General features: G+C 40.5%; 2 protein-coding genes across 3 annotated transcripts; one reads left to right on the top strand and one right to left on the bottom strand.

Annotated features, from left to right (window-relative positions):
- Positions 1–2,673: 2,673 nt before the first annotated feature.
- LOC108715395 (protein BEAN1) lies at positions 2,674–35,627 on the bottom strand. Of its 2 annotated transcripts, none has more exons than XM_041561136.1 (5): positions 35,231–35,627; positions 31,846–31,962; positions 20,633–20,836; positions 18,427–18,550; positions 2,674–3,915 (listed from the first exon to the last, which is right to left on the bottom strand). In XM_041561136.1, exons 2-5 carry the CDS (start codon positions 31,904–31,906, stop codon positions 3,663–3,665), a joined length of 642 nt encoding a protein of 213 aa, XP_041417070.1. In that variant the 5' UTR covers positions 31,907–31,962; positions 35,231–35,627; the 3' UTR covers positions 2,674–3,662. The 2 variants fall into 2 exon arrangements, with proteins under 2 accessions (XP_041417070.1, XP_018115971.1); XM_018260482.2 differs by having other exon boundaries at positions 20,633–20,839; positions 35,231–35,626.
- Positions 35,628–54,545: 18,918 nt separating this feature from the next.
- On the top strand, positions 54,546–62,411 carry LOC108705865 (traf2 and NCK-interacting protein kinase-like). Its single transcript, XM_041591489.1, has 11 exons — positions 54,546–54,576; positions 57,606–57,641; positions 57,761–57,826; positions 58,116–58,172; positions 59,021–59,143; positions 59,394–59,504; positions 59,629–59,719; positions 60,108–60,223; positions 60,580–60,634; positions 61,390–61,468; positions 62,042–62,411. The coding sequence occupies exons 6-11, from the start codon at positions 59,400–59,402 to the stop codon at positions 62,409–62,411; spliced, it is 816 nt and encodes a 271-aa protein (XP_041447423.1). The 5' UTR covers positions 54,546–54,576; positions 57,606–57,641; positions 57,761–57,826; positions 58,116–58,172; positions 59,021–59,143; positions 59,394–59,399.
- The last annotated feature ends 460 nt before the right edge of the window (positions 62,412–62,871 follow it).

Below are 62,871 nucleotides of genomic sequence, written 5' to 3'. Positions count from 1 at the left end.
GCAATCTTGGTGGCGCACACAGTGTGCAAGGAATTTCAGTTCAGCAGACCCCTTGGTCCGGGTCCCTCTGTCCCCCGGGCCCCCCCTCAACTGCGGGGTCTGCTGTATTATAGTTACGCCACTGTGGTGGCTCCTCCCGAAGGGAAAGGTGGCAGTTATAGGCAGAAGTATGAGCCGTGACCTGGATCTTGGGGTTTGTTCTGGGTTTTGGGACACCTTACATCAAACTACTGCTCTATTATATACTATTTCAGTGCTATCCAACTTCTGTGGTATCGAGGGCTGCAGAATTTTTCTGGCCTACATGGTGGAGGGATGATAATGGAAGCCAGTGTTGACCACTCCCTGTTTTTAAACCAAACTCACTTTAAACCACACTCATGTTACCACAAGACCATGTCCACATTAATTGTGGTAGCATATTAAGACATACCCTTAAATCCATATGCCTCATCCTCCCCTGTGAATACCACAGCACCTCCCCAGCACATGATTAAATATACCTTAGGGGCCTCTAACAACAATATTCAAATGCTAACTTACCCCAGAACAAATGCCAGGCTTATGTTTCACAGGCAGAGTATGGCAAACACAGGCAGAGTATGGCTCTCCCAAGGAGAATAGGGCGGGCATAGTACTGCACACACAGGGAGCATAGGGTGGTCAGAGTACGGCACACACCGGGAGCATAGGGTAGACAGAGTAGGGCACACACAGGGAGCATAGGGTGATCAGAGAAAAGCACACACAGGGAGTGTCGGGCAGACAGAGTATGGCACACACAGGGAGCATAGGGTAGGCAGAGTATGGCTCACCCAAGGAGAATACGGTGGGCATAGTATGGCACACACAGGAAGCATAGGTTAGGCAGAGTATGGCACACACAGGTAGCATAGGGCAGGCAGAGTATGGCTCACCCAGGGATCATGGGGCAGGCAGAGTATGACACACACAGGCAGAGTAGGACAGGCAGAGTATGGCACACACAGGGATCATGGGGCAGGCACAGTATGGCATACACAGGTACCATAAGGCAGGCAGAGTATGGCATACCCAGGGATCATGGGGCAGGCACAGTATGGCATACACAGGTACCATGGGGCAGGCAGAGTATGGCACACACAGGCAGAGTATGGCACACACTCTTGAAAACCACTGTGTTCATTGTCAGTGGCTTAACTACAGAGGAAGTAGGCCCTGCAGGGGCGCCCAGGAGGTATAGGGACCCCATGAGGTCCTAATTCATATACAATTTTAATAAATATTGGTAAAACAGGTCAATTTCTGGACATTTTTGTCTCCTAAAAAATTATTTGCTGTGGGGCCCAGTCATTTCTAGTTACGCCACTGTTCATGGTTACTACTTTGCTATAATGTTGTGCTGAGTGATCCTTCAATACTATACAGTATTGCAATATGATTGGTCAGATGGCCAGGCTTGTGATGGGGGGGGGGATATTTGGCAGTTCATAGCTTTGCACCTCTGAGAATGCCTAGGTGAGTGTTTCTCCTTTAGGGGGACATGTGTTGATGTGGAGTTTTCCGTTACTATTGATAGACATGGGATGGGTTTGCTCTTTGGTTCATTATACTTTGTAAAACATTGGAGAAAAACATCACCCCTAGAATCCTGCTGCTCTGGGCCTTCTTACAAATCTGGTTGGTAATGAGGGTTAAAATGAGTCAAAAGCCTTTTTTCCGATTTAAGTGTATAGAATGAGGCATGTGAATACGATAGGGCTCATTTACAATTGCAACCACATTTGTGGTCGCGCAAAAGTGGACACAGACTTGAGAATTGAATCATTAAACTGTTCCTCGCACTTCTGCATAGTTGCCCCTGGTGCCAGTGCATCCATTTTGCTTCCTGTGTTGAATCAACTCACGCCAATGTATTGCATGTAGATGCCCAATGAATCACATGTAGGCGTCATTTTGATGCCAAGTACTGGAAATAGTTTTTAGTGCAATTGCAACCAACACAACTCTTGCACAGCCTTGCACTGCAGTAATGCTGGAATTGCTGGAAAAAACAATGCATTCTGGGTAAAAATAAGAAACCATTTAATAGAAATTAAAGCAGTAGTCTTAAGAAAAGATTTACATATTTTATTTCTATAGTCCTTTCCATGGGCCACCTATGTAGTAAACCAAAGTAAACCCAAGTCAAAGGATCACAGACTAAGAAGAACAAGTCTATATTATAAGTGTTTTTTGGTCATGTAGAACTTTATGTAACTGACCACCAGATGGAGCTTTCAAAAACACTTGAACACAAGCAACACAGAGAGAGAGAGAGAGAGAGAGAGAGAGAGAGAGAGAGAGAGAGAGAGAGAGAGAGAGAGAGAGAAAGAATATAGGTTAATGAAAAAGTAAAAATGTCATTAGGGACAATCACTGATAACTAGATTTTGTACATTACAAACCTTGGACCAGAAATACTTACAGTCTTCTTAATATTCAGGAAGACAATATATGATAAGGCAAATTGAAACATAGTTATTGCTAGAGCTGGTACAGTAAATACTACATAAATAATGGGATTAGAATTTGAATCTACTTATACAGCACCATCGTTATCCACAAGTAGCTCACCATATAGTGAAAAGGTGATGGTAGCAATATGGACTGGTTTGCTCTGGCTGACTCTCAGTGACATGATCCTCAGTGGTTTATGCACAAGTACAATGTTTGTCTATAGCAGACACGCGTTGCTTTAATTGTTTGTTACGTTAAAGTTATCACAAACCCATGGGTTTTGTGATTGGGTAAATGTGGCCATACACTGGGCAGCCTATATTTAATACACAAGGGTGGCTACCATAATGGTTGAGGTTGGCTTTACAACCCAATACACTTTTTTAAAGATGGTTAATAGCAAGTTTGCAATCTAGATATTTAACTGGGACGTGGTTCTCATTTGACATGTTCCAGAGCCCCAGTAACACACCAATGGTCTACAAATTCAGGCTTAGTGCAGTTTTTAGGGCATGTATAAATGGCCTGCATAGCATCCAAAGTTCAAAAAATGGCCGCAATTAGACATATTTTTGCACTTTCCCAGTGACTAAAGTTTAAATCTAGTGCGGCCAGCATTAAATTTAAACGGGCGGATGGGAGGGGGAACGTCTTAGTATAATTCCTGTCGTGCAAGATACAGAGGAGGTCAGGAGGTGGAGGCCCCATAAGGCAAGCAGTAAGTACTGACACTGCTTTTTGTCAAGATCACTGGATTATTGATCCAGTGCAACCTAAAAAGAGCAGCACACTCCTGGGTGCAAGTGCTCTAAGAATGAGCACTAAGGGGAGCAATCTTGCACCCAGGGGCTTTGAAAATTAGCCCTTTTGTCTTTATGCCTACTGACAATTCTTATATGAACAAGAAGTGCTGAAGCAATTACATTGTTAAAGTATGTTTAGTTTATGCATATATCTGTAAATGTTCCAAACTAATATTCTATGATTTTATTTCGGATTTAGTTGTTTATAATGCCCACAAGAATCTTCTCACCATCTGTATTAACGGTTGGTTTCTCTATTAGTCACTCAATAATATTTCTGATCACATGCATTGAATACATGGGTATTTCTAATATTTATAAGTACTGTGCTTGATGGTTTCAGTTAAACATTCCATCTTGCGGAGGGGTTTGTGTGTTTTCTTATGCATCCATTGACATTGCAGGACTCTTGCTTCTAGTTCTATATGGTGGAGCAAAGTTGAGCCAGAGGGAGGACAACAATGGTGTAGGCAGCAGATGATCTGTGCTCTCTTGTATTGACCAAGGCGTATCGTCTGTGCCGATGCTCAGGGCCAATTCATTACTGAGATGTGGATTTTCCAAAGAGTAGGGTGGAGGGTCATCTGTAGGAGGGTATAGTTCCATGGCCCCTGCCCCAACACAGTCCTCATAACTGAAAAAAAAGGTTGACACAGATACAGTATCATGTTATTCTCAGTGCCAATACCAAATAATTATCAACAGGGCATTAATTGCCAAGAAGTAGATTAATTTTCTTCTTTGTTGTATCCTGGTATTCATCCTAATGTCAACATTTCTGGATTTGTAGGATTTCTCAAACAAATAACCTTTTATTTATTCCCAGATTTTGCTGCACTGGAATCTTATGTTAAATTCTAGGAGGGAATCATATGCAACACGTATGTTAATTCTGTGCTATTCAGTTTCATTTTTTTTCAGTTTTCCCAGTACTATACCCCACATGTAGAGTTATGGATTTTATTTCAGGATGCAGCATAGGTGGTTCTTCATGGAGAGGGCTGTGAGGTTGTGGAATACCCTGCCTGGTGATGTTGTGATGGCTGATTAATGCCTTTAAGAGTGGCTTGGATGATTTGAAAAAGCATAATACCCAAGGCTATTGTGAGTTTAAGAGCTACAGGTAGTTTGTATAGATATTGGTTTATATATGTGAGTGTATAGATAGGTCTGCATAAGTAAATATATATACTGTATGTGTGTGTGCACTGGGGTTCATTTGGAGGGGTTGAACTGTTCTTTTTTCAACCCAACTTAACTATGTAACCGAGTAAATGCTAATAACATTTAATTAACTGTACCTTTATGAAAAGCATTTGGATGGACATAGTTTTAAGTGATTTGCACTGCCCCTGGCTTTAGGAAACAAGCCCAAATTACTCATAGTTAGGGATGTAGCGAACGTCGGAAAAAAAGTTCGCGAACATATTCGCGAACTTGCGCAAAAATGCGAGCGGTTCGCGAACGGTTCGCGAACCCCATAGACTTCAATGGGAAGGCGAACTTTAACATCTAGAAAAGACATTTCTGGCCAGAAAAATGATTTTAAAGTTGTTTAAAGGGTGCAACGACCTGGACAGTGGCATGCCAGAGGGGGATCAAGGGCAAAAATGTATCTGAAAAATCTGCCTGTGTGTGCTTGGAAGAGATAGTGTAGGGGGAGAGCTGTTAGTGATTTCAGGGACAGATGATAGTAAGTTTGCTGGCTAGTAATCTGCTTGATACTGCTCTGTATTGGAGGGACAGAAGTCTGCAGGGATTTGAGGGACATTTTAGCTTAGGTAGCTTTGCTGGCTAGTAATCTACTGTTCTCTTTAAACAACTGCCATACGTTGACCTTGTAGACATTGTTTGCCCAGTTTTTTTGGACGCAGCCACTGAAGCACAGTTGCCAGAAAAAATATGCCATATAAATGCTGAAAATAGTAATTTTTCGCCATACGTTGACCTTGTAGACATTGTTTGCCCAGTTTTTTTGGTTGCAGCCACTGAAGCACAGTTGCCAGAAAAAATATGCCACATAAATGCTGAAAATAGTCATTTTTTGCCAAAAAAAGAGTGACTCCGGTGTTTTTTCTGGAGACGGTAATATTATGGATATTTAGACAGAATGGGAACAAGGTCACACAGCTCGATGGCGGGTTGAAGAAAACAGTGTGCAAATAATGCCTACAAGGCCAACGTATACACTACTACAGCGGTGGATACGGATTACGTAAAATATATTATGGCTGCTTGAAAAAAGTGACTCCGGTGTTTTTTCTGGAGACGGTAATATTATGGATATTTAGACAGAATGTGAACAAGGTCACACAGCTCGATGGCGGGTTGAAGAAAACAGTGTGCAAATAATGCCTACAGGGCAAATAATGCCTAAAAGGTCAACTTATACACTACTACAGCGGTAGTAAAATAAAAAAAAAGTAAAATAAAAAAAAAATGAATATTAAAAAAAAAAATTAAAGTTGGTGCTGCTGAACTACTAGGAGCAGCAGATTAGCACACCAGTCCCACTCCCCAACACTGCTAGACTAATAGCACTGGGCTCTTATAGTAGTAGTAGTAGTAGTAGTAGTAAAACAACAAAAAAATAAATAAAAGCAGTCCTTACAAGGACTACTGTTATTGCAGCAGTCAGCAGATGAGATCAGAAGCAGGACAGCTGCCCACTGCAGCTACATACAGAGCACTGCAGTAGAAGGTAGATTACTAGCCAGCAAAGCTACCTAAGCTAAAATGTCCCTCAAACCCCTGCAGACTTCTGTCCCTCCAATAACAGAGCAGTATCAAAACGATTACTAGCCAGCAAACTTTCAACTGTCCCTGAAATCACTAACAGGCAGCAGCTCTCTCCCTACACTATCTCTTCAGCACACACAGGCAGAGTGAAAAAACGCTGCAGGGCTTCGGTTTTTATAGGGAAGGGGAGTGGTCCAGGGGAGAGCTTCCTGATTGGCTGCCATGTACCTGCTGGTCTGGGGTGAGAGGGCAAAAAAAAAGCGCCAACAATGGCGAACCCAAAATGGCGAACGTCGCGCGACGTTCGCGAACTTCCGGCGAGCGCGAACACCCGATGTTCGCGCGAACAAGTTCGCCGGCGAACAGTTCGCGACATCTCTACTCATAGTAATAGTCAGATGTTATTTATTCTTATACAAAAGAAGAAATATGTTAGTCACAGTTAGAGATGTCGCGAACTGTTCGCCGGCGAACTTGTTCGCGCGAACATCGGGTGTTCGCGCTCGCCGGAAGTTCGCGAACGTCGCGCGACGTTCGCCATTTTGGGTTCGCCATTGTTGGCGCTTTTTTTTGCCCTCTCACCCCAGACCAGCAGGTACATGGCAGCCAATCAGGAAGCTCTCCCCTGGACCACTCCCCTTCCCTATAAAAACCGAAGCCCTGCAGCGTTTTTTCACTCTGCCTGTGTGTGCTGAAGAGATAGTGTAGGGAGAGAGCTGCTGCCTGTTAGTGATTTCAGGGACAGTTGAAAGTTTGCTGGCTAGTAATCGTTTTGATACTGCTCTGTTATTGGAGGGACAGAAGTCTGCAGGGGTTTGAGGGACATTTAAGCTTAGGTAGCTTTGCTGGCTAGTAATCTACCTTCTACTGCAGTGCTCTGTATGTAGCTGCAGTGGGCAGCTGTCCTGCTTCTGATCTCATCTGCTGACTGCTGCAATAACAGTAGTCCTTGTAAGGACTGCTTTTATTTATTTTTTTGTTGTTTTACTACTACTACTACTACTACTATAAGAGCCCAGTGCTATTAGTCTAGCAGTGTTGGGGAGTGGGACTGGTGTGCTAATCTGCTGCTCCTAGTAGTTCAGCAGCACCAACTTTAATTTTTTTTTTTAATATTCATTTTTTTTTTATTTTACTTTTTTTTATTTTACTACCGCTGTAGTAGTGTATAAGTTGACCTTTTAGGCATTATTTGCCCTGTAGGCATTTTTTGCCCAGTGTGTTATTCAACCAACTGCCATCTAGCTGTGTGACCTTGTTCACATTCTGTCTAAATATCCATAATATTACCGTCTCCAGAAAAAACACCGGAGTGACTTTTTTCAAGCAGCCATAATATATTTTACGTAATCCGTATCCATCGCTGTAGTAGTGTATACGTTGACCTTGTAGGCATTATTTGCACAGTGTTTTCTTCAAACCGCCATCTAGCTGTGTGAGCTTGTTCACATTTTGTCTAAATATTGATAATATTATCGTCTCTAGAAAAACCACTTGAGTTACTTTTTTCAAGCAGCATTCATATATTTTACGTAATCCGTATCCACCGCTGTAGTAGTGTATACGTTGACCTTGTAGGCATTGTTTGCCCAGTTTTTTTGGCCGCAGCCACTGAAGCACAGAGGCCAGAAAAAATATGCCATATAAATTCTGAAAATAGTCATTTTTTTGCCATACGTTGACTCAACGTATATGGCAAAAAATTACTATTTTCAGCATTTATATGGCATATTTTTTCTGGCAACTGTGCTTCAGTGGCTGCGACCAAAAAAACTGGGCAAACAATGCCTACAAGGTCAACGTATGGCAAAAAATGACTATTTTCAGCATTTATATGGCATATTTTTTCTGGCAACTGTGCTTCAGTGGCTGCAACCAAAAAAACTGGGCAAACAATGTCTACAAGGTCAACGTATGGCGAAAAATTACTATTTTCAGCATTTATATGGCATATTTTTTCTGGCAACTGTGCTTCAGTGGCTGCGTCCAAAAAAACTGGGCAAACAATGCCTACAAGGTCAACGTATGGCAGTTGTTTAAAGAGAACAGTAGATTACTAGCCAGCAAAGCTACCTAAGCTAAAATGTCCCTCAAATCCCTGCAGACTTCTGTCCCTCCAATACAGAGCAGTATCAAGCAGATTACTAGCCAGCAAACTTACTATCATCTGTCCCTGAAATCACTAACAGCTCTCCCCCTACACTATCTCTTCCAAGCACACACAGGCAGATTTTTCAGATACATTTTTGCCCTTGATCCCCCTCTGGCATGCCACTGTCCAGGTCGTTGCACCCTTTAAACAACTTTAAAATCATTTTTCTGGCCAGAAATGTCTTTTCTAGATGTTAAAGTTCGCCTTCCCATTGAAGTCTATGGGGTTCGCGAACCGTTCGCGAACCGCTCGCGTTTTTGCGCAAGTTCGCGAATATGTTCGCGAACTTTTTTTCCGACGTTCGCTACATCCCTAGTCACAGTTTGCAAGAGAGGCTGAAAGAAATTGTAAATGTATTTCACTTTTAGTATTACTAGCCCTTTTAGGGAGCTAGCACACGAGCAGATTCGGGAGATTTAGTCGCCTGGCAACTAATCGCCTCTTCTGCGGGGCGACAATCTCCCCGAACTGCCTTCCCCCTGCTATAGCAGGGGGAAGGCAGTTCGGGGAGATTGTCGCCCCGCAGAAGAGGCGATTAAATCTCCCCGAATCTGCCCGTGTGCTTGAACCCTTCAGGACCTGATTTCAGCAGTACTGTAAGGAGGGCTACTCTTATTTTTGTTCAGGACACTGAGCAGCAGTCTTGTTGTTCTACAGAATAAGCCAGATGGGCCATTAATGGCATGATCCCTGACTTCAAATAACAAATAAAGCAGTCTAAAAGCAATTAGATATTGGGAGAGATGATTTCTTCATGGCAGCAGATGCTCACAGCCCTGAAAATAATGCAGGCCTTGTCTTCTATTTAGTAAATCAAACTCTGCTGACCACAAGCCAAGTGACATCAAACAGACGTTTGCAAGTGTTTTCCCGTGCTGAACAGGAGGAGGGGAGGTGTTTATGACAGAAATGTGCTTCCATAGGGCCTTTATTTTCACAGGTACCAGCAGTAGCTAAATAAATAATGAGCAGTGGAATATTAATGGCAGGTATTAATGGCAGGCTGTATAAGGACTGTATAAGTTCTTACAGGCAGAACAATGGCAAATTTTCATCTGGTTAATATTTTAAACCTCCTTATTTAAACAGTTTTTGGGTACATCAGGAAAAGATTTTGATGTAAAATCCAGGAAAACATTACTTAAAATTAGGGAAATGCACCCATTGAAATGCATTATAAATAAAAAAATGTAAAATGCAGGAAAATTTTAAATCAGGATACTTAAAATCAAGATTTTCCTGTACATTATTTGTATAGTACCAACACCATTATGCAAACCTTTAGAGAAATTGTTTATCATTAGTAGTCACAGCCCCACTGGCCCAGAGTGGCATACATCCTAAGGTGCCTACCACATTCACAACAGGGTCAGTTACATCCACAGCTTGTTAGGCATGTCCTATTGTTCCAATTTCGCAGTCCAGAGAGCCACTAATAATGTTTGCATCACGTATGTTCAGATCTGTTGGGATACTTTCCTCCATATGTGAATAGTTTGGTATGTCCATTTTATTGCTATTGATGTCTGTTAGATGACCAGACTCAGAGATTCTTCTGTCTTTAACCTGTCTTAATTAATCAATTGCTGGCCCTCACCCATGTGACCCTCTTGCTGTATATCAGGACATTCATTCTAGGGGAAGCATAGCAGGGGTGAGCATGGCAGGAGAGCCATGGCAGATTTAACAACTTAAGTCCATCAAGTTAAAGTACAGAAGTTTAAGTACAACATATACAGTAGAGTTAGACAGAGTTGAACAGCAGTTGGATCAGAGTTGGACTGGAATCTCCAAGCAAACACTGGACATCACTGCTCAACAATTCTTCTATCAACAAGATAAGCCGGATTTTACTGTCCAACTATGTTTAATTTAATTGCCTTCTTTTTCTCTCTCTCCTCTATCCTTATGCATATATCCTCTGCACTCCAACATCCATCAAACTATCCTGAAATTGAAATCTCCTCTTCACTGCTCCCATCACCCTCTCTCAATCTAAGCACACTATCTTGTATTGTTAAATCTATTATCCCCTCTCATCCCTTCAAACAATACACGGCTCGCACTGTCAAAACTAGGTCACACCTTGTCTCACTCTCATTATTACTGTTACTTGCAGCTGGGGATATCTCCCCAAACCCTGGTCCAACTCACTCATTTGTACCCTCACTTATTCCTACTCTCAGGCATTCAACAAGGTCTTTTCCAGTCTCTCAGTCTTTACGCACTTCTAATCTTGCAAACCTAATTCACATAAAACCAGCACCCTCCCTGCCTTTCTCATGTGCACTCTGGAACGCACGGTCAATCTGCAATAAACTCACAGCAGTCCATGACCTCTTTATATCTAAATCCCTTCACCTTCTTGCAATCACTGAAACATGGCTCTCCCCCTCAGACACTGCTTCACCTGCTGCCCTCTGCTATGGAGGCTTCTCACTTACTCACACTCCTAGACCGGATGGCCGTCATGGCGGTGAGGTGGGATTTCTTCTCTCCCCCAAATGTAGGTTTCAAAATCTAACTACACCGACTTCTCTCTCCTTCACTTCTTTTGAAGTCCACAGCCTACGTTTGTTTTCTCCAATCTCTCTGCGTGTTGCTGTCATATATCGCCCCCCAGGACCCTACTCCACCTTCTTGGATCACTTTGCTGCCTGGCTTCCATACTTTCTCTCCAGTGAGACACCTGCTCTCATTTTAGGGGACTTCAACATCCCCATTGACAACTCTGCTTCTGCTGCCACCTCTAAACTTCTCTCTCTAACAGCTTCTTTTGGTCTCTCTCAGTGGACCGACTCACCTACCCACACCGAGGGTCATGCTCTTGACCTTATATTCTGCCACTCATGCTGCCCATCCAACTTAATTAACTCTCCCTACCCTCTGTCTGACCATCATCTACTCTCCTTTCAGATACTGCTTTCACCTGCACCTTCACAACCATCTCTCTCTACCCACACGTATAGAAACCTTAATGCCTTTGAACCACAACAATTATCAACAGTATCAGCACAATCCATATCTCATATTAATACTCTCTCCTGTCCCAATATGGCAGCTTCTCTCTACAATGATGCCCTTTCAACAGCACTTGACTCCCTTGCACCTTCTACCACCCGTCACAGCCGGCCCGCTAAACCCCAACCCTGGCACACTAGTGTAACACGGTACCTCAGAAGATGTAGTAGATCAGCTGAGCGACGGTGGAGAAAGTCACGAACTGATCCTGACTTCATCCACTTCAAATTCATGCTCTCCTGCTATAACCGAGCTCTATCATTAGCCAAAGAACAATACTTCTCTTATCTAATATCTACTATGTCCTCCAAACCACAGCAGCTGTTTGCCACATTTAACTCACTCCTATGCCCCCCTCCACCTCCTCCACCTATTAATGTTACCGCCCAAGACCTTGCTCATTTCTTTAATGAAAAAATCGATCTCATTAGGCTGAGCATACCGTCCGACAACAATCTCAGACCAACGTGCAGTCCACTCACATCTATTTTGCACTCCTTCACCCCTGCAACTCTAGATGAAGTTAGCAAACTTCTAGCCAGCTCAAAACCCACCACCTGCTCCCTTGACCCCATACCCTCTCGCCTTCTCCACCCAATCTCTGATACACTCTCTCCTGTACTTACCCACCTATTCAATCTTTCACTCTCTACTGGTACCTTTCCATCATTATACAAACAAGCACTAATCACTCCTATCCTCAAAAAACCTTCCCTTGATCCCAGCTCTCCCACTAACTATCGACCGGTCTCCCTTCTTCCATTCGCATCCAAATTACTAGAAAGGCTTGTTTACAAACGCCTGATCCAGCATCTCACTCACAACTCACTTCTCGACCCATTGCAATCTGGCTTCCGCCCATCACACTCGACTGAAACTGCACTCACCAAAGTAACCAATGATCTTCTATTGGCAAAGTCTAAAGGTCATTATTCCATTCTAATCCTTCTAGATCTCTCTGCAGCCTTTGACACAGTTGACCACACACTTCTCCTTGACATTCTACACTCATCTGGCATTCGGGACACTGCTCTTTCATGGTTTACATCTTATCTGTCTGACCGTTCCTTTAAAGTTTCCTTCTCTAACTCTACCTCTACTACTTTCCCACTCTCTGTTGGAGTTCCTCAAGGCTCTGTTCTTGGCCCCCTGCTGTTCTCGCTCTATACAACTTCACTAGGAAAACTCATTCAGTCATTTGGACTTCAGTATCACCTTTATGCTGATGACACCCAACTCTACTTGTCTACTCCTGATCTTTCTAACTCTGTCCTTTCCCAAGTCACAGACTGTCTCTCTGCTGTCTCTTCCTGGATGTCACAGCGCCACCTGAAACTGAACCTTTCTAAAACAGAACTCATCATATTTCCTCCAAGATCTTCCCCTGTCCCTCAGATATCACTCACCGTAAACAACACCACCTTTCATTCCACCACACAGGCACGCTGCCTAGGAGTCATCTTAGACTCTCATCTGTCTTTTTCACCACACATTCAAACACTTGCAAAATCTTTCCGTATTCAACTGCGCAACATTGCTCGAATACGACCCTATCTCAGTTCAGAATCAACTAAAACACTGATTCAGTCTCTTATCATCTCCCGCCTTGATTACTGCAACTTACTCCTCACAGGTATTCCAACAAGTCACCTTTCACAACTCCAATCTATTCTAAACGCGGCCGCTAGACTCATTCATCTAGCTCGCCGCTCAACATCAGCTGCTTCCATATGTATGTCCCTTCACTGGCTCCCAATCTCTTCTAGAATCAAATTCAAATTACTTACACTCACATTCAAGGCCCTTAATAAGGAAACCCCTCCCAATATTTCATCTCTAATCTCAAAATACACTCCTTCACGAAACCTACGCTCTGCTTCTGATCTTCGCCTCACTTTTCCTCTGGTCACTTCTGCCCATTCTCGTCTACAAGACTTCTCTCGGGCTTCTGCTTTTCTCTGGAACTCTCTGCCACAAGCTGTCAGACTTTCTCCTTCTTTCCAAACTTTCAAGCGCTCCTTAAAGACCCATCTGTTTAAAGAGGCCTATTCGATGTACCTTAACTAATCATTGCTGTATCAAAAATGACAAAGTGTTTATACAATCCTAATGTCTCAATTGTACCCTAACCTTTTAGTTTGTAAACCCTATTGTACTCTGTAATCCTTGTCTGTTATCCACCATTTATTCCCTGTTTGCTATAACTGCAGTAAAGCACTGCGTATCTTGACAGCGCTATATAAATAAATGATGATGATGATGATGATGATGTAATTAAAGGCACTATGTTTGCCCAGGGGCAGTAACCCATAACAACCAATAAGATGTTTGCTTTTAAACAGTTGACCAGTAAATTCTACTTGTTGATAGGTTGCTATGGGTTACTGATCCTGGGCAAACTTAGTAACTTTTATTACATAACCCCCTTTATGTACTATGATTATTGCCATATACTGTAGGTTCTTGCTTTGTAAAAGTGAATGTGATGCCAAAACCATATGAAGCTGTAAAACTAGGTAAGGTATAGGGGTCATTTTCTCAAGTTATTGGAAATTTACATCTCCATTATAAAAATATCTTAGCTGTTTTGGAAACAACAAAGAAAATAGTTCTACAATTAACCAATTTGAATAAACTCATCAAGTAGAAACAGTGGTCAAGGTACACCAGCCCCAGCTCCTCAGCTCGGGGAGCAGAAACACTAAGCTATGCATGGACTAGTCAATGATTAAGTGCCTACTAGGCATGAAACGCGTAGGGCCATTGGAGATGCTTATAGTTTAATCTTATTTCAATAAAAAATATTTTTACTTTTTTATCTGTGGCCCTGTGGATTTCGTAGCGTGTTCTGGAGGCCCCCATTTGTTTGCAAAATTTGGGAAACACTAAATACAGAATTCAGCAGTATTCAGAAACATTTGCAATATTAGACCTAAACAATTCTAAGACTAATATTCATGAGGTTTTATAAGATCACACATGTTCTGGGAGGACATTTTTCTGTGGTTAAGGACTGTTTGGTTACATTTTAATATACAGTTAGGTTTAACATTTGGTATGTAATCCTGTCAAAATGTTTGGAAAGGCAAATGTGTTTGGCCTATTTTTAAAGTCTGAGCCAATACGGAGACTCGGATTTAGAATTAACGAGGTGACATTACAAGGCTCATTTACCACTGCTGGTGCAGTTGCGTGTGCACAAAAATGGAATCAGTACTGACAAGGTACTTGCGTCCAAAGATGCCCCTTAAACTTCCAGACGCTTGGTGCCATTTTCTCCATTTTACCATATGTTCCTACACTCAAACGTGCACCTGTTTACACAGGGAAACTTGGAGCTACTGCCACTTTTGAGCTGGTGGTAATTTAATTGTTTCTGCATCAATTTGCTACTTTAATGCTTGTGATGAAGCCCCACATGTGGTCTTCGTCTGTGTGCACTTTCAAGCTATTAAATTCCAATGCAAGTAAGGGATTTTTTTTCCTATTGCAGTGAGGAGTATATTTCTTGGAGAAGATTTGGACTATGGCATAGACTGTACTATAAGCAGGATTATATCAAAACCATCATTTTTGCATTTGGCTGAATACCGTGTCCTTCCAAAACAAATTTGAGTAAACCAAATGCAAGAGAACAAATCAGATGTCGTCATGTATCTCAGGCTAAACCTCTCACCAATTGGGCCCCTGCAGCTGGCAGAAGGCCTACAATATGGAAACTTATTCTGTAAATAAACTAAGCTTCTCTTCTCTAAATACAGCTTTGTTAAAAAAAAAGAGAATGAGATAAATTCATCAAAAAGCATGCAAATTCCATATGCCATTTACTTTTAAGTTCTAAATTATTTTTCCTAGCTACGAAGCATATGTATCAGTGTAGATTTAATGAAGGTCACCTCAAGCTCCTATGCTCATTAGGTTAATATTACAGCACATTCAGCCATCAACCCAGTTGTTATATACCAGTATTACATTCTGTGGCCATTTCATTAAAGCTTAATTAACCATGAAGGGCAACAAGTAACCCCCTGCCTAGTCATTTAATATTTTCCAATCCTTTTCACATTAAATAAAACAGATAAATGACAAGTGAGGTGCACTGGGATTGCATTTCTCCCTAATAGTATGTATTAGTATGACGGACATTTATTCTGACTGTCAGATATGATTTACCTTAATGCTCCTTTTAGTGAGTCACTGGAAAAAATACCCTACACTAGATTTGAGCAAATCTAATTTGAAAAGCCATGTAAGAAATAAATACATAAACTCCCCGCCAGATCAAATACTGTTTGTGTCTCTTACCTTAAATCAATTAACTTGCTTGCATCCTGACATCCATTACAAATCAATATCTTAATTAGAGACTCCGTGATATCCAGGGCTTTGAATAGCTATAGTCCTGTCTGCTTTACTTGGAGCCTGGGGTACACTGAGATTGGCATATACTTAGGTGGTCATGAATGCTATAGCTAGTTAATTGCAGACACCCAATCAGAAACCCAACAAAAGTGGTCTCTCACTTTTTTCATCATGCCCAAAACCTGTAACTAGATTAATACAGTTCTAGAGAAAAGGCAGCCATGTTCAGATCTAACTTGGATATTTGTCGTTAACTACAAAAGGCATTTTAGTTGAAGTTTTCCTTATGCTTGATATCACTATTTGCTATAGCTCAGCCTAGCAGACATTCTCTTACTTTTCCAAGATAAGTGTTGTTATTCATATAAGACATAGATTCAGAACCAGTGATGTGTGTGACTTTGTGGAGCTGTGTGGCTAATATTAACAATTTAAAGACTAATATAATGTATTGATGTTTATAAATAAAATGGTCATTGGGTAAATGATAGTAAGAATTTAAAGAGATAAGGTCAGTGGCATAACTATCGGGGATGTCCCCTGGCCCACACCACCTTGGGCCTGTCGGTGCCACCGATTTAATGGGAATTTAAGGAAGTTATTAATTAAAGTCTGAAAAAAACTTTGTGTTTTTTTTACTACAAAATCCCAATATTTAGTGGAAATAAAACTAAAAAATGTTTTTCTAATTCCCCACAATTCAGCTTGGAAGAACTGTATTAAACTTTTGTGAAAAAAACCTCAATTTACAGTATATGCAAAATGTAGCCGGACGGATTGTCAATACGCAGCGTAATTACGTCACTAGCAGACAATGTAGCAAATATGTACTGTATATGTGCATTCCATTGCTTTGCAATTACAACTGCAATAACATTTACAAATAACTCTAAACCCATTGATAACCGTTGCATGTTTACATTATGCAGTTTTCAATTGGAATACTCCTTTAATAAAAAAAATCTGAAAACCTTTAAGGTCATACAGTATATTCCTGGATGAATAAATGAATAAATAAAATAAATAATAAAGAATGAAAAATCCATTGTGAAATTAAGTTTCCTGTTTTTTTTTAAAGTTAAGGTCTGGATCTCAACTATTTTTAAAACCAAAAATCATTTTAAAATAAATTGTTTTTCTGTCTATTACTCTGGATGAAACGGCCAAATACTAGCTACTAAAAAGAAACCCTACCTCTATAATATATATGTATGTAGGGGATCAGAGGAAATCTTTCTCCTGTTTTTCTGTCTGTGACATCAACCAGCCCAGTTACAGGCTGGAGAGCCATCCGGTTGGCTGGGCGCCCCAGTGCATCCTTGGGAGAGAGGGTGTGCCTGACTTTGGAGCCTTTTGTACAGGGTCTATGACAGAGTTTAAAAGGGGTTGTGTGGTGAAAGATCCAGCCAGAACCAAGTCTTGTGAAACTGTCCAAGCTGTTGGATCTGTGGAAAAACAGAAAGAACCCATACTGTTCCCTGCCAAGCTGCTAGAGTCTCAAAAGGTGCCACTGGTGAGATTTATCCTGCTGCAGAGCTGCATGTAATCTTCAGTGTGACTGCCTCTGAGAGCACCCCCGGTGAGTGAGCCACCCAACGGAGGATACTAGCAGGATACAAGTGTGGGGCCCCAACTTGAAGACAGGTCTTGTGCATTTACCTGCTACTTCATACCTCCCAACTGTCCCTTTTTTGACAGCTCAACCCGAGTCCCTCATTTGTACTGGAAAGTCCCTCTTTTCTCTACACTGAACAGCCAGAAAAAGAAACAAAGTTTCTCACTTAATTGGCTTTTTGCAGAGAGCCCAGAACAGCTAACAGGTGCAAATAAGATACTTTGTAACAATTTGGAGACACAAAAACACAGTTTGGATAAGGAGAAATATTTTCAAACTTTCATAACCTGCCAAATTTTGTAAAACAAACATGGTAATTAGGGGATGTGGCCACAGAAAGGGGTGTGGTCAAAGAAATTGCATAAAGAATACAAAGAATACGTGCAGGAAAAAAAATTTTGTCCCTCTTTTTACTTCCAAAATGTTGGGAGGTATGCTACTTGGGAGCAGCTGCTAAGTTTCAAAGGGAGAGGTACTTTTGGGAAAAGTAGTGCTACCTGGGGTATAAGAGCTCTGGGGAAGGGACATTATATATGAATTGAATTGTGTGGTTATTAACCCCTTCCAGAGGATTGGGACTTTTATAATAAAAAGTACTGTGAGAAGCAGTAAGGTACCTAATAGTGAGTTAGGTAGTGTCCCATGTGTCCGCAGTGCAGGAGTGCATTGTGAATTAGATTGCCCAAGTTCACTATTGTGTTTATATAAAGTTTATATCTGTTTCATTTGAAAACTGTGTGTTTATTTGTCCTAGTGTAAGTTCCCTGAGCTGTTCTCCTCAGTGTTCCCTAGGTGGAGGCACTGTGCTGTAAATGCCAGTTCCCAGTACTTTTCATAAGCAAAAGGGACTCAGGGCCCCTGGACTGCCACGGGTTAATTGCAATTTAAAGAGACAGTGACCAAATTAGGGTTAAATACACCCACACACCCACATTTTCTATATTTACAGTATCAGGGCCATCTACTGTATACTGGAATATACAGAAAATCTGACTAGCCAACCCACCTTTTTCTTTGCTCTTTCGCAAGCAACTATATCACCCTTTATTTGCAGATATCTGCAGCCGTCAGCTCCTCTTAACCAGGGTTTATTTTAGGGGTAGAAGATTGCATATGTGCTTGTGGCATTATATACTGTGTATAGAACTGAAACAAAGCTCAAAAATCATATTTACAGAAGTTAATATGACATGAACTTAGAGATATAAAATGGTAAATTACATGGTACATCCAAGGTTTAGTGGTTGAATGCTTACCAAGGAGGGGCATCTGGGTAGGAAACATTGAGCTCCAGGTAGGAACCAAATCCAAATGTTGGGGTTAAGTCCCCAGGGCAGGCAGATCTCAAGTCTCCAATAGATGCCACATAGGAAATTCCATCTGGGGAAATAATTGAAAGAAAATGTCAGGTAAGATACAACTCAGTTAAGGAAAAGGTACATAGGATTCTTCACACAGTGACACCGGACCAAGCTGTGCTTAACCTAAGCCTTCTGCATTTCTGAAGAACCTGTGACTTGTATGCTAAGCCTGTTCTGTATACTGCCCAACTTATATATACTGTAAGATAGATGTAGTCACCTTGTGCAGAGATTCCCAACATATAAAACAAAAGTCCAAAGCCTAAATAAGGGGGCACCAGATGATTCTTCTACTTAAAGGGGTGGTTCACCTTCAGGTCAACTTTTAGTATGTTATATAATGGCCAATTCTAAGCAACTTCTCAATTGGTCTTCATTTTTTCTTTGTTATAGTTTTTGAATATTTGCCTTCTTTTTCTGACTCTTTCCAGCTTTCAAATGGGGGTCACTAAACCCCATCTGAAAAAAGAAATGCTCTGTAAGGCTACACACTTATTGTTATTACTACTTTTTATTACTCAGCTTTCGATTCACACTTTCAGCTATTCATATTCCAGTCTCTCATTCAAATCAATGCATGGTTGCTAGGGTAATTGGGACCCTAGCAACCAGACTACTGAAATTGCAAACTGGAGAGCAGCTGAATTAAAAGTAAAAAAAACACAAATAATAAAAATTAAAACCAATTGCAAATTATCTCAGAATATCACTCTCTACAACAAACTAAAAGCTGTCTTAAAGTTGATCAACCCCTTTAAGGGAGGTTTAGATAATCCCCAGAATAATGCAATATGGAGGGGTATAGTAAATAAGGGGGACATGATCTGAATAAAAATTCCGGAGATGATTTGGTGCTTGGGGTCCCTGCCCTGTCTGCATTTTCTAATTCAGTACCACTTCTAATTTTCTTAGCTTTTGTTATATACAGTATACAGTATGCTTCAGTCGTAAACATAAACCTGTGCTAAAGATAATCGCCTACATTTTTAGAAACGTTCATCGGCAGTTTTAATTCAAACAGGATATCTACTCCATTTCTATATTAGGTAATTTCAAAGTATCAGTGTTGCTATTGATTTATGTCAGCTTTTTGGACCATATCTGATTTTATGTGGGCAAACATGTTATCTGCATTTAGTGGCATTGGCTTGTAATTACTCAACTTGAATCTAATGCTTAGGTTAGCCTCACAATATGCTGCTGTCTTCCTGATAGAAGTCTTGTACTCTGAGGAGGTTATTTACTAAACTCAGAATGCAAAAATCCTCTTTAAAAAAATCACAAATTTTTCGGAATTTACTAAACCGAGGATGGAAAAGTCTGAATCAGAAAATCCGGCATCTCAGACCTGCTGGGTTTCGTGCAATACCCCGAAGTTTTCTGAGTTTTTGGGCAAAAAAGCATAAGAAATCAGAAAAATCTGAAAAAATCTGATTTTTTTCCAGCAAAGCAAATTTTCTGGAAAATTTTATAATACATAAGCGTAAAAAACCTGAACGGATTTGTAGCAGAAAATGTTGAGATGAAAATCAGACTTTGATAAATAACCCCCTAAGGGTACTCCACTCTTAGTACTGTATTTTAGGAACTATTAGCTCTAGAGTTATTGAACATCTGAAATGTCTGTTTGTATCAATGTGGAAACCCTTCCTCCAATCCTACACGGACGGACACACCTTAGAGAGAAAGTCATGTATAATGCAAGCTCTAATGGGAGCTGAAAAGAGAAGCAGAGGGAATGAGGGGTAACCAGCAAGTGTGTAAGGAAACGTGAGTTCTAAAAGCCCCATATCCAAACATATGAATAAAGACTAGAAAAGGGTGTAATGGCTGTTACAGCTGCTTCAGAATAATGCAGAACAGTTGCTAGAAAAATCAAATTGCTCTAGAATGTATATAACGTTTAGAATATACGAGATAATGGAGATATTGCAACACACGGTTGATGTGCAGCTTTAAAATAGCCTTTTCATATTAAACCATTCTCTATTGTATAGGTGAATTCAGCTTGGACAGATCAATTTGTTTCTGTACAATCAGGTACTTAACTAATGTAGCTGTGTTAAAAAGATATACTGTAGATTGTGTTTTTAATAATTACCATAACTGGGTTCCGCCTCAAGGTGCCAGTCTCTTACGCCTCCATCTTTTCTCAGACTTCCGATAATGATGGTGACGCAGGACAGAAATAGAACCAGGCCTATCACTATCCCAGCCACGACCAAAGGAGAAACCAATAAACTGGTATCATTGTTGCTCCTGACATAACCAAGATACTCAGGAAAGGCACTATGGTTTGAGTGAACTTCTGTTGGAAGAATGAGTAAAGCATTACCACAATGAACTTCAGAAAAGGGACACTAGTAGGCTCATTTGCACAAAAAAAACATTTTTTTCCCCGTATTGGTTCTAGACATAAGGAATAATGCACCACTGCTGTAAAACACTAGGATAATAGAAAAAACTGTTTTTTTAATTAAAGAAGTTAATTGAAATATGCTAATATCTTACAGTTGACTGTACATAATTTTTTTTATAATATATATATATATTTGTTTGAATCACAAGCATCTCCTGTGCTAGCTATTCAATATATTTGCAGATTTAGAGGATTCATCACCAAAACTGGATTTAACAAAATTTTCCTATAGCATCTACATTTGTTAAAAAAACAAAAATAATTTCTCATGGGAACTAGAAATGTTTTGGTTATCTGCAACGCTCCACATTGATAGGTAATAGTCTCATGGCAAATGGCAACAGCCCAAACATCAGTCTTGGCAATCAAGGAATATCCTAGACTCACTTCCCTGAATGTGTCTAAAGGGATATAAACAAAAAAAATTAATTGCTGTAAACTTACTGAGGCTGCTTCTCTAATCACTTTTGCAATTCACATTTTTTTTCTGTTTTTAGCTGTTTCTGAGATATTTGCATGTTGTAATACTGGGCCTTTGGCTCAACTGAGATTCAGCAACCATAGGGCTAATTGCAGGAACCGCATAGAAAGTACTGTACATAGAATAGGGTTGCTGACACTCTGGGCATTCAAAAAGCTGCGGAGCAGAAAGCCAACATAGCAGTCTAAAACTGCTAATATCTGAGAAAGCATTTAGGTTAAACAATCAGAAGCCCTTACAAATTAATGTACATTGCAAAAGTGCTCAGGGGACCAGTTAAGTAAGTTTAAACCAATTTATTTTTGGGGGATTTTATTTTCTTTCCAATAGTTTATATTTCCATTTTTAATTCACACAAAATAAATGACAGAAAAGAACATAGGTAATATAATGCTTATCTGAAGTATACAAAAAAAAGGAGAGAAAGAAAGAACGAAGAGGGGGATTTTACTTTAATGTTGAAAGTGTAGTATAAGATTTATTAATGACCAATACCTCACAGTATCATTTACAAACAGAGTATTACGCTGTACTGTAATTTAAGCAAACATTTTTATTCTAGCCCATGTGATTGGCTAGTTAATTTTAAAGGGCAATAGCTAAGTGTTATTATCTCCTGTCTCTCTTTTACTAACTGCTGATGTGTAAAACATTCTTGTTCCTCCCCGAAACCACAAATGAAAGGTTTGATACTATGGTGGCATAGTTAATACCCCTAGTAATGCATATCCAATGTTTATTCTAAACTGATATAATCTCTGCGTAGAATTCATGGTGCCACCACCAACAAACAGAAATAAACAATATGAATTACATAGCTCACTATGCAGAAGTGAAAGTTGAAACCACAGGGGCCCAGCTGCACAATTGGAGAAAGAAAAACAAGATTGTGGAACTTGTGGCTAAACTCTAGTTACAGTTCACTAGCCACAGCTGGCAGACTGTATTTTCTTTTTTTGGCTTGTAAAATCTGGGAGCCTATAAAGTTAACTCCAGACAGTATTTACAGTAGTTAAATGGATTCTGTTGTGATTTTTATGGTGTCGTTTTTATTTCTAAATGACACTGTTTACACTGCAAATAATTCACTCTACCATATAAAAATTTAATTCCTGAACCAACAAGTATATTTTCTTGTAGTTGTAATATTGGTGTGTAGGCACCTATCAAAGGTCATTTTGTCTGGTCATGTGCTTTCAGAAAGAGCCAGTGATGCACTATGGAACTGCTTTCTGACAGACTATTGTTTTCCTACTCAATGTAATTGAAGGAGGCTCAGTGGGATATGGATTTTTACTATTGAGTGCTGTTCTTTTATTTACCAGGAAGCTACAATCTGGTTACCTTCCCATTGTTCTGTTGTTAGGCTGCTGGGTGGGAGGGTGAAATCACTCCAACTTGCAGTGCAGCAGTAAAGAGTGACTGAAGTTTATCAGAGCACAAGTCACATGCCTGGGGGAACCTGGGAAACTGACAATATGTCTAGCCCCATGTCAGATTTCAAAATTAAATATGAAAAAATCCATTTGCTGAAAACAGATTTTAGTGCAGATGTCTGCTGGAGCAGCACTATTAACTGAGGCGTTTTGAAAATAGCATGTTTTCCCATCACAGTATCCCTTTAAGGAGTTTAATGAAACTTGTTGGATAACCTGTTATCCTGAAAGCAAAGAACTATGGAAAGGCCCTCTCCCATAGACTTTATCTTAATAATCCACAATCCATTTTTTTATCCATTTTTATAATAATCCACATTTTTGAAAATTATTTCCTTTTTAGCTGTAATAATAAAATAGTGTCTTGTATTTACAGTAGTTAAGGAACTTAATTAGATAACTCGTTATCCTGAACTATGGAAAGGTCGTCTTCCATAGACCATTTCCATTTTTTAAATAAGATATAATTAATCCTTATTAGAAACAAAACCAGCCTTTTGGGATTATTATTTTCTAGTAGACTTAAAGGAATTGTTCAGTGTAAAAATAAAAACTGGGTAAATAGATAGGCTGTGCAAAATAAAAAATGTTTCTAGTATAGTTAGTTAGCCAAAAATGTAATGTATAAAGGCTGGAGTGATTTGATGTATAACATGTCAGTCACAACACTACTTTTCATATCTCTTGGTTTACACTGACTGGTTACCCTGGTTACCAGGCAGTAACCAATCAGAGACTTGAGGGGGGGCCACATGGGTCATATCTGTTGCTTTTGAATCTGAGCTGAATGCTGAGGGTCAATTACAAACTCACTGAACAGAAATGTACCATGTGGCCCCCCCTTCAAGTCGCTGACTAACTCAGAGTTATAGAGCTGAAAAGCAGGAAGTTGGATTCTGGCTGTTTTATTAGACATCTGTTCACTCCAGACTTTATATATTACATTATTGGCTAACTAACTATATTAGAAACATTTTTTATTTTGCACAGCCTATCTATTTACACAGTTTTTATTTTCACACTGAACTATTCCTTTAAGGTATGAAGATACAAATTACGGGTTGGACTGGGGAAAGTGGGACATTGGGGAAACAACCCAATGGGCCCCAGTAGGGATGTCGCGGACTGTTCGCCCGCGAACTAATTCGCGTGAACATCGGCCGTTCGCGTCCGCCGAATGTTCGCGAACGTCGCGCGACGTTCGCCAATTTGGGTTCGCCTTAGCTGGCGCTTATTTTTGCCCTCTCACCCCAGACCAGCAGATACATGGCAGCCAATCAGGAAGCTCTCCCTCCTGGACCACCCCCACACCCCCTGGACCACTCCCCTTCCATATATAAACTGAAGCCCTGCAGCGTTTTTTCATTCTGCCTGTGTGTGCTTGGAAGAGCTAGTGTAGGGAGAGAGCTGTTTAGTGATTTGAGGGACAGTTGATAGTAACTTTGCTGGCTAGCAATCTACTTGATACTGCTCTGTATTGTAGGGACAGAACTCTGCAGGGATTTGAGGGACAGTGAGTTTAGGTTAGTTAGCTTTGCTGACTAGTAATCTACCTTCTACTGCAGTGCTCTGTATGTAGCTGCTGTGGGCACTGCTTCTGATCTCATCTGCTGACTGCTGTAATAACCCAATAGTCCTTGTAAGGACTGCTTTTATTTTCTTTTTTGTTTTTTTACTTTGCTACTATAAGAGCCCAGTGCTATTAGTCTAGCTGTGTTGGGGAGTGGGACTGGTGTGCTGCTCCTCCTAGTAGTTCACCACCACCAGCACCAACCAGAGTCAAAATTGTTACAAAGTATCTTATTGCACCTGTTAGCTGTTCTGAGCTCTCTGCCAAAAGCCAATTAAGTTAGAAACTGTTTTTTTTCTGGCTGTTCAGTGCAGAGAAAAGAGGGACTTTCCAGTACAAAAGAGGGACAGGGGGTTGAGTGGTCAAAAGAGGGACAGTTGGGAGGTATGCAAGTGCCACCTAGCTGTGTGAGCTTTTTCACATTCTGTCTAAATAACAATAATAATTCCGTGTCCGTAAACATCACCTGAGTGATGTTTTTACAGCAGCAATAATATATTCGGTATCCACTACTGTATACGTTGCCCTTGCAGGCATTGTTAGCCCAGTCTTTAACCAAGTGCCACCTAGCTGTGTGAGCTTTTTCACATTCCGTGTCCAGAAACATCACCTGAGTGACGTAGTGTGATTTCTGCCCTTTACAGCACAAAACGCAGCGCTGTGTCAACAATGTATTTTTCAGATACATTTTTGCCCTTGATCCCCCTCTGGCATGCCACTGTCCAGGTCGTTGCACCCTTTAAACAACTTTAAAAACATTTTTCTGGCCAGAAATGTCTTTTCTAGCTTTTAAAATTCGCCTTCCCATTGAAGTCTATGGGGTTTGCGACGTTCGCGACCGTTCGCATTTTTGGACGCAAGTTCGCAAATATGTTCGCGAACATTTTTTCCGCCGTTCGCTACATCCCTAGGCCCAAGCACTTCTGTCCAAGGTCTTACTGCACTCTGCTCCTTACTCTGTATAAACACATACCTCCCAACTGTCCCTTTTTCGGAGGGACAGTCCCTCTTTTGACAGCTCAACCTGCAGTCCCTCATTTGTACTGGAAAGTCCCTATTTTCTCTGCACTGAACAGCCAGAAAAAGAAACAAAGTTTTCTAACTTAATTGGCTTTTAGCACAGAGCACAGAACAGCTAACAGGTGCAAATAAGATACTTTGTAACAATTTTGAGACACAAATAAACAGTTTAGAGAAGGAGAATTATTTTCAAACTTTCATAACCTGCCATATTTTGTAAAATAAATATGGTAATTCTGTGTAGTCACAGAAAGGGGCGTGGTCAAAAATCACTGCACTACATGCAAAAAAATTATTTGTCCCTCTTTTTACTTCCAAAATGTTGGGAGGTATGTAAACAGGGTCAGATTGGGCTAGCAGAAGGAAACACGCAAAAAACCCAATGGGCCCTGACCCTCGCGAACACTACTGGCCCAGACCTGTTCCCTGGCTGGAGACCCTGGGTGCAGAACTCCCCAAATGGTCCCAATTGTGGCCACATAAAGAATAAGATACATGTGGGGGTAAGTTATAGTTGTGGTGGAGGGCCTGGGGAGGCGGAGGAGGAATGTGGCTGGGGCAGGGGCCCATGGAGTGTGTGCTGCCCCAAACCCCCCAGTCCAACAATACGTATAAAAAGATCTTATGCAAGGTGCTCTGTCAGCTCTGTTCAAGCCTGTATCCACTGCTGCTCCCTAATTTGTATGTCTGAATGATTCTAAAGTTAGTAGACATGTAGGGGCCAGAAGTGGGATGCCCACAGTGGACTGCACCTGTTTTTTAAATTTGCCTTCTACTTGGCAAATGATCCATATTATAGTTTATTATTGTCTTTTTTTACATTTATTTTAAACCCATTAACTGTAGCTGTTGTATAGCTTTCTCTATAAAGGAACCAGTGATACATAAATGGTGTTGTCTATCCTAGTGTATGGAGAATGCCTGAGCTAATGACCACAATATGTCAATTCTTCAATGTAAAGAAATTTCAGTCTAGGGAAGGAATGTTCTTTGTATGCAAAGGCTACATCCTTATTATCTGTCCACTGAAATAAATGAACACTAAGACAAAGTTCTCATTATGCTTTGTCTATAACCCAATCTTTATTAAAGTGGAACTCTAAAATAACTAGTTTGTGCTGCATATGGAAAACATTTGGATTAAGAAATCTTAGCAGAATATCTTCGCACTTCCTCAGTTTTGCTGAATGACCTTGCAGAGATCACACTGGGCTAGAAATAATTCTGCAGCCACTGAAATGTTTAATTGCTCCCTGAAGCATTCTGATAACCAGATTGCCATTTTCTTCTTTTAATTGTTTCATGTGCTTTTTAAGTGGAAAGTTACGATAGTATCTGCTTCAAGAAGAAAAATCTTGTGGTTTGTTCAGTCTACAGGTCTGATGCTGCTAATATGGAAGGCAGGAAAGAACACTGGCAAATTCATTTCGGCTAAAGCCTTGGTCTACACGATTAATTTTTAAATTCCGTATTTTTACAAGCTGTTTCCTTTGTAGAGAATGTGCTTGCAATTATTTTTCTTGTAAAGCTATTTATTTTCATCATAAAGTCCGTTTGGACATTACAAGTCATACATAAAACAAATCCTTACAATTGTATTTTTTTGCCAGCTGCTGAGAGTTTCAATTAATTAATTCCATTATAAAATTACCTTACTAATTACAAGCAAAAAATAGCTTTTCTTGTTTGATATACCCCAAGGATGTTATTGGCATCTGCTTAGTGTTACTGTCTAAGACTGACTGGGAATTAGCACATTATGCTCCAAAAATAAGTTTGAATATGAAAAGGATGTTAAGTGAATCTTAGAGAATGGTTGAAGGAGGGGGCTGCTATTACAAGATGGTGCAAGTGAGCTGTGAACACTTGCTGCTATAAATGTGTGTTCTACTGAGGTCAGATGTGACGTCAAATGTGGAATCTCAAACTTTGGGCTGGTGAGAGTTTATGACAGGGCTGCTTTTTAACCAGAACTAAAGAACCTAAAAGAAATGTAGAATCCAATTGTCATACCAAATGGTAACACTTGGGGGCAGATGTATCAAGGGTCGAATATCGAGGGTTAATTAACGCTCGATATTCGACTGCCAAATTAAAATCCTTCGACTTTGAATATCGAAGTCGAAGGATTTTGCGCAATTCCTTCGATCGAACGATCGAAGGAATAATCGTTCGATTAAATCCTTCGAATCGAACGATTTGAAGGATTTTAATCCATCAATCGAAGGATTATTCTTCGATCAGAAAAACCTTGGAAAGCCTATGGGGACCTTGGCCTCGGTAGGTTTTAGGTGGCGAACGAGGGGGTCGAAGAAATTTTTAAAGAGACGATAGTTCGATTATCGAATGGTCGAATATTCGAAAGATTCTTAGTTCAAATCGTTCGATTCAAAGTCGAAGGTCGTAGTCGAAGGTCGAAGTAGCCAATTCGATGGTTGAAGTAGCCAAAAAAACATTCGAAAATTTAATTTTTTGCCCTCTATTTTCCTCTATTCCTTCACTCGAGCTTAGTGAATGGGCCCCCTAGACACTGCTGTCATGTCAGTATTAGTCCTGCAGATTCATAAAGATAGACACAAACATATACAAACAGGAATAATAACTGTTCATTAAAGGGGACCTGTCACCCTAAGAAATAATTCCAAATTCTTTTCTATCATGTTAGTTGAGCAAAATGAAGTTTACTCACACTATATTTATTATTTAAATTTTGTTTCCTTCAGTCTTGGAATTCACAATCATAGTTAGCAGGCAGGTGCTATTTTGTGACAAGGCAAGTTGTTTATCCCCCGAAACTCTTATGTATGTGCCAAAATTGGGGACCTAAAGCCAATGTGTATGGTACCCTACACAATTATAAATTATGAGGAGGGAGGGGGAATGTAAGGAATGCAGTGACATCTAGGAAGTATGGAAAGAAGGGATGCACAGAATCCAGGATTTGGTTCGGGTTTCGGCCAGGATTCGGCCGAATCCTTGTGCCTAGCCGAACCAAATCTGAATCCTAATTTGCATATGTAAATTAGGGACGGGTAGGGAAATCATGTGACTTTTCATCACAAAAGAAGAATTTTTTTCCACTTTTTCCTTTCCTGCACCTAATTTGCATATGGATTTGGTTCGGTATTTGGCCGAATCTTTCACCAAGGATTCGGGGATTCAGCTGAATCCAAAATAGTGATTCGGTGCATCCCTAATGGAAAGTGAATGGAAGGGACTGCCCCAAATTTGGGTTGCATGTTTAATTTGCAAAGGACTTTCATTATACAGCTTTTTAAGTGTTGGTTACAGGTCCACTTTAAAACATACAGGCATAGATATTCACTATTGTTATTCGAAGCCCTCTCCCAGTCCCCTAGGCTTCCACCTTTAGGCTGTACTGCATGCAGAGCTGCCATACTGGGCTTGGAGGCAATAAAAAGAGCTGGACATATTTTTTACTTTGCTGTTCCAGCCAATTACATGTTAACACCGCTCTTTAGCCCACTGGGACTCCTGCTTGTAAAGTATATTATAAACCAACAAGGCAGCATCATTGCTGCAGATTCTTGAATGCCAATGCTGTATGTTCAGTGTCAAACTGGCATGTGTAGGCCCACTGGGCCTGCCACCACAAGGGCCCACTATTGATGGCTGAATCTGACCTGTTTTGCGATAATACTCAAAATGGTGAAAATTTGCCAAAATGCCTAGAAGTCTATAGGCATCACATTTGTTTTGTCACGTAGTGAGGCATGCCAAACTTTCTTTTGTTGTGTTACAATTTTTTTCACTCATTGGAGTCTATGGGCATAATTTTTGAAAAATTTCGCTCATCACTACCCCAGACATGGAGGTCCCGGCTCTAGTACGAATCCTTCCAGGAAACATCCCCTCCCAACCGTGTATCTGTCAGGATCAGCCGGGATTCGAGTTCTGAGGTGGGCACTTACCAACTGAGCCACTGGAGGTTCTCACTGCTGCTCCTGACCAGTCCTTCTACTCATGTTCTCATTGTGTTCTTTCTGACTACTCCTTTGTCTCCGCCCACCTCATTAGTTCTATGTGTTCCCCATCCCTTAATCAAGACCCTTTATAAAAGTGTCCCTGTCCATTGTTCCTTGCTTGGTCATTGTGCTTCATAGCCGAGATCTTGCAGATTCCTTCTGTCTCTGGCTTGTATATTTCTTTATATTTTCAATGTGCACCTGTTTAGTTAATTTGTCTCATTAAATCTTTAAAGGTGGCCATAGACGCACCAATAATATCGTACAAAAAAATATTTGTATGATATTCGTGCATGTATCATGGGAGACAACCGATATCGGCAGAATACTTGTCGATCGTGATGGCTGGAAAATTTTGATCGGGCGCCTTTGAAGGCACCTGAACATCGGCCATTGTTAGTGGTGAATTGCCAGATACTGGTAGAATTATATTGTTTCTACCTGTATATCTGACAAATCAGCTCTACACGTGTGTATTGAAACGAACAATATTTCTTGGAAAGATCTTTTCCAGCAAAGAACGTAATAATAATGTCTATGGCCGCCGACTCAGTTCTGACATTTATGGGTATATACCCCGGGTTTCCCAATATACAGGCTCCCATCCGATTGTTTTACTTCTGTGTCTAATCATTACAGTACCCCCGAGTCAAGCCAAGTACTTCCTCTCGCTTGCAGGGGCCTTCTGAGGCTGCCTCAGTCTAATCTCACTGCAGGGCAAGCAGTGGGTCTGGGTTGTGGGGTCCGCAAGGGCTGACGTTTTTTCCTGGTGCCTCAGTGTCCCAGTCCAATGCTGTGTATGTTTCCAGTTTCAAGGATTTAAAAGGATACTGTCATGGGAACACAAATTATTTTCAAAATAGTTAATAGTGCTGCTCCAGCAGACTTCTGCACTGGAATCCATTTTTCAAAAGAGCAAACACATTTTTTTATATTCAATTTTGAAATCTGATATGGGGCTAGACATTTTGTCAGTTTCCCAGCTGCCCCCAGCCATGTGACTTGTGCCTGCACTTTAGGATGGAACTACTTTCTGGCAGGGTGTTATTTCTCCTACTTAATGTAACTGAATCAGTCTCAGTGGGACTTGGCTTTTACTATTGAGTGTTGTTCTTAGATCTACCAGGGAGCTGTTATCTTGTGTTAGGGAGCTGCTATCTGGTTACCTTCCCATTGTTCTTTTGTTAGGCTGCTGGAGGGGAAAGGGAGGGGTGATATCACTCCAACTTGCAGTACAGTAGTAAAGAGTGACTGAAGTTTATCAGCACACAAGTCACATGACTGGGGGCAGCTGGGAAACTGACAATATGTCTAGCCCCATATCAGATTTCAAAATTGACTATAAAAAAAATCTGTTTGCTCTTTTGGAAAATGGATTTCAATGCAGAATTCTGCTGGAGCAGCACTATTAACTGATGTGTTTTGAAAAAAACACGTTTTCTCATGACAGTATCCCTTTACGGTTTTCACAAACCACCCTTTACTGGCCATATCTGTGGCAGGCAAAGAGTTATTAAAGGGACACCATACCCCAAAAGCCTTCTACCATGTTGTTCTTTAGTACGGGCATCAATAATGTTATCATGGTATCTCTATTTAAATGTTATATGCATGTTCATGCAATTGTTATGCTTGGGGTATTCCATTACTTTCCCCCCTCCCTGTTCAGACACTCATCTGTACCTTAGAATACCCTTTCTAAAATTGCTCTCTAAAAAGGTTGCCCTGATGAACACTTTGGTAGAGGAATGCCTTAAAGGGACAATAACAGCTTTAACAGCCCCACTTTACCAATACAATCTTATTCCCTCTTTATGAACTAAATATACAAGTGATTTATTTACATACCCATTCCACAATCCTTTTCTACACAATTAACAGCCCCAATTAGAAATGTGATATTTTATAACATATGTAAGCAAGAACAGTCTGTTGCCTTATGCTTCCTTTGAAGCCTCTTCACAATCTGGGTTTGATTAGATGTTATTTGACTCTGGCTACATACTATGAATTAAGCCTTATGCTACAAAATGAAAACTGTAACTTATAAATGATAGGTTTATTTTAGCTTTAATAACTTTTAGGCTTTAGAAAAATAAATGTTTAATTTGACATGTTTACAAAAGGGACAGCAAAGATTTCTCCCATCTAGATTCAGAAAGGATAAAATACTTACTGCTAAACTGCCAAATCCAACATAACAAAATCTGGCTTTTGATAATGCGGGTATATGTAGCTCTTTATAAACTTCTTTTTCAGTAGAACTCATTTACGAACAAAAATTTGCACCAGATCCATAGCAACCAAGGCATCAAACTGTATTAGACTGTTGCTATTGGTTACTGCATGGGTCAAATGTGCACCTCTACATTTATTCTTTGGAACAATACAGTTGATCTTACTTGTGCACGTCAGTTTGATGGACATGTAAACTGGGTGTGATTCCTGGCAAGGGCAGTTCATTCAAGTAACAGTTAAGTCCTCCTTTTTAGAAGGGTTATTCTCTCTTCTAGCCAGACCTGAAAATAAATGAGAAGTATTACAGTACATTTAAGACAAAACACTGTATATTTACATATATTTTTATATATGTTGGATAATCTATAACTGAAATGGCAATACAATAAAGATCCATAAGATATTACTTTAGGGTAATGTTTTGTTGGACCAAAAGGTTATTTGAATTTTAATGCAAGTAGATGCAGGAGCTGATTGGGTTTATAGTCACCATAATATAATAATATAAGTCTAATATATAATTCTCTGTAATATATTGTGAAAATTATTCTGCATAGGCAACTATGACCATATAAAATATTTCTAAATATATGTGGGGGTTGTCATGCCACTCTCTCTAATAGTGTAAAATGTAATATGTCAATGACTCCATAGACAGAGGATGTTGCCATGGGATTATGTAATAAAAATTCAACATTTCTGTAGGTCTAATCACTTATAGTAACAAAGCTGTAGGTAACTTCTCTAGTCACTTGCTTAAAAGCAGACATTTTATTTGTTGCTATGGGTTACTTTATGCATTTTATTACATAGGATAATATTGCTCCTCTAATTCCACCTCTTATAAAAAAAATGTTCCTTGTGTCTGTTTGTAGATTTTTATTAATATGCATTTACAAAGCACCAACATATTCCCCAGCCCTGTAGGATCAAATTTAGTTCAGAGCCATTTTCAAAGAATATCCATCAAGCCAGAACTAAAAACATCCTTTCCATTTAATATGGCTGAAAGCTTACAAACTACTTATTTTTATCAAATCTAATAACATTTAAGAGTAAAACATGCACAGACTCACATTGATGGGCTCACCTATGACCCCCCCCATGTCATGTGTTTAGGGTACTTGGACAACCACCATGAATTGTATGTGCTGTGCTTTGGCAGTCACACAGTCAGCCACCTCATGAGGCCTTTTCCATCTGTGGTTTTCCTCAGCTGATTCATTTAATTAGAATAGGCACATAACCTTATATTTATTCATGTATAATCGTATCTATTTCCTTGCCCACCTGACAACACTGTCTAGGGCCTTCTGCATTGATCAGATGTAATGATCTGAACATCTTTAAATTTTTTGGTGTTATATTGAAATACTATATCACAGTTCTAAAGATGTACATATCTGGCAACAACAGTATAATAAAACCATATTAATGTGAGTAAAGAACTCAGGTAGAGAACCTATTGTGAACTGTTGCAAATCTATTTTCACTTCCTGATGTCCCAGACCTTGAGTAGGATGGAATGTAAATACCTGGCCCTCTGCAATGAATGCAGCACTATCATCATTGGCACTGGCACTGATATATTCATGAACGGAGTGCCAATGGGCACCTGGTGCTAAGGACCCTATAACAAGAGTACATGGCTGACTTATGATTGTGAGTACCACAGATTTTTATGTTGGTGAAAGGTACAGAGTGGAGCCAGGCCTTGGCTGCCAGCGCTAAGGGGTGCAAATTTGTACCCCTTAATGCTCTAGCACTTTGTTCCAGGGCCTTTGGAACAGCTCTTCCTGTATACGGTAGTTGTGTGTTGCCAGAGCTGGTGAAAACCTAGCTACTTTTACTACATTCCCCCACCCCCCATATGTCTCTGGCGTGTAACATAATATATAATCTATACAAACTGTATAAATAATTATAAACATAAAGAATTTTGTAAATAAGAAAGATACAAATGAGAGTGAAAACACAGGAGGTTTATATTAAAAGAAGCCCTGTCCTAAGGAGCTTGCAATCTTGATTTACAGCAGGCACCAAGTCTAACCATTACCATATTCAGTGCCTTTATAGTGTAGTTCTTCATATTGGGCCTGTGTAGGGTTGATTGCACTATAGCTTACTAGAAATGCCAAGGCATATTTTGCATCTTAGCCTGGACATGAACACATGCCTTTTCCAGACTGACTTTTCTATTTAGCTCAAGTGCTGAATGGAATAGATTTCTGTAACCGTGACTGAATACAATCACATTTAGCTGTCAGAATAGCGTGTTCCTCTCATGCAAATGTCATTGCCACTCACTGGATAGAACAATCTCATTTCCAGCCTAGTTTGCAATGGAAACCAGTAGCTAGGAAAGGCTAAATTGAAATAAATATATAATAGAACCCCGTAGCACTCTAGATTTTCAATACAGAACACGCAAATCCATTTGCTGAACAAAACTGGAAGCAGACATTTTTTTATGTTGTCAGATGGGCTTGTTACTATGTAAGAAATATATGGGCATAACTCTGTATAGATATTTTGTTAGATAGCATATTTGTACTTTAAAAGAACTGAGGAAATTCATGATTTGCAGTAAAGTTATGGTCACTATAACCTGGCAATGGCTTAACTATAAATTACAGGGCCCTTCAGCAAAATCTTTTTGCCCTGAAAGGGTTTAGATCAGGGGTGTCCAAACTTTTGGCTTGCCGGGCCACATTGGAAAAAGAAAAATTGTCTGGGGCCACACATGAAATACACAAACACGTTTGATTTGTAAAAATAAAGAAAATACATAGAAAAGAACTACAATCCCAGTTGGATAACCAGATACACTGGAATATGGGACACCTGGATATTTAATAGACATATTATTATATTATTATTACTAACTGGGCAATGGGCAGAGTCCACCCTCCTCCTATTTCCTCGGGAACCAAGCGTTTCAAGCTGAGCCGCATTCATATGCATCCTGGGCCGCACGTGGCCCTGAGGCCACAGTTTGGACACCCCTGGTTTAGATTATCTGATTTACACCTATACACTGTGCAACAGTTACAGAATCCCTACGGCTCTGTGTTCTTCTGGGCCCTTAACCAGCAGCAGCTGGGCGTGGTGTGTTTATTATTACTGCCCCAGACCCTGGGCCTAGCACTGGAAAAAGGAAATTGATGGTTTACACACCTGTATTATTTTCAAGGGGTGGATTTATTGAAATAGGCATATTGCAACCACAACCTGAGGTTGACACTTCTATTACAAAATAGAACTAGACAATGCTAATTTTAGGCTAACAAAGGGCAAATGCATTCTTGCATAAATAAATATATCAACTCCATGGTTGATTAATTATTTGATAGCAGGTATGTTGATTTTCTCTTTCTGCAACAAGTATCCCTTTTTCAGCCACAATAAACACAATGTTATGCTGTTCTCTAGCATGCTCATCAAACATCAAGAAAAGGTAAAATCAAACAAATGAGATAAAACAAAATGGATCCCCCTGGAGCACAATACAGAGATGAAATCCTTTACATTAGACAGAATATGACTTACCACTGTAGTGCAGAAGTGTGTTTGCTTCCTCCATGTAGTTCAATTGCAGCTTTTGGATAAAGGGAGTCTCATTTGCCATAGGAATCAGTGACAACAACAAAGAGAAGAGGAGGTTGTGTTTCCTGTTTGAAAATCTAGGGCAAACATAGATTAAATCCCAGACAATTTCATCAGCATCACAGTGTCCTCGCAGGATTTTAGGATTGTGTACAGTATTATTTAAGATATGTATACAATAAAGTCAGATAGCAGCAATGCAGGGAGACAGACACTGGCTGGGCGTATACACACTATGTGCTGGGAATGATAAAAAGGGGGGAGGGAAGGATGCCAGAGAGAACAAACCGATGCTCTTCAAAGACACCTCTTAACATGTAAAATCAATAGGAGGGGGAGAGGTGAGCAGATCTGAAGAATAATCATCCATGAGATCTGTTGCTCGCTGCCTTTCATTCGCCCTCTTTTAAATCCGGAGATGAAAAATGCCAAGTGAATTAATAGAGAGCGATGATCTTATCTGAAAGGATTATGAAATATTCATTCTTGGTCTTTGCTAGTTCAGGTTAGAAAAGGGAAACATTTTGTATTAAAAATGAATAGAGATTTTACACATTTTACACTTGAAAAGCAAGTTTAAGGAGCTTTTGTAGCAGGTGCGTGCTACTGCACATTTTAGCAAGTGTGTTTTGAAGGGCTTCCTGAAACTCTGCTAAACCATAATATTGCAGGGACAAGGAGTACAATTTTAGACTATGTGAACAAGGTAAGTAAAGTGATTTGAGGACATAGGGATGCTTTATTTTTGTCAACATACTGGATTTTATTGGGAAAAATACTGTCAGCAGCCAGGATGTAATTTGGGTTTTATGTAGCAGTAGTAGCTTGAAGCAACCTAACACACAGGGCCGCCATTAGAAATCACAGGGCTCCGTACATCAAAATTTTCATGGCCCTGCCCACCCCAGCCCCCAAGCCCCACCCCAAAGAAAAATTGGGGCCCCAAAGAATATTTTTTAAAAAAACATTGGCGCCAGGGCCCCCCTTACAAGTTAAAAAAAATGGGGCCCCAAAGAATATTTTTAAAAAAACATTGGTGCCAGGGCCCCCCTAACAAGTTAATAAAAATTGGTGCCCCAAAGAATATTTTAAAAAAAAACGTTGGTGGCAGGGGCCTATAGAGTATTAAAATAATACATTGGTGGCCAGGGGATTGAAAAAACACACACACATCGTGTTCAGAGGAATTGAACTCGTGGCTTCAGGACATCAATTTCGGCTGTTTTCATGACTTGGGTCTTTTCTCAGCTTCGGGACTTTGGCTGTGCTTCTTTTTGGCACTTCCGCGTTCGAGACTTCGACTTTTCGGCAGCTGTGTGGGCAGGGAGGTCCCATGAACTGGTGAAAAGGAGCCACGTAGTGGATAAAGTTAAAAATAATCAATTGATTATGATTACTTTATGACAGGTAATCATGGAAATGTGAAATCTCGTATATTAGTGAAAAAGAATGCGCATACTACTTAACTAATGAGCTTCATTCAGAAATTGAGGGAATCCTATGTTGCTACAATGTGGTCCTGAATAAATAAGAAAATATCAATCTAAAAAATGTATTTAATTTAAATAATCAATATAATAATTTATGAAAGAAAAAATGTAATTCAACTAAATATTATCCCACAAGTTAATTGAAGAAGGTTCTTCATATACATATAAAATTATTAATTCTTTAAATGATTCTTTATGTACAAATCAAATCATTTATTAATGCATTCTTTTCTACTGCATATGTACAGTAAGTAATATGGACTGTTAATAGATTGTAATCAGTTTAAAGAGAAAAAATAGGAGCATGGAAGTTCACGGAAAGCAAAGTTGCCAGGAAGTAAAGAGAAGGAACGCACGCATAACCAAGGCAACCAGCTCCTTTAAGAAACGAGAGGTGCCTACAATGTCACCTTGAAGCCTCTGAGGAAGTCGAAGCCGAAGCCAACGAAACGCGTAAGGCAGGCTGTCCGACGTCACCCCCAAGAGCCAAGCAGGGTACATGCAGTTCAAAGACAACGTTAGTCGTGGTCAGAAATAACTAAACCGGGACCATCTTCAAGCTGGTAAATATAAAGGGGGACTCGATACGCTTATTTTAAACCCACAATTGTGAGTGTATTTTTAAATTTTTTACTTAATAAAGAGATCTACACTATCTCTGTGCTGCATATCGAAGTTGCCTCACAAGGAAACTTTGGCGACTTCTGAAAACGCAGCACCGCATGTGCTTTAGCGGAGGCGACTTTTCATTATAGCTAGTGATGGGCGAATTTGCGAAATTTGTGAAACGGCACCGGGCGTTTAGTTTTTGACGCCATTGTCCGTTTTTTTGGACTAACCCTTAGCCTTTAACTAAATAAGACTTGCCAAAATATTTTGTGTCTCAAGGAGCCCCCTAGTACCTTCAAGTGCTCCAGATGGTTCTAGTGCCATTCTTTCCAGAATCCATCCTACTCCTAATTTGCTGCATTCCAGTTTGGCTGTAATTTTACATTCTAGTTCTTCATCAAATCAAATTTTTGTTCTAGTCTCACCAAGAAATTGTTATGAGTATTGAAGTACTGATTTTAAAAAAACCATTATGTAGGATAGGAACATTTTTATTTTTTCGTAGCAATAAACCTGCCCTTCTTATAGCACTTCCACCTCATAGTCACTGACCACTAGTGCTCCATGTATATTAGTTATACTTAATCTTGTTATACTAATTTTAGAATATGAAGTCCAGTACAGATAAAGTTCTTACATAAGTCTTCACCTTGTTGGATTTCTTCCTGCATTTTTCCATATTTCTAAATTAAATTAATACTGATTTAATGGGGATTTTAAATGCCACTTCTCTACACAAATTAACTCAAATGTCAAAGTGTAAAAAAGATACCGTTTTCAAAATAAACAAACAAATTGATTTCATAAGTTGTCACTTTGCTGTGGAACTCATAACTCTGGTGCCTCCAGTCACATAACTAGCTGAATGGAGTTCACCCATGTGCAATTAAAGAGTAAAATGATCTCAAAATAAATTCTATACACCTGTTTCTGAAAGGCCCCAGAACATATTAAAAAAACTACATAGACATTATCATAAAGACCATGGAACTATGAAACAATCCTTTCATATACCATTCCAGCTTGTGATATAAAAAAAAAAAATCACAGTTAAATCAATTGTTCAAAATGGAAATAATACTCTGCTTAGAAAATTGTCACCTGATGTTTCTCTAACCAGTATGAAGCAGATCACAACACCTTTCCTACAGTTATAAGGGCTTATGTAAGTCCACAATTGTATTTGCTGTCCCCGCAATTTCCTCACACTCAGTTTCTTTTAAAATCACTTTCATTAAAGGTTGCTTGGCGTCTCTTGGCCCATGCTGCATTCTGTTCTGAATTCAGTGCTGCTGTTTCTGTTGACAAAGGGGAACCCTGGTGCTACCACAATCTCCAACCACATCGTATGGTTCCCTTAGTGCCCTATGTCAATTGCTGCGTTTCAGTTGTGCCAACAGAATAGGACGCACGCATCACTCATGTGCCAAATACAAGAAAAGACACCAGCAACACCAGGCAGGCAGACTTAAAAAATATTCAGCACAATCACAGATAATTTATGACAAAGCACAAGTGCAGCTGCATTGATTTTGGCAAATCGGAAGCAATTGCAGTAGGTCAATCACAACTGCACAACGGGTGTGTCTACTTGACTGCAATGACCCTGGAATGCTAGGTAAAAAACACATGACCGGTGCAACGTCGAGTCTGTACCCCTCCCCTCTGAGCGAAACCCCATACCTCCTGCCCAATGATACACACATACAACACTGGTTTGGAAAGAGATGGCCACAGTTGTTTATTTAACAAAATAATACTGTTTGTATAATAGCCGTTTGTATAACAAACCATTTTACCCCACCTTTATTTCATCCCCCCACCCCTGGGAAAAAGGGGGGGGGGTGCTGAGCCTCAACTGGTAAGCTTGGTTCCTCCTCCATTTTTCCGGCCCCTAAACCAGGCTACATCCTATGAGGACCCAGGCCTACCAGGCTACATACAATTGCTGTAAAATACCCCATTCTAACTCCCCCTGGGGGTCCTTGTAAAGGTACCCTCCGCCACTGGCGTGGCCGCTTGACACCTTAAGCACGGCACGACCCGCCACTCAATAACCCGAGGGCCCGTTCAATACCCTCCATGAGGGCCAAGGTGAAAAAGGAATTCCCCAACTCGGACAGATGAACTCTGTCCGGACTGAAATAAGCTGGCATTTTATCGTCCAGGTTGGAATGGCGTATGACAATTCCACCAAACTTTCTCACAAATGAGGCCATCAGCTTGTTCACCTTGACCCTGCTCTTATCCATTTTGTCCCCATCCCTGGCATATCTCCAAACTAAGCGCGGTACCATCTTAGACCAAACCAGAATCAAATCCAGGAACAATCCCCGAATTTTATCTAAGTCCTGTTTCATAGTTAACACCAACTCTCACTGAGACCGAAGTCCCATATCATTACCGCCAGCGTGTATAAGTAACACATCTGGACGGCGACCAGCCCGTACATGCCACAACAATGTAGGCCAGACTCCCGGCCAACTCAAACCTGGAACGCCAAACCAAATGTTCACCCGGCCTTCGGGAAAGCCCAGCTGCGAACCAGATTTCTTAACTGCAGCTCGCCGTCTGGCCCAGGAGATGTAGGAATGGCCCAGTAACCACACAGAAAGTGAACCACCTCTCAAAACAAAACACAATAAGTACACCTGCAATTACCCAATGAAACACACGAAGCAGGAGCGTATAGCAATTAACATTTAATAACCTCATCAGAAGAAAACAGACATGTTTAAACCGGAACATAATCAGAAAGGTATAGAAGAACAACCCATAATAGACGTTAAACTAGCAGACTTGGCTGGATATAACCCTGAAACCGTTTGGATTCCCGTCTGCCGATCCGTTTTATGATGGCATCACCTAAACCTAACCGCGCCGCCTCGGTCGCTGCTCCTATACGGAAGGAATGCGTACCAAAGTCGGTTGGCTGTACTCCAATTTCCTGCAAACCTTTCCGTAAGACACTTAAGAATTGAAATCGCGTGAGCGGGGATCCATCCTCATGAATGAGCAAAGATGCGCCAATGCTGTGCCTCACCTCCAGGTACCTTGCCATGCCCCCCACTGGACAGGCTAAACCACCATCCAGTCTATACAGGATCACGTCCACTCCTTTCCCCCACACATCCGTTTTGGATTTGCGAAGCCGAACCTGGACCGAAGAGTCGGTGACGCTCAGATCCGTTATCCCTAGTCCTCCCGGTACTTTTTTGCTGCTGCTCACTAATTCACCTACTCGAAATGCCCCAAAAAAGGCAAGCACAAATGTTTCAACGTTTCAAAAACTGAAGTGCAGCATCGTGATAGCACCTCCTGAAGTTTGACTAGCAAGTCAAAGGAAAGTGGTCGTCTAGTGTCCCTGGAGGCCTGCTTCTTTTTAAGGCCTCGAATAGCCTGCCTAATCAGAAAGTTTTTCGTGGGATCCCCATTGCCTGCCAATTTGAAAAGAAATGCCAAAGCCGCCATGCATTTTTCTATTACTGACACTGATTTGCCCGTCTCGGCCAACCAAGTCACGTACCAAATTAAAGCAGCCCTCCTATCATGAATATCTTTGAAGCCACTATACTCCGGTCCCGCAACTCGGCTTCCCAGATAAACAAAGCCACCACTATCGGGAATAACTCGAGGAACGCTAAGTTCCGTATCAACTCTGAATCACACCAATCACTGGGCTTTTTTTCGCGCAACACCGGCCAGCTAGATAAGCCCCAAAACCCACACTGCCGGCTGCGTCGGTAAAAAGCTGCATTTCCTGCGCCGTGGTTTCAGGTGCCTGGAACAAGACTGTACCATTGAAATCACTCAAAAATGTGTCCCAAATCTCCAAATTCGCTCGTATATCTTTGTTTAGCCGCACGTGATGATGAGGTGCAGTAGCGCCCGACGTCGCTTGTGCCAACCTCCTACTGAAAACCCTGCCCACCGGTATAACTCGGCAGGCAAAGTTTAACTTCCCTAGTAAAGACTGTATTTGGCGCAAAGTGGGTTTAGCAATCAGTCTGATCTTACTGACCTCAACTCTGAGGTCCTGCACCTTGCTGAATGGGAAGCGGCATTCCCCAGCCACCGAATCCACCTCAAGGCCCAGGAACTGCATAGTTGTCGCTGGACCTTCCATTTTTTCGGGGGCCAACGGTACCCCAAAATGTTCCGCAACCTCCTGCAACGTATTTAGGATGTGGAGGCAATTATAAGACTTGGCTGGGCCCACGCACAGGAAATCATCCAAATAATGGACGACCTTGTTTACACTTGTTTACACTTGTTTACGAACAACCCATTCCAAAAACGTGCTAAACGCCTCAAAATAGGCGCAAGAAATAGAGCACCCCATTGGCAAACACAAATCCACAAAAAAGGCTCCCTCGAACCAGCAACCCAATAAATGATGGCAATCTGGATGTATGGGTAATAGGCGGAAGGCCGCTTCAATGTCAGCCCTGGCCATAAGGGCCCCACGTCCTACCCCCCGAACTATCGCAATGGCGTGGTCAAAGGAAGTATACGAAACTGAACACAAATCCCGATCTATAATCATCATTCACCGAGCCTCCTTTGGGGTATGACAAGTGGTGGATGAGCCTGAATTTGCCTGGGTCTTTTTTGGGGACTACACCAAGCAGAGAAACTCTCAAATTATCAAACGGTGGGGTGGTAAACGGACCAGCCACACGACCCATCTGAACTTCCTTGTACAACTTATTCCGCACAACCGACGGGAATGGGAATGGGATCCCAAACCCATCCCTAAACCCCTGTTCCAACAAAATGGCCTCCTTGCGTTTACCGTAGCGGGCAAGCCACGGCTGCATCGCGTCTAGCCTCACTGGTGTTCTCCCCTTTTGAAGCATCACTTGTTTTGGGGTTTCCTTTCCCCTTCTTGAAGCAGCGGACATAAGAGTGCGCTCCCCCGCAACCTGAACATTCGTGCTTGTACTTGCAGGAGTTGCCGAACTTACAGTGGCTGTCATTAAACAGCCAGCAGTAGCACGGCTTAATAGGGGCCGAGGAGGCGGAATGTTGTGCCCCCCGCTGAAAGGGGGATGCTTTCTGAGCCATCATGAGTTTGAGCCAGAGGATAATGTCCATCTGGTCCCACCTCATAGAAGGGTTAGCTGCCAATCGCTGCCGGAACTGTTCGTCATAACGCCACCATGCGAGCCCTCCATACACCTTAAAAGCTTCCCAAATACCGTCAACATAACAAAAAAGGGAGGAGCATCGTTCGGGGTGAATCTCCCCTTTAATACTGGCCAAAATGCAAAACGCCCTTAACCAATTGCCAAAGGTTTTTGGCAATTTTGAGTACTTTTTCTTTTTCTCCTCCTCCTCTTTTTTGCTATCTTTTTTGTCATCCTCCTTTAACTCAATTGTCTCATCCAAGGGGAGGAGGGAAAACAATTCCACAAACTCGCCCTTCCAAATCCGTTCCTTCACTTCCTGCTTTACATGAACTCCCAAAGGGCCAGCGAATGACACATAGGCATTCTGTCTGGCCGTCTCAGTAATGCCGCTTAAAGCTGCCCTCTCAGATTCCCTTTTATCATGTTCACTGTTTTCTCCCGGGACCTGATCCTTACCTGCACTCACCACTGCCGTGTCACTTACCACTGCCGCCACCTTTGGTGCTTCGGTAATTGCTGATGTGGGTGCTGACCCCCCGACCCAAACCTGGGATGGCCCCCCCCACCGTGCCGGGCCTTTGACCCTCCCAGCCCGCTAAAAACTGCTTTAGCCCATTAAGAAGTGTAGTGTATTCCTCCCCTTGCCCCACTCCTGTTGTGTTTCCCAGGATCTCACCTCCTGGTCCTGTGGCATTAGAAACCTCTGGGACCGTAACCAGGCTTGCTAGATGTGGCGAAACTCCTTGTGCTGCTCCAGGCCCCTGCAGAGCCGTCTGGCGAGCCCTGGAACTTGGCCGGCTGGGTGACTTGTGGGCGTTGACTTGGCTGATGTCACCTGATGGACGACTCCTGACGAGCCGACTGGTCCTGCTTGGTGAACGGCTCCTATACACCCTTGCCCTCCTGGAAGACGAGCGGCTCCTGCTGACCCTACCGTGGACGAATGGCATCTGTGAGACCTCGTCCCCCGTTCAGTGGAATTGCAAGAGCGAGAGTGTTCCCTCCTCCGCCCCCATCCCTCTCCCTGTGGGGGGTTCTGTCTACGGCAGCTCTTCCTCTGTGTAACCCGGCCCCTTTGCGAGCCGTGTGACTTCCCCGTGATAAGTTATGGGTGCGGGACCTGCTCCTAGACCTGGATGACTGGTACCAGCTTCTGCCCAGACATTCCCGCCCTTGTCCTGTATTCCCCCCTCATCTCCCGAGCGGAGGTGGCCACCCTTTGTATAGGAAGTGCGGTATGAGTGTTAAAGGAGGCCGAAGTACCAGGCCCCTCACTTGGGGCCGTAAACTCTCTCTCTCTGTGAGTCGCCTGGCCGTCCACCTGCGCCTTGGCCGTTACAATCCTGTCACCCGTACGGTTAACCCGCGCTGCTGGTTGTTTTCCCTTGCCGGTAGCAAGGGGAACTTGTACAGTACGTTGGCTGGAGGGTGGGGCGGCTCCAGCAGTCCCCTTACCCACTCGTGGGCTGGCGGTAGTGGATGCCCTTTTTTGCCCTCTGGTGTTGGTTGGTTGTGGGCCAGGGGGTGGTGAGGGTCCTGCACTACCCCCCCCCCCGTGGACTGTTAATCCTGGGCCTATGTGGTCTGGTGGCCCTGGGTGAATGGGGCCCGCGTGAAAAGCTCCTAGCCACGTTGGTATTGGGCCTGGGGGGAGGGGCAAGACTTACATTTACCTCCTCCCCCCGTGGACTGTTGGTTCCGGCCTGGCCCTGCGACCCGCCGGGTCCAGTTGCATTAGGGCCGTGCGTGCGGGGCCATAGCACAGGCGGCCGAGTTATGGGGATGTTCGTTGGGGGAGTGGAGGGGCTTAATTGCCTCCTGTCTCCTCTTATATGTGTGGCTCGGCTGCCCCCCAAGGAATTTGTGGCCCCAGGCGATCCTGGCCCCCCATCGCTGTCCCTGTGCTGCCTTGGCCCCTGGGGGAGGGGGCGGGTTCTGTTTGGCCCCCTTCCGCCCGTGGACTGGTATTGGGGCCTTCTGCTGCTGTTGCGCTGCTGAGCGTGGGCCCTGAACTTACCACCAATACTTGCCTGCTCTGGTCTGACTGCTCCTCTTCTTCCCGTGGTACCGACAACCATCTGCGTCCTCTTCCAATCCGACCCGACGAGGCGCTCCTCTCCTGCGACTGCTCACCGCGATGTCCTGCTCCCGATGACGAGCCGTGCTGGATACCCGGACTGAGCCTCTGCGGTGGACGAATCCTCCTCGCTGGACGTCTTGTCACCGTCTGCTCCTCGACGCCACGAAGAAGATCCTTGAGCTGGTCCTGGAGCCATGAAGATCCGTGCTGCAACGCCGCCTCCCGGAACTCTCTCACCACCCGGTCCTCATTGTCTCCATGCTGCGTCCTGCTGCTTCCACGTCCCAGCGCCGAATGGTGAGTATCCTGTATGCTCTGCCTCTTCTGCCGAACCCGGGAACCAATTGGCCAATCCCAGAGCACCATCCAGAAAGGGGGCGGGGAGTGGCCCTCTCCTTAACCTCAATGAGAAAAAAAATCATGACGATTGGGTTTGAAATTACACTTTGTGCATTGCACTTGCAGGGGTTCATGTGCCCTTCTTCTACGCTGCTCTCCTTGGCTATTGATTAGATTTGACTATAGACTATATATTAAATTTATCTATATAGAATAGATACATCATTAGTAAGTTGGGTTGAAAAAAAGACCAAAGTCCATCAAGTTCAAAACCTCCAAACACACCCCAGCAGGGCCACCATCAGGGGGGCACTGGGGGTTCAAGTGTACCGGGCCCGGGCCTGAAGGCGGGGCCTGGCAGTGCTAAAGAGTCGCCCCCCCTTGACAGCGCCGAAGCCGTACCGCCTCCTTACGATGTTCTGAATGCGTAAGTGCTGAAAAGCCGAAGTCTCGAATGCAAAAGTGGCAAAAAGCCAAACAGCCCGAAGCGGCGAAAAGACCTGAAGTCACGAAAACAGCCGAAGTCCAGAGGCGGCGAAAAGACCGGAGTCATGAAAACAGCCGAAGTCCAGAGGCAGCGAAAAGACCTGAAGTCACGAAAACAGCCGAAGCCGAAGTCCCGAGGAATCAAAAAGACCCAAAGTCACGAAAACAGATGAAATTGAAGTCCTGAAGCGGCGAAAAGACCCAAAGTCACGAAAGGAGGCGAAGTTGAAGTCGAAGTTGAAGCCATGAGTTCAATTCATCTGAACACCAATGTGTGTGTTTTCTTTTTTAATCCCCTGGCCACCAATGTATTATGTTTTTCAACAAATCATCCAAGCCAGGAGTTGATTAAATCTTCCATTAAAATCACAGGGCAGGGGTGGGTTGTTCTTTTCTATCATGAAGCATCATAGTTTAAATCCTCCATCAATTTTACCAGTTGAGTTGTATCTCTTTGCTCTATCCATCTCATTAATATCATTCTTAAGGAGAACAAAACATACTCAAGGTAAGGTAATTCGCGCCTGATGAATAAATTCACCCATCACAATCTGCCAGTTCTCTATCCAAGTACAAGTATGTTCCAAGCCAATATTCTTTAATTTAGCCAGTACCCTGTGTGATACTGTATCATATACTTTAGCAAAGTCTAAGTATAAGTCTAAGTAGATCATGTCCACTGTCATCCCAGAGTCAAGTTCCTGCTCACCTCTTCAGATAGCAATTAAATACAGTGATTTAACTATTGTGTCTATATTACCCTTCATTATTCTAAATATTTAGATCAACTGACCTCTATAGTTAGAAATTGCATTATAATAATACCAATTTAGTTAATGTATGGTGTCCCCTATGCACTTTATGCATGTTACTGTAAGTATGACATAGTATGGTATTAATTGTCTTAACGCTTATGTTTGAGTACCCTTTGCTAATTCAATAAAGACTTTGTAATTACTTTGAGTGCATTTATTGCCTCACTGACCTTGTGCTCTTGTTGTGGATCTTATCCAATCAATTTCAGTATTTCACTTTTGTATTAAGGGTGTGCACCCAGTTATATGTGTGTGCATAGGAAATTAAGTATTTTGGATGAAGTTATACTGAAACAAGAGGTTGAGTTACATATGATTAAATTCACCACTGCAATTACCCACAATAATCTGTCAGTTATTAAAGTCTTTAGTAGTAACTATTTAGAAAACGTAAGTTCAGGTAGCTATTGACATACTAATGCCAGAAATAATTTTTTTTCCCCAATATATATCATATCTTTGTATGCACTTTGCTGTAAAAGTTCTGCTTGATGCTTAGCATGTTCGTTTTACAAAATTTGGCAGGTTATGAATGTTTGAACATATTTCTGTGGTTTTTCCCCCCAGTTATTACAGTTTTGTTAATGAAGGTGAATTGCCCTTTAATTTGTGAGGTCTAACTTTTCCCAAGGGATCTGTTATCTTATATTGTTACAATTACTTATTTGCTTATCTAGAAATTGTTACAAAAGTATTTTATCTGTGGCTGTTCTGGGCTCTCTGCCAAAGCCAATTAAGTTAGAAACTGTTCAGTGCAGAGAAAAACTGGACTTTCCAGTACAAATGAGGGACTGCGGGTTGAGCTGTCAAAAGAGGGACTGTCCCTCCAAAAACGGGACAGTTGGAGCGCATGCTCTGTTGGCATTTAGTAGAAGGGCTTTGTGTGCATGCGCAGGAAACTCAATAAGGAACTCCCCACAAACCACTCGCATATTTTTTTGGCAAAATTTTATTTTGTATGTATGTAAAGGGGAATTTCTCAACGCTGACCCCCAACATAAGAAAGTTGAACACACCAGCTCCTAAAAAATGTAACTTTGTTTATTTTCTTACACAATCCTGTCAGGTAGACACAAAACAGACTTTCCAATAGTCACTTCCACTTAAGTTCCACAATCGTTTTCTTTCATAGTAGTCTGTGAATTACTACTCAGCAGTTAGAATAGGGTTTTTACTCACAACATGCTGGTCCTCATTGGCCTAGCTCGGTGATCTGGTTGAACCAATACACCCCTTCACCACTCCACCAGTCCTCCGCTTCGATCATCCGGCACTCGACTAGTGCCCCTTGACCACTCTGGCGGGTACCAGCCACCTTGACTTGAAGTCTTCTACTTCCACCCTCTCTTGCCTAACCACCTCACCACTGTCACCAGCGGCGTAACTACAGCTAACCGGGCCCCCCTGCAAAAAAATCTTCAGGGGCCCCGGCTTAGCTGCACGCACGCAGTTACCTGCATGCGCATACACGCATCCGCTTCAGCGCTCGCACATCTCCTGTCCTCTCCTCCGATCCGCCCCGCCGCTCTGCCGTTAAATTACTTGTGGCGGTCGCCGCACACAGTGTTCAAGGAATTTCCGTTCAGCAGACCCCTTGGTCCGGGCCCCTCTGTCCCCCGGGCCCCCCCGCAACCGCGGGGTCTGCTGTATTATAGTTACGCCACTGACTGTCACCCTATCTTGGGAATTATTCCCGGGATCCTAATCCGTCTACGCTCGTTGTTGGGGCAAAAGACTACCCTTCCTTTCTCCCTACCTCTGACACCTAGTGCCAGCTGTTACTGAAACTTCCTATCGAATTAACTACCTGATTCCAGGCCAGTGTTCTTCTTCTCAGTGAAGCTCTTGCATGACTCACCTCCTCCCATAAAAAGTCTCTAACTATGGGTGTGGCTGCCCTTTTTCTACCTTTTCTACCTAGTGGTAGAAAAACAAAATTACTTCTAACTATAATACTCTACTGCCACCTAGTGGCCTTTTTTTTTCAAATAACCATTAACACAGTTTTACATACAAACTCTCATTAACATCACATAATTCACAAACAACATTTTAACTCTTTCACCCACCCACAACACAATTCACTCTCTTACATGTAGAACAATGAGTATCAATAGTAAATTAGGATTAGGACTTTGCGGCATCTTTACTAAAGAGCAAAGTGAGTAACGATTCGCCAGCGTTACCGCTTTCAGGCACTTCGTAGATTTACTAACGGGCTCAAGCCTAACTTCGCTAGCAAAATAGACAGGCGCTAGCGGTAATTCCCACAGGCGGATTTTCACTCTGGCGAATGGACGTTACTCTGCAAATTAGTTAAACTGCAGCTCAGACCAGGCAAAGTGCATTGATGTACATAGATCTTCATCATTCTTCTGTTACTTACATCATATTTGTAGTGGAAAAAGTTTCTAAGTCCCAAAAAACACTGGCTTCTTTTCCTTTTTTCAGAGTGATAGCCTGCAAAAGTCCTTAAATCTCTTTATTCTTTATTAAAGGGGTTGTTCACCTTCAAACAACTAGTTGGTTTCAGATAGATCACCAGAAATAACGACTTTTTCCAATGACTTTCTATTTTCTATGTGTGACTGTTTTTCTAATATTGAAGTGTAAATTGTCATTTCTCTCCTTCTGAAACAGCTCTGGGAGGGGGGGGGGTCGCCGATCCTGTAAACTGTTCTAAATAGATACATTTAATTGATACATTTCTTATCTTTGTCGCTGCTGAGCAGAATCTCTGGGTTTCATTACAGGCAGCTGTTAGACTTGATACAATTGTTGCTAATACTCCAGAGATGCTGCTGAGAAATGGATCAACTCAATGTTACAAAATTGTAACAGTTCAGAGTCTGCACCTGAATTACTGAGCTGCCAGACTCAAACACCACAGACACAAACATTCAACTTTACACTTAGATTTTGGAAAAAACGTAAAAAATAAATAATGGAAAGTATTTGAAAAGTCTTTATTTCTGGGGAACAATCTAAAAACAACTGAATTGAAAAAACTGTTTGGAAGGTGAACAACCCCTTTAATATGTCTAAATAACATAAGTACCTAAATGTTCTATGAGTGCTGCTTTACCATATTTTAAATCCTTCTGGATTCCTTGTTCAATCTCTAGTAAATCTGTCTGATAATAAAGGGCACATTCCCATTAATGATGTATTATACATACAGTAATGTCATTCCCTGTACTGATACCCATAATAATGAATGAACCCCCTCTGATGATATAGTATAGAGCACATACAGTAATGGTGCAATTATCAGTATTGATATATTTCAAATGCTGTACAAATATCTGGGCCATTCTCTATACCTGTGTGCTACTTATGTATTATACCTCCATACTTTATATCAATATATTATACATTCATATATTTACACTGCCTACATAAAAATAAAAGGGTCAAAAAATAAGCAAACAGCATTTTAACCATAATCTCTTTGAAATAATTGTAGAACTATGTGCAGTTTTTATGCTCATTTTGTATCCTCTGATCAGCAGCTAGTCATGTGACATATCATTGTGATGTCATAATGGACATTATCACAGCTGTTCATAACCAGCCCAGACTGTCTCATTCTTGATCAGGAGACTGAGGTGAGTGGAGCTCATGACACGCTGGGGAAAATGTTAAAATAACAATATTAATATAAATATAAAGGTAGCTGCTGGATAGGCCTTATTATTGTCTGCTAGTGGGGTAAATGCAGGGGGGGTTGCTTGGCCCAACAAACAATGGTGGCATTGCCTGTACTAATAGCCTATATATAATATTAGCACATTCCTTATTTTCATTTAACATACATATAGCAATGCAATAGAGTTATTATAATATCATAGCGCCGCCAAGAAAAGACATATTCCATTTTAAACACAATCTCAATACAGTCTTTCTATTTGCATTAATTTCTAACTGTCCTTAAAAGAGCAGATTATCTGCTAAGGCTGAATTTCCTGACCATAGTTTGCAGGTGTGATGTCATAATGTGACACATAATACATTGTGATGTCACAGTGCACACAGATTTAATGTTTGAAAACAAGCTCTAACTGCCTCATTCTGTATCAGGCAACTGAGGTGAGTGGAGCTCATGACACGCTGGGGAAATTTTTAAAATAACAATATTACTATAAATATAAAGGTAGCTGCTGGATAGGCCTTATTAGTGTCTGCTAGTGGGGTAAATGTGTGTGTGTGTGGGGGGGGGGTTGCTTGGCCCAACAAACAACAATGGTGGCATTGCCTGTACTAATAGCCTATATATAATATTAACACATTCCTTATTTTCATTTAACATACAAATAGCAATGCAGTAGTTATTATAATATCATAGCGCCGCCAACAAACGACATATCTCAATACAGTCTTTCTATTAATTTGTAACTGTCCTTAAAAGAGCAGATTATCTGCTAAGGCTGAATTTCCTGACCGTAGTTTGCAGGTGTGATGTCATAATGGGACACATGATACATTGTGATGTCACAGTGCACACAGAGTTAATGTTTGAAAACAAGCTCTAACTGCCTCATTCTGTATCAGGCAACTGAGGTGAGTGGAGCTCATCATCATACACTGGGGAAAATGTTAGAAAAATTAATATTCATATTCATATAGCTGCTGCGTAGGGCTTAGTAGCTGTTAGTGGGGTAATTGCAAACCATTTGAGTTTGAAGGGGATGAAGTGCTTGGCCCTACAGACAATAATGGTCGCATTCCCTTTACTAATGGTATACATATGTACATATATTATACATTCCCTATTTTCATCTACATATAGCAATATAGCTATACTGTATATAGTTGTTGTGTAGGCCTAAGTTCTGCTAGTGGAGTAATTATGGGGATATGAAAAGATATTAGTGTGCTTCAAAGTGCAGTTTTTTCTAGTCATTAATTGTCACTCTAATGTTACCTTAATGTTACTGGACATTCATTTTCAGTTACCTTATTTATAACCAATTCATCGGATTATTACATAATATGTAACCAATGATTTTTCTCTCTCCACAGAAAGAATATTCGACCTACAAATCAACAAAATTTTCGACATACAAATCAACAGAATTTTCGACATATAAATCAAGAGAAAGAATTTTCGACAAATAAATCAAGAGAAAGAATTTTTGACATACAAATCAACAGAAAGACTTATCGACATACAAAAACCATCATGTTTCGACGCATATGCAGTATTTTCAAATGTTTTACGAAAGTAAGGGTTTTTTTTATACTCATATCCTAGATTTTTAGTTTGTATGGAAAAACTGTGTAAACTGTTAATGACAAACTAAAATGCATGTGATGAAAATTTAAATTTCATCAAATATACCTTTGAAAACGAAAGTGCTATAAATGTTATTTTCCTGTTAACTCAGGGGTCCCCAACCGCAGGGCCAGTCCTGAACTGGACTGCTGAACAATTAACCCACGCCCAAATTGGATGCCGGCGCGCCAAATAGGACACTGGCGCACCCAAATTGGACGCCGACCCCTCACAACCCATCTGACCACTCCCTGACCCCTCCATACTTGGAAAAAAAATTGGCTCTTTTTTAGTCCCCGGGCCAAAAAAGGTTGGGGACCCCTGTGTTAACGGATTCAAATTTGAGTTCACTGGCATAACTATAGAGGAAGCAGACCCCGCAGTCGTGGCCCAAGGAACAGGGGGGCCCGGACCATGGGGTCCTCTTTCTCTATAGCTGTTTAAGGCCGAAGAAATCCCCCAGCCGCTCTCCTACTTCCAACCAGGGAGAAGGGGGACATCAGTGGTGGCAGGAAATGTCAGCCAGGGGTGGTGAGTGGGTGGGCGAGTATTTCTGGGTAGGTATAGCTCTGCGCTGGTCCCTCCAAATATTTATTTGCAGGAGGGGCCCGGAGCCAGAAAGTTACATCATTCTTTGATCGATTTAGTGAATTTGTTTCCCCATGTTGAAGCTATAACAGCTCCATGGTGGGATGTAGCTTTACTTTATGATAATTTTGCATATCTAATAGAAAAATAATATTACAAATAGGGATGCACTGAATCCAGGATTCGGTTGGGGATTCGGACAGGATTCGGCCTTTTTCAGCAGGATTCAGATTCAGCAGAGTCTTTCTGCCTGGCCAAATCGAATCCAAATTTGCATATACAAATTAGGGGCGGGGAAGGAAAATGCATTTTTTCCACTTCCGACCCCTAATTATATATAGATGCAAGTGCAAATTAGGATTCGGATTCGGACCGGTATTTGGCCAAATCTTTCACAAAGGATTCGGGGGTTCGGCCGAATCCAAAATAGTGGATTTGGTGCATCTCTAATTACAAATTTCATATATCGTTGGTTTTGGCTAGATCTAAACCAAATCCTTTCATTACTCACTGTAAGAAACAGCTTATAATAGCCTTATATTTTGTACACTTTCTGCATATCTAATATTAAATCATACCTTGTTTTCTGTATTGTTTTATAAGGAAAATGGTCTTAGAGGTTGGGAACTGCTAAGTTTCCTAATTCTAACTTCTAATGGACCTATTCATTTAGTTACACCTTGATCATTGCCTCTAATATTCAAACCTATTTTCTTTTGCCAGGTTAAAAAAGTTAAAAAAGAGAAAAATGAAGTCATTTTGGTAAGTAGAGAAACTTGTCATAAATAAACGTTTTGTTAAAGATGGAGGATAATGTAACAATGTCGTAAAATATAATAAAACTTAAAACACTCCAAACCTTCTAGCAGATATAACACTCTTGAACTATGATGCATAGCCTAGCATATGTTACTCCCAAGGGGCCACATTTTGTTTAGTTTGTTAACTAGATTTTGTTAAATTACAAGTCAGACTTATCTGTGGATCAGTAGCCTTAGACACTAACTCTACACAAATGTATCTAACATTTCAGTTGATTTACAGATTGGCCATTACCACTTACATACCAACATTGACCTGATTGCTAAGAATCCATTTCATTGCTAATGTATAATTATCCTTTTCTTTTCCAGCAAGGGGCAATCCAGTAACCCCTTGCATTTTTATGAGAAAATAGATGCCAACCCTGCATTCATTTATACTCAAAACTATATCTCATAGTATAATGTGTCTTTTATTTATCTTGATCAATAATCTCTTACCCTCCTTTTTTTATTTAAAAAACAGGTACTACCGAAGATGTACACAGAAATGCCCTGTTTGGTAAGCAAATAATAGTTTATTATTAGTTATATTTAAATAATATTTAATTAAATAAAGCAACATGACATATATGAACTGTTCTACTGTTCTGGATATGGCAATCTTCTCTGCCAGGTAAATATTTTAGAGAGGCTAACACAATTAAAACAAAACAAACCCATAATATCATGGGAAGTATATTTTCGCATTTTCCAACAAATAATTGATTTCATTTTTTTTTCTTTCAACTAGGAACCAGTAGAAACCAATGTTAATATCAGTGAGGTAAGTAGGAAAACATAAAACTTTGAAAATACTTTGTCACATTGCCATATGCAATAGATATTAGTATAGCAACAAATGGATTAATTGTATGTTTTTATTCTTAAACAGAAAAAACCCGAGGAAATCATTGCCCATGACATTTGCCAGGAGACAAATATTGGCCATAACAGCTGCCAAGAAGAACCTGATGAAAACAATGGTCATGAAATCTGCCAGGAAGAACCTGAGGACAATATTAGCCATCACAGCTATCAGGTAAGTAGTTTTAAATGAATTAAAAAAAAACACAACATGCCTCTTCCCCAACAATACATGGCTTTTTGCTTAATATATTTTAAAGCCTTCTTTATAAAGCCTTCATTCTTTGTAGAGCTCAATTAATTATCTTACATTTGCTTAACAGAATCAATCATGTGATCCATGTGATCAATAAACTTCTATCTCTTTTCCAGGAGCAACCTGAGGAGCCTGGCACAGAGATCAGCCAGGGTAATGCCTCAGAGGAGGAAGAAAGTCTAGAAGAAGAAAGTCTAGAAGAAGAAAGTCTAGAAGAACAAAATTTAGAAGAGGAAGAAGAAAGCAGTAATGATAATCTGTTTCCATTTCTTGAGGTATAGCTTTTTGCTAAATATATTTTAAAGCCTTCTTTGTAGAGCTCAATTAATTATCTCACATTTACTTAACAGAATCAATCATGTGACCAATAATCTTCTATCTCTTTTCCAGGAGCAACCTGAGGAGCCTGGCACAGAGATCAGCCAGGGTAATGCCTCAGAGGAAGAAGAAATTCTAGAAGAACAAGAGGAAGAAGAAAACAATAGTGATGACATGCTTATATCTAGTGGGGAAGAAGAAAGCATTTGTGATGATCTGTTTCCATCACTTGAGGTATGATTTACTATCAAGGACATTAAGACATTTTGTGCATTGAACTGATTGATTTATTGGGACATGTTTAGCGTAACATTTATTTAGTATGGCTTTGTTTAGGCCCACTAATGTCTAGGAACCTAAAAACCAAACTGCAGTTTAAATCACCAGTCCAGCTCTCATGCTAAAACACTTTAAGAACTATATATTTTTGGAGTGTCCACATAAACTGCAGTGCCCAGAGGGAAGCCATCAATGCTTATCACTACAACACCATGCTGCACACATTACATGGGGAAACCCACAAACAGGTCATTTTTTTTCTTTGCAGCTCTGGAATACATTGAAAACTTTGAAAATACATTTTACTTTTATTAAAGTTGTCTTTGAGTTAGAACTCCTGTTATATCTCTCTCTTACCCAGGGGAAACCAGAGCAGAATGTAGAAATTGCCACAGACAACTGCCGCGTAATTGAATAATGGGAATTATAAAAAACATTTACCTTGTCATAAATGCATGTTTTTGCACCTTCTCTATAAATCAGAATTGATCTGAAATTATCTTTGTCATTCACTCTCTCTCTTATGCATCACCAACCAGATAATCACAGTATTGATGCTTGAGAGGAAAACATACGGTAGAGATGAGCGAATTTTTGATGCCCATAGACTCTAATATATTTTGGCCAATTTCCACTGCCGGCAGTTTTTGGCAAAGTGAAATGGGTCAAATTCGCCCATCCCTACAATCAAGATATTCACATAACACATTACCAACTTTATTTGCCATATGCAATAGATATTAGTATAGCAACAAATGGATTAATTGTATGTTTTTATTCTTAAACAGAAACAACTTGAGGAAATGATTGCCCATGACAATTGCCAGGAAAATCCTGTGACAAATATTGGCCATTTCCACGAGCAACCTGAGGAGCCTGGCACAGAGATCAGCCAGGGTAATGCCCCAGAGGAAGAAGAAAAGCTAGAAGAACAAGCAGAAAAAGAAAACAATAGGGATGACATGGTTATATGTAGTGATGAAGAAGAAAGCATTATTGATTATCTGTTTCCATCACTTGAGGTATGATTTTCTATCAAGGACATTAAGACATTTTGTGCATTGAACTTATTGATTTATTGGGACATGTTTAGAATAAAGTTTATTTAGTATGGCTTTGTTTAGGCCCACTAATGTCTGGGAACCTAAAAACCAAACTGCAGTTTAAATCACCAGTCCAGCTCATGGTAAAACACTTTAAGAACTATATATTTTTATCCACATAAACTGCAGTGCCCAGAGGGAAGCCATCAATGCTTATCACTACAACATCATGCTGCACACATTACATGGGACATTGTAGGGATGAGCACATTTTTGAAGCCCTAGACTTGTATGTATTTTGGCAAATTTTCACTGACGGTGAATTTTTGGCTAACGAAATGGGTCAAATGTGCCCACCCCTACAAACAAGATATTCACATAACAGATTACTAACTTTATTTTCCAATACTGTGTCACATTGCCATATGTAATATATATATTAGTATAGCAACAAATGGATTAATTGTATGTTTTTATTCTTAAACAGAAACAACCTGAGGAAATCATTGCCCATGACAATGGCCAGGAAAATCCTCAGACAAATATTGGCCATTTCCAGGAGCAACCTGAGGAGCCTGGCACAGAGATCAGCCAGAGTAATGCCTCAGAGGAAGAACATAATCTACAAGAACAAGAGGAAGAAGAAAACAATAGTGATGACATGGTTATATATAGTGGGGAAGAAGAAAGCATTTGTGATGATCTGTTTCCATCACTTGAGGTATGATTTACTATCAAGGACACTTTGTGCATTGAACGGATTGATTTATTGGGACATGTTTAGCATAATGTTTATTTAGTATGGCTTCATTTAGGCCCACTAATGTCTGGGAACCTAATAACCAAACTGCAGTTTAAATCACCAGTCCAGGTTATGCTAAAACACTTTGGGGTAAATTTATCAAAGAGTGAAGTTCCGCAGCTCTCAATTCATTGCTATGGGATTTTGAAAGGCGTATTTATCAATGGGTGAAGTGAAAGTTCACCCTTTGATAAATACGCCTATAAAAATCCCATAGAAATGAATGGAGAGTGGCGGAACTTCACTATTAATTTCACTTTTGATAAATTACCCCTTTAAGAACTATATGTTTTTGGAGTATCCACATAAACTGCAGTGCCCAGAGGGAAGCCATCAATGCTTATCACTACAACACCATGCTGCACACATTACATGGGGAAACCCACAAACGGGCCATTTTTTTCTTTGCGGCTCTGGAATACATTGCCCAAAGTTTAAAGGTGTTATTTACTAAACTCGATTTTTTTTTTCTGCCTGAGTTTTTTTGGGCAAAAATGTTAATGTTTAGAGGAGAAAAAAACACTCACGATTTCAAACCGGTCACTGTTGTGTATAGGTCAATGGGAGATGTCCTTTTTACAATTTGAAGGTATCGTGGTCTGCATTGGATTTTGTCTGGTAAACCAAAAAAATTGGGGTTTTCAGGCAATAACCTGAAAAAATTAAGCAATTCAGTATTCAAATCCAAATAATTTGGGCTTTTCCCCGTTTTCGCAATTTTTTCCCCGACCTGACTGTTTCAAGTTATTTTATTGATAAATAAGATAAAATTGTGGATGGGAGTTTAGTCAAGCTTAGTTTAATACAAATATGAGAAATTCGAGTTTTAGTAAATAACCCCCTAAAAGTCTCACACACATTAGTTCTATTAGGACAAACCATAACCCATATACAAAAGAATAATAATCTTTGTAATAGTTATGTCCACCATTAACAACACTGTTTGGGCACAAGGCCTCTTTGCTATACTAAATATAAATTAAAAAACTGCTTAACAAGGAACACAGTGAGGAATCTTATGGGGATGCCTCTCAACCTGAACAAACTAAATGAGCAACAAACTAAAAAGAAAAGCTTGCAATATTTATTCTTTTTGTCTATTTACTGAGTTGATCTAAAATAATGTTTTCCTTTACCAGGTCTGCAATGAACATGGATTTGACAAACTATGCCCGGTATGCAAAAACATTTTTTACATTATTATCCCTGTTTTCAGCCTTCTCCCTCTATTCTCCCCCCACCACCTGGCATTATATTGTCTTATTTTCAAATTTTGCATTTTATTTTTTTTTAGGACCCAACTGGCTGGATAGACCTCGAACAATGTGTTGGATCAGGAGGATTTGGAGTAATCCATAAGGTCAGATATGAGATTTTAAGATTGTAAGGGGTGGGAATGACCTACCTTTTGTGGCCCTTAACATCTCAATGTAATTCTATATATTGTATATATTTATCTCTCTAGTATATAAATATTCATACATATGTCATGTATCACTAAATTGCCACATATGCCACATTTTAAGCAGGATTCATATTTCCTTTTGGAGTTTGTTTTTTGTTTCTGAGACTGCAAAGACCCATGTCGTTATACCCAGGTACTTTATCAAATTCAAGTCAAAATTCACCACAAATCTGTTTTCTTTCAGGCATGGCATTTTAAGGAAAAGAAAGAAGTGGCCATAAAAGTGATAAAAGACCTTAGGGTAATGTATATTTTTTACTATTTAATTTATTATAATGAGAATATTGCAGAAAGTGTTGTGTTACACATACAAATCAACTGCCAGTAAAAAGAGACTTTATAAACCATGATTAGCAAGTCGCCCCCTTATATAATGGATAGTCATAATGCAAAATGGAATTTGTAATGATTAGAAATGGACTTCTTTAAATGCCCCAAGCTCTGCTCAGCCCGGTGAAATATTCACTGGAGGTTTAATTATTTAATAAATGCAAAACTAACTATATCATCCGCTTGTAATATTTGCAGCTTATAAAAGGCAAATGTGTGACTTATATTCATTAATCTCTTTGTAACAATACTATAAAGTAACCACCCCTAACAGAAGGGGATTTAAATCACACCAAATCATAACAAAAAAATCACAACTCAGTTCAACACATTGCAAGTAAACACATGGAGCGGCATAGAAGAGAAAGAGGGGAAGTTAGATTCTATGGTTGAGAGTGGACGCCATTACAGCACATCACAGAGAGACTTGAGAGAACTGATAACCTTTACTAGCTTTACGCATTCAGAAACTTCTGAGGAAGTGACTCCAGTCACGAAATGCGTAAAGCTAGTTCCCCTGCCCGCTTACACTTTTGTATTCTTAACATGGATTAATAAAGTTAACTGGCTCTATCCAAGTTTGGTTTCCTCGAGTTCTGATCCGGTGAGGTCATCCCTACTATCAAGTTTGTTTGGGAAGTTAGTATCTGTGGTGTTGGCACTGTGGTACACTGATGGCAAACTAATGAATTCTATGTTTTACAACAAGGATTAAATAGTTATCAAGACTAATTTAATGATCAGTATTTCTATATCTAGGATAATGAAGAGATCCTTGCTGAACTGTACGTACTTGAACGCGTTTCTGGCCATGACAACTTCCCTGCCTTTTATGGAGCCTTTTATCTACGGCCCAGCATTTCAAATGAAGAGGCGCTATGGGTAAGGATATACTTCTTAAATAAAAGCACACAATGGTCTTGCATTGCACATGCCAAGAAGGAGAAAATCTCAATCAAAGTTAATAAATATAACACTGATTATTTCAGACCCGTTACTGCTACTGATTACTAGGAATGTTACACAGACACACAGACAGATAGATAGATTTTAGGCAACATATATATATATATATATATACACTATAATATTTATATACACTATAAATAAAAACATTTTATTTCTATTCTAGATTGCTATGACAATGTGTGCTGGTGGCTCCGTAGACGCCTTAATTAGGAGCACGCCCAATAGATCCTTGGATGAGACCTGGATTTCATACATATGCAAGAAAGTTTTACAGGTAAGACAGATATTAACCCCTTCATTGCTTTTCATAATCTCTGCTCACCGACTTTGCATCCTATTAATTCTAGAATATAAAAATATATACATGTTCATCATGTTTGCTTTATTCATCTTTCTAGGGCCTGGATTACTTACAGGAACTGAACGTGATACATCATGATCTCAAGGGCGCCAATATAATGTTAACTTCTACGGCCCGTGTGAAGATAAGTAAGTGACGTTTATTATCTATAGGAAGAATGGGTGCCACAGAAGCAAAGGGTACATTTATTGCTCATCTCAATGCCTAGCTTTTCTTAGGCATCATAAAACTTTAAAGGGGATCTCTACCCAAAAATTGCACCTTTGCATAATTCAAAAATATCATTATAAGCATCGTTCCAATATACAGTCATTAAGAATGTTCAGTGTTTTATTTGTCTCTGTCTTTACACTCTCTTTGCACCTGGTTCAAATCAATAGTCAGCACCAGACAAAAGAAAATACTGCTTCAAAAATATATTTCCATTTGTAATAACTGTAGCACCTTTCTGTATTGTCATAGATGTTATTACTGCGTTGTACAAAGTAAATTCATGCTTGTTTCTTTCAATTTCAGTTGATTTTGGCCTTGCCACAATAGGGCCCATCAGTACAAGTAATGCAGGAACCCGCTGTTGGATGGCACCTGAAGTCCATGCATGTTTTACAAGAAGTGTACATTATAACTACAAGGTATAATTAATAAAATAGTTGTCATTTAGTTCAGTTTTCATTAAAGTGATTAAACAAATTGCACTCTTAAGGCAGGAATAACAAATCCATGCCAAATGTAATTTGTAGAGCTTTTTTTCTCCCAGTAGAGACTCTTGAAAATGTAAAATCATAAATGTTTATAGTTGAAGTCGGCTACTGGAAATGTTTCATAGTAATACAACGTAGCTTGGCTCTAAAGTATTAGTCATTTAGCATCCCATATTGACCCTGAGACAGGATGAGGAGGGATAGTCAGTAGAAGTATCTTTATCTTCTGTAACAATGATTATAATTTGTTTGCTAAATGGGTGTTGCTTTTTGTTTTTATTTTCTAGGTGGATGTGTGGTCTTTAGGAATCACAGCCATAGAAATGGCAGAATACAATCCTCGTAAGTAATCTTAAATAACATTTTGCGTGCGTTTATGTTCATTTATGGAGGAGTGTTTTTAGGAAGGTCAGGGGGTATCACCTATTCTATAACAATGAAACATGTAAATCGGCCATGAATCAGAGAATCTTTTCTGTGCTTTTATTATAGCCATATACTGCCCTATATGTCCAATATCTGTCTGTCACTGTGAACACGCTACAATTATTCCAACCAGACTGCATTTATTTATTTGTTATGTATGAGGGTAAGGCCACACTGGGAATTTTGGGAAGATTTGGTCGCCTAGCGACTAATCGCCTCGTCTTTGCGGTGACCAATCTCCCCAATTGCCTTCCCTCACTCTGCGTCGGCTAAAATAAAAAAATGCCGGCGCTAATTCGTTTTTCGCAGTCGCCCGAAGTTTCCACCCTTCAGGCGACTTCGGAAAACAAAGCGCCGCGTGTGGTTAGCGCCGGCGTTTATTATTTTAACCGGCTCAGAATGAGGGAAGGCGTTTGGGGAGATTGGTCACTGCAAAGACGAGGCGATTAGTCGCCAGGGGAACAAATCACCCCAAAATGACCAGTGTGGCCTTACCCTTAAAGAAGGAAATTATTATCTCAAAAAGTTTAAATAAATCATTGATTGGTTCTGATAATAGAAACTCATCAGAATATTTGATGTAGTCACCCTCTACTGTACAATGCTGCAAAATATGTTGGCCCCTTGTAAATTTGTAAGAATAGTAATATTGTGTTCTCTTACACTTACAGCACACATTAAACTCCGTGGTGCTGAGCTTTCCGAAAGGATTATGAATGGTCCAGCTCCAGCTCTAAAAGAGGATATATGGTGAGTCCTTTTTTTTTTTTTACAGAAATAGGATTTAAGGTGGCCATATACGTTACAATTACAATCTTTCCTGGAAAAAAATCTTTTTGATCGATAAGCCAACCCATATCCAAGTCTTCTGCCAATATCGGTTGGCTCGTTTCCCACCATACACGCACCGAATATGTTACCAGAATTTTTTTTGTACAATATTATTGATGCGTCTATGGCCACCTTAAGCAGTGAGGGTGGGGAAATGGGGAAAGAGACACTGAAGCATAAGGCCGGGGAAGGTGTTAAAGTGGGAAAGAGATAAGTTCAATGAGCTCAAATGTAAGTGTCACTACTGTATCCACGCTATCCATTGCTGTGATGATGGGCTGTGTTCAAGTTATTAGTATTATTTAAGAGACATCACCCTTTTTATAAATTCAAGAGCTTACACTTTGTTGGCCCAAATTATTCAATGAAAAGAAACATCTCCCATTTTAATTCCCTATCACCCAACAGACTTCAGTGTCCTTTTTGAATAATTCTGGCTCTGTGTTTTATTACATCATCAGTAACACTTCTGCCTTGTTTCTTTCCCCCCAGGAGTAATAAATTCCACAGATTTATTAATAAATGCCTTCAGAAGGATCCAGCCAAAAGACCATTCGCAAAGGAACTCCTATTAAACAGATTCATCACATATAATCGAGATGAAGACGAGGTGCAATATAGCATAGCAGAGCATATACATAAAGGTAATGCAAATGACTCATATTCTCTACAATCAAAAAGCAATTACTGGGAAATCTTTAATGTCTATGTGGTTATTCAAGGCTTTAGGTATTTAAGGATTCCTATTTTGATCACTATCCAAAAAATTAGGGATTTTAGCGAATTTTCATTTTCAGGTGTAATTAGTTTTTTTTTAATTACTAATGGTTTTAGCTCCAACCAGTTCTACTTTAAATTGTGAAAGTTTCTATCAATTACTAACTTAGCTAGCCAGTTAAGGAATCACATTATGACCATTTTTACAGTGCCCTATCATTTGCATAGATATAAAACACAGATCTTCTTGTCTAACATTAAAAATATTTTCTCCTAGGAGCAAAGAAATAAAACATTCAAGTTAAAGATTCTCTCGCAACACCTCATTAAGAAGACTTTGTCAAGACTTAGGAAGGAAATGGAAGAACAATATATAAATCCCAAAATGGATTCTACCCTTGCAAGATCTGAAATGTGGCTCCTTCATTATGTTCCCAAAAGGGAAAGGAGGGAAAGGGTTGGGAACACAATGTAGGAGCCACAGTCCATCTACTTCGATACTTTACCAAATGTTTATTTTTATATAATCTATTTAAATGTATACTTATTTTTATATATTAATAAAAATAATAAAAAACAAGCTGATGTTTGACGTTTGAATAATT

This window comes from Xenopus laevis, chromosome 4S (genome assembly GCF_017654675.1).
Source record: "Xenopus laevis strain J_2021 chromosome 4S, Xenopus_laevis_v10.1, whole genome shotgun sequence".
In the NCBI taxonomy this organism is placed as follows: domain Eukaryota; kingdom Metazoa; phylum Chordata; class Amphibia; order Anura; family Pipidae; genus Xenopus; species Xenopus laevis.
This window is presented reverse-complemented; position numbering and strand designations above follow the sequence as displayed.

Coding starts and splice junctions, on each gene's coding strand:
- LOC108715395 (XM_018260482.2), bottom strand. CDS start 31,906: ATGAACTGCCCTTGCCAGGAATCACACCCAGTTTACATGTCCATCAAA. Junction 18,551..20,632: donor TGAGGCGGAACCCAGTTATG/GTAATTATTAAA, acceptor TTATTTCCCCAG/ATGGAATTTCCTATGTGGCA. Junction 3,916..18,426: donor TACCCAGATGCCCCTCCTTG/GTAAGCATTCAA, acceptor CTTTTTTTTCAG/TTATGAGGACTGTGTTGGGG.
- LOC108705865 (XM_041591489.1), top strand. CDS start 59,400: ATGACAATGTGTGCTGGTGGCTCCGTAGACGCCTTAATTAGGAGCACG. Junction 59,720..60,107: donor TACGGCCCGTGTGAAGATAA/GTAAGTGACGTT, acceptor TTTCAATTTCAG/TTGATTTTGGCCTTGCCACA. Junction 61,469..62,041: donor GCTCTAAAAGAGGATATATG/GTGAGTCCTTTT, acceptor CTTTCCCCCCAG/GAGTAATAAATTCCACAGAT.